We start from the raw sequence: 72,089 nt of genomic DNA on the forward strand, positions 1-72,089 counted from the left end.
TACGGGTGGAAAATCAATCGCAAACGTTGCTTTGAGATTGGTGTGGCTGGTAGATCCCACTATGCTTTTGTTTCTCTCTTTTAGCAATAAAAATCTTATACAAGCAGATATATAGGGTTGGACGGAGCAGGGGCGGAGCCAGGATTTGGACATAGGAGGAGGCCAAGCAAAGTTTGAAAAAAAATACCGCTTTATTGCTATAGAGTATAGACATGTGGTAGTTACATTTAAATTAGTTATATAATCTCGGTGATTTTCAAAGTATATTAACAATTTCATTAGAAGAGAATTCAGTTGTGAATTCCTTTCAAAGCAAGTTTTCATGCAATGCTCAAGCAAGTCGTCTCTCGTTTTACTTTGAAAACACGCCCTCTGACAATTAAGCTCAAATAATTTTCCTGGTGTTTGGCGACCCTTTTCTCTTGATAAATATAAATCATAAAAATGACATCACAAGTCACATAATTAAAAGAATTCAAATTTGATGTACAAATATGATAGGTATAAGGTGGGAACTAATCGAGATGAGCAAGCAATTGTTAGTTGTGCTAACCTTGGCTAGTTGGCTAGAGAATTAACGAGCTCACGATCGCACTGACGGCGCCTCTGATCTAATCCGAAGTTGGTTGCAAATTTGCAGGAAGAGCGTTGAAGTAGCAAGGATGTACGGCAGAGCCAATTTCCTTAATTGTTTGTTCAGTTGCTAAATTGTGCAGATCCAACATCCTGATGCAATCATCGTGATTAATAGAGTAATACACTATTTTATAGACAACACTAACCGCACCATACTAGAATAATAGGATTTTAAATCATAATAACTGATAGCTAGAAGTACGTACAACTAGTACCTTCCTCTATCTGATCTTCGTTTCTCCCGGTAAAACTCTGATCTAATGAAGCCTCCTCCTCCTGCCTTAGTCTTTAGATACTGGACAAACAACGAACAAAGACGACAGATCAACGCAGCCGATGGGGTAGGGGCGGCGGCATGGTGAGCGCCTTACCTGAGCGGGAGCGGTAGCCGGCGGCTGCAAACAACGCCCTAGACCCTAGTGCGAGAACAAGATCAAATAATCGATCGCATGGGGCAATCAACAAAAGGCCACAACCACATGACAATAACATGGGCTATTAGGCTTCAATTTAGGATAGTTATTATATTAGTACTTATATGGGCTAATTTTCCTAAAAAATCTTATATGGGCTAATGATATGATTATCTCCGTCCAATTAGCATATCTACAGTATACTACTACCTGCTAGAAATCGTGGGGGGTGAGCGATTGGCAGGGGTCTAGCCCCTGCTCGCCCCCCCTGTTTCCGCCCCTGGGACGGAGTCCACAGCAGTACCTTTTGTCAGGTGGCAGGATGAGAGATAAAGCAGATGAACGAGTTGCATGCACACACTCAGGGCCGGCCCTGAGGGGGGCAGGGGGCGGCCGCCCCGGGCCCCCAAATGTAGGTAGGCTAGGCCTATGGCCCATACTGTAAAACGGAAAAGAAAAGGAGCGATCACGTAAAAAGGAAAAGTTGTCTCAAAAAAAACGTAAAAAGGAAAAGAAAAGGAGCGATCAGCGCTAGATCCGACTCTGACGGTTCACTTCTCATTCTATTCCATCACGCAGACGCAGCCCAATGCCGCCGACGCCCGACGCCGTACATGTATTCCAGCCTTGTCATCGTCCCCTGGTAATTGCCTTACTAATCTGATTATGTCAGCCGCCTATTTCAATTCCAGGCCCCCCATCGTCAACAACCCTTTGGCCTTTGCTCAATTGCTCTTGTCTCAATCCTCTGCAGACTCTAGGCGTTGCGCTGCCGCCGCGCTGTATAGGCCGACAAGACGCACTGAAATTCGACCATCAGGATTCAGGAATCAAGGTATATTCATATAATATTTCATACAAAATTTTTTGGTTGCATAGCTAGCACGGTTCAACGACTGATACAACAAAAACTGGTCTGTTTTCAGCATTGCTTGTGTTATCATGTCGTCCAGCAATAGGACATATCCATCAGGTAGCCACAAAAGGAAAAGAAAGAAAGAAGTGGATAAGTTGATACAATCACAGCACGGACATATTAGAAAAAAATTCAAGAAATTCTAGAAGCTGAGAAGGCCTTTTGAGTTAAATATTTTAATGTTTTGGTTGATATGGTGAAGGATAGATTTAAAGAACTCATAGTGTTTAAAGATATATTCGGATTTTTACGGAGCTCGAGCACCCTGAAGTCATTAAGTGATAATGAACTTGAAGAGTGCTGCACAAAATTTGCATAAACTCTCTCTTGATGGTTCATCTAATGTTGAGGTATATGATCTGATTTTCGAATTGAAGATTATGAGATTTACTTTGCCAAATGGTGTAATGTTTGCTATGGAGATTTACTCAAGAGAGGTTAAATGGTTTGGCTACATTGTGCATCGAGAAGAAATTATTGGATGAGATTCACATTGACCCCATCATAAGTGAGGAGTGTTAGAAGAAATTTTTAAGGTAATTTTGGCGTATAAATTATTCGATACACGTACTAATTTTCGATGCATTTAAATATTATTGATAACACTATACATACACACAAGCATTTGCTATTACTATGATGTGTATATTAAGGGCCCCGAGTTGTACGTTTGCCTCGGGCCCCCAAAAACTCAGGACCGGCCCTGCACACACTAAACACTTGCACTTTATTTTTCATGTCACATTTTAAAAGTTTGATAACTTGTGAACTAAATATCCAGTTTTGAAATATTTTATATTTTTAATTCAGGGCGACAAGACCTTTAAAACAAGATCAATCTTGGATGCACTTTGGCTAGTTTGAATTTTACCGTTTCACTCATTTCAGAGAAAGCATTTCAGCCAGTTTCACATTTCACTAGTTTCGGAAAACCTTCCAGACAGTTTCACATTTCATTAGAGTCAGAAAACACATTACAATCATTTTCAAAAGATAGATTTCACTCATTTTAGAAAACACATTACACTCATTTACGAAAGATAGATTTCATTCATTCAAAAAACACATTACACTCACTCAATTGAAAATATTATGTTTCACTTGTTCCAAAAACCTTGTCTACTCATTACAAAAGATATATTTCAAAATTAATTTCACTGTGCGCTTGCAAAACTGATATTTCAATCATATAAAAATTGATTTCAATCATTTCAATAAATACATTTCACCATATTTCTTATAAAATAGGTTTATTTCACATATTTCTTACGAAATAGGCTTGTTCGTGCTATTTCTTTTGAATATTTGTTTACTCATCCTCACAAATTTTAATTTTTCAGCTTCAGTAAACTTATTTCACTAAAAACACATTTCACTCATTTCAGAAAACACATTACACTCATTCAATTGAAATACTATACTTCACTCGTTTCAAAAAACCTTTTTCACTCATTACAAAAGATATATTTCAAAAGTACTTACACTGTGCACTTGCGAAACTGATATTTCACTCATATAAAAATTGATTTCAATCATTTCAATAAACATATTTCACTCAAAAACTCTATTGAAATACTATATTTGTGAAATACTATATTTCATCCATTACAAAACTAATTTCAACATTATTTTAGCTCATTTCAAAATAATAATTTCACTCAATACAAGTTTAGCTCATTTCAAAATATTAATCTATCCCTAATAATAAAGCATGGATTGACTCCGTGGATTCACCGTCACAATACGCTTTCTTCCTGTAAATTTTACGCTTTCACCAATTTATAAAATATATAAGCGGGGTGGTACTAATTCGGGGAACCACGTCGTGTGCATCAAACGATCCAAACAATACCCGCCCGTGCGCTTCGGCCCAGTAAATCAAGCCCACATGCCTGTTTGCAGCCCAACAAATAATGGCGCAACCACCCGAGCTAGCTCTCCCTCTCCTCCCGATCTCAGCCGCCACGAGGCGACCGACCCCGGCGACGCTCGATCCGGTGCTGCACCGGCCGCCGGTTGACGCCGGCGAGGATTTGTGCCCTCTCCCGACCCACGTCTCTCTCTCGCGAAATAGGATTGGGCGCCACCGCCGTTTTCCTGGTTGAAGGCGGCCGGAGCGCCGCACGGGAGGCCTTTGTCGAGCGAAGCCCTGGATCACGGCGTTCCCGCGGAGGGACAGGGCGGCGGATTCGAGGATGGGCGCGGCAGGCGGAGCTCTGCCCACCTTTGTCTTCTCCCATCGAGCGCTGGATCGAAGAAGCATCAGCTCCCCCCACCTCCATCCCGTCTCCTCTCCTACATCGGCCACACCACGCCGCGCTCGTGGAGCGGAGTCGCAGAAGCACGACGCCGACTGCGGCGGAGTGAGGAGAGCTCGTCCGGTCGTCTTGTCCCTCCAAGGTAGGATCAGGCCCAACCTCCACGCCACCAGCTCCACCCCATATCTCTTGCCTTTCAGGTTAGTTTCAGGTCCGCTTAAAAGTTTCAGGTTAGCTCATCTAAAAAGCAGTTTCGGGTTAGTCTGCGTAATTTAGTTACAAGTGTTATTTGGTTGACTGTCGTTGTTACTTATCTGATCTGAATCTAAAGGTTCCATATTTTTGACAAAACAATGGCTGATTTGCTAGCTGTAGAGCGCAAGCTAAATGATACAGGCTCTGCTGTGAAAACCAACGGGTCTCTTCTTTTACAAGCTTTTGCTACAGTTGAATTACTCAATATGTGTGTGTGTTTTATATCATCTGGTGATCAAGTTTTAATGTATCTTGATGAAATGTAGACCTTTGTAACATATTTGCACCTTTGGAGTAACATATGATGTCCTTTATCAGTATGGCTGATCCTTCGCCCTTATTTCCTTTACTTGTTGATATGTGTCTGCTGGAACAAGCTGGTTCAATGGTGCCTTCAGCAAAGTCGCCGAGGCTGGTCATGTTGCCGGCTCAAGAACCAACAGAAAAGTTCCAGATAGTTGTGTCAAATATATCAGCCAAAGTAAGTCAATAATAAATTTTACTTGGTAAACTAATGACCAGAAAGATAATCAGTGCCATTAAAGACATGTAAAAACACTAAAGAGCTGCATTCTGCACTTATTGTGTAGTCCAAACTGCGATGAAGCAGAACTTTATTTGCATTATGGTCAATAGGCATGCCCAGTAAACATACCTTTGAAACATCCTCTTGCTGCTGCCAGTGCACACATGATTCTCAAGTTTGGGAGCTAACCGATCATAGTTCTAGCGTTAGGTGCTACTCTCTTCCCCTGAACATTAGCAAGCTAACATCATATTCTTGCCTGCAGATAGTAGAGCCAGTCCTGATCCCTGATTAGAATTCAATCATTTAGATAAACTCCCAATTAAGAGATAAACTCCCAGCAAGGAATAGGGACCTGCTGTCGTTGCTTGAGCTTGTTGAGTTTGTTCTTGGAGCTCCTCTTCCTCGGGAAAATCTGTTGGAAACCTTGAGCAAGCATCTAATGTTGGCTGTGTCATCAAGCTTTGGCTTGTAATTGTGTATTTCTCTCCTTCTCATCTTCTTCTTTGAGGAGGTTTATTTTCAGGGAGTCTTGACAGATTTGGTAGAGGATCCAAATTTTCTTTAGAATTTTAGAACCACTATCCTTTTTAGTGTCGGTGTTCAATTGATTATAGATGATAGTGACATTTTGGACCATGGTCCTGGTTTGGTGTGGTTTCATGATTGTCATACAGTACACTAAATTTTCTGAGTATTGCACAAGCCTGAGTAAATATGGGTCGAGGTAATCTAACCTTATACTACATATTCAATTAATACTCGTTCTTATTGAAAAGGATATACCAAATACCATTTTGTAATAGATAGCACACTTTTAAATAATGGACATAACAATTAACGCTTTCCTTGTAGTGAAGAACAACTGTGTTTGCACATACAATTTTCACTTAATTTGAGGACATGTCCAATTTTTCTCCCGTTGCAACGCACAGGCATATGTACTATAATAATAATAATAATAATATAATATATATATAATATAATAATAATAATAATAATAATAATAATAATAATAATCTATCCCTAATAATAAAGCACGGATTGACTCCGTGGGGTTCACCGTCACGCTTCCTCTGTTTATTCCCTGCCGTATATGATGTGTATTAGGCCTGCCCTACGCTCTTTTGGGCCTCATCCACGGTCAGTCTAGCACTCTTCCGATCCCAAAAAGACCAACACATCAAGCTGCACAATATATAGGGTCAAGTGGGCTTCTAATCAGCTTTTCATGTTGGTTTACTCATTAAAAATATAGCGCCGGATGACCAGCACTCCTTGCCTGCGTGCGTTTGCCTACCGCTACGTACATGCATGCCTGGCTCGCGTGTGTGTGGTGTGCTGTGTGTGGAAAACGTTTCGTTCAGGAACTTTGCAAATAAATTCATATAGTTTACGGTATTCAATCCGTGGTCCTTTTTAAAGTGAGAAAAAAACACGAAAACACACACTCGAACAGGCGCTCCTCTCTCCCTCGCCTCCGATCCCAGCCGCCAGGAGGCGCCCCGCGCGATGCTCGATCCGGTCCCACGCCAGCCATCCGGGCGCGACGTCGATGGATCTGGCGGCGGGAGCAGCGTCTTGCTCCGGTGGCGACGGCGCCCTGCTGATCCAGAGAAGAAAGAGACAGGGCGTGAGGGAGAGAGGAAAGAGAGGAGGAAAGGAGAAGGAGAAGGGGGCACAAGGTGAGGGAGGCAGTCGGTGGGGGTGGCTTGGACCGGCTCAGCAAGGAGATCTTCTCCATCCTCGAGTCCAACTTCGTCCGCAGGCGCTGGAGCCGACAGGGGCGTGCTCAGCCGGGCGTGTGCACGTGCTCTCCATCGACGGGGGACGCTCGTCGTGGCCGTGCTGGTCAGGCTCGAGCACCGCTGCAGGAGCTGTCCGGGAACCCCGAGGCCCGCGTCGCGGACTACTTCGACATGGCGGCAGAGCCCGGCGCCAGCGGGTTCTTGGCGGCCGCGTTGTTCGCTCGACGAAAGAATAAAAATAATACAACGACGTATTTGCCTTATGGCAAAGAAGCCGACAGCAGTTGGTGGCGCGATGGAGGCTGCGTGGCTATATGAGCACACACCAGGTATGCAGATGCAGAACAAAGCAGAGCTCTCACAATTTTTTATCCGAGGTGTATTTTTTTTGGTACGATCTTGATTTCTGGATGGCACCACTTCGTAGGCAGCAGGCTCTAGCCGCGGTAGCAGGAAAACGGACGGCAACATCCTGTCATACATGCAGGATTCTGCATTTGGATAAAAGGAGTCCGGTAGATGTCAACAAAGGAGTGAAATAAGCATCTGTACTTTCCTTGTTTTTTGCAAATGAAAGGCTTGCGGAGACTATATTTCCGTGGCCTAATGGAACGGAATCTGATAAATCGATCTTGGTTACCAATTTGTCCGATGTAATTAATGAAGGACATGGCATTGGCGGGAGCTAGCCTACGCACAGTGTGCACGGTGAGCAAATCCCTCTGTTTCTCAGCGACCAAATATTTCTTCTTTTGCTACTGAGTGAATCATCAGTTTTGTTTTGTTATGGCTACAAGCACTCCTGGCATCAGAAGATGGCTATATTGGCGAAAAAGACTGGTGGTTTGTGTTTCACTTTTGGACATCTATGTGAGCAGCTTCCTCCTGCTTTCATTTATCAGCTCACAACACATGGTTGGTGTTTGTGTGATTACTCAAGTTACAGCGATGTATTACATTAGGATCAAATAGCTAAAGTTTAAATACTCATAGGTGGACATTGCTGTCAATTTTTAAGCTTTCACTGCAAACGTGATAAAATTCATATTGTACCCACTATGATTCCCCTGACTCATATTCATATTTCTAATTTCATGGATAAAAGTAGGCATGACATAATATGTCTTGTTCATTGTAACATTTTTTAGGTAGGCATTTATTCTTTTAGATAGTTGTTGTATTTTAGGAGGGTGTGGGATACTTTCCCCCATTTAACTAGCTTACAGAATAATTTTTTGTTTATGTCTCAATTTAACCAAAAAATTTCTACCATAAGGGCATGGCATAATTTCGTTGTAACAATTCTTCAGGTAGATATTTACCGGTTTAGATGTGTTCTGTTCTTTTAGAAGAGTGTGAGGATAATTTATTTTGTTGTGACAAACAGGAGGAGTTTGCGGAACCAGCGTGCTAGAATGTGATGGTCAAACTCATCGCATGTGATTCATGCTCGTCGTGAAAGGTGGACAATGTAACCACGAGTGGCAACGAGTGCGATAACCCGGGTGGGTTGCTTGGACCATGCGAGGATTTGTTTTCCCCGTTGCAACGCACGGGCATATGTGCTAGTTTTACTAAAATAAAAAACAGATTTCCCACGCCGAATTAATAGATTGAACGAAATAATTGAATTGAACGTTGAAATTTAAACATGTTTCAAATGTATCCAAGAATGATCTTGTTATAAAGGTCTTAATCCTAGGAGTTCAAATATAAAAAAAGTTTTAAAAATAAAACTACAGATTAAAAGATAGGTTAATCTGTAGGAGTTTTAATCTGTAGACATAACCAAGGCATTCGTCACGTGGATTGGGCCTTCTTGCTCCAAGTTCTCAAGAGGCTAGGCTTTGGATATATGATGATCGCATGGACGTGTAGCTTGTTGGCTTCGACCTTCACACGTGTATTGATGAATGGGACACCAGGGGAGATCATCTTCAATAATAGAGGCTTGCGGCAGGAGGACTAATATGTCTCCAACCTATCTACTTTTTAAACAATTTTGCTTTTATTTTGACTCTAACTTGCATGATTTGATTGAAGTTAACCTGGACTGACGTTGTCTTCAACAGAATTATCTTGGTGTTGTTTTCGTGCAGAAATAAAAAGTTAGAACCAGACGGGATTTTATGGATGATTGTTTTGGATATTAAAAAAATACTAGCACAAAGATCTATCGAAGGGGGGCACCAGTGTAACACCCACAATGCGGCTATATCTCCCACGTGTCGGGGCACGACTTAGAGGCATAGCCGCATAGTAGGCTTGTCACAAGAGGGGTAATCTTTACACATCCTATGTACTGAATAAATAAGGGATAAAGAGTTGGCTTACAATCGCCACTTCACACAAATACAAGTTAAACATACATCATCCAGACTACAATCATGGTCCGACTACGAAACTAAAATAAAAGAAGACAACCCCAAATGCTAGATCCCCGATCGACCCAACTGGGCTCCACTACTGATCAACAGGAAATGAAACAACACAACGAACAAGATCTTCATCGAGCTCCCACTTGAGCTGGGTTGCGCCACCTGTACTGGTACCATCGGCACCTACAACTGTTTGGAAGTATCTGTGAGCCATGAGGACTCAGCAATCTCACACCCGCGAGATCAAGACTATTTAAGCTTATGGGTAGGATAGGGTAGTGAAGTGGAGCTGCAGCAAGCACTAAGCAAATATGGTGGCTAAATTTACGCAAAAAAAGAGCGAGAAGAGGAGCAACGCAACGGTCGTAAGCTAGAAGTGATCAAGAAGTGGTCCTGAAACTACTTACGTTCAAGCATAACACAAGAACCGTGTTCACTTTCCGGACTCCGCCGAAAAGAGATCATCACGGCTACACACGTAGTTGATGCATTTTAATTAAGTTAAGTGTCAAGTTCTCTACAACCGGATATTAACAAATTCCCATCTGCCACATAACCGCAGGCACGGCTTTCAAAAGTTCAAAACCCTGCAGGGGTGTCCCAACTTAGCCCATCACAAGCTCTCACGGTCAACGAAGGATAAACCTTCTCCCGAGACATTCCGATCAGACTCGGCATCCCGGTTCTACAAGACAACTTCGACTAGGTAAAACAGATCCAGCAACACCGCCCGAATGTGCCGACAAATCCTGATAGGAGCTGCACATATCTCGTTCTCAGGGCACACTCAAATGAGACATCCTACGAGTAAAACCAAACCTCAAGTTGCCCCAAGGTGGCCTCGCAGTCTGCTCGGTCGGACCAACACTCAGAGGAGCACTGGCCCAGGGGGGGTTTAAATAAGATGACCCTCGGGCTCCGGAAACCCAAGGGAAAAAGAGGCTAGGTGGAAAATGGTAAAACCAAGGTTGGGCATTGCTGAAGGAGTTTTATTCAAGGCGAAATGTCAAGGGGTTCCCATTATCACTCAACCGCGTAAGGAACGCAAAATCCGGGAACATAACACCGATATGACGGAAACTAGGGCGGCAAGATTGGAACAAAACACTAGGCAAAAGGCCGAGCCTTCCACCCTTTACCAAGTATATAGATGCATTAACATAACAAGATAATATGGTGATATCCCAACAAATAAACAATGTTCGAACAAGGAACGATCTACAATCTTCACCTGCAACTCGCAACGCTATAAGAGGGGCTGAGCGAAGCGGTAACATAGCCAATCAACGATTTGCTAGGACATGGTGGGTTAGAGGTTTGTCATGGCAATTTGGGAAGCATGATAAGCAAGTGGTAGGCATCGTAGCATAGGCATAGCAAAAGAGCGAGCATCTAGCAAGCAAAGGTAGAAGTGATTTCGAGGGTATGATCATCTTGCCTGCAAAGTTGTCAGAATTGACTTGATCCTCGTAAGCAAACTCAATGGGCTCCTCGTTAGCAAACTCGTCTCCCGGCTCTACCTAAACAAGACAAACAAGCAAAAGGAACACAATCAACCACGTGCAAATGCTCGAACAACATGATGCAAACATGGTATGCTATGCGGGATGCCATATGTGATGCATATGCAAGATTTTACAAGGAATGATTGAACCTGGCCTCAACTTGGAAATCCAAGGGTGCCACTGGAAAGGTGAGGTGATTTCGGTTATAATCGATATAAAGATCACCGGAATCGGATGCACGGTTTGGAAATGGCAAGCAACAAATATGGCACCGGTCTGCGATAAATAGCAAGTAGCCATCTAAATGCATCAAGATAATTATGCTACAGCACTCAAACATGGCAACAAAATACATGGAAGGGATCCACTCATGATGCTTGACAAAAGATGAACACTGAGCTACGGCTAATTCATCCATTAACAGGTTCAAACAAGCATGGCAAAAGTGCAAACGATAACAGGTTTCAGACTTAGTGAAATTAACACAAGTCTGGAATTTCAGATCAGGAGGCACACTTTGGAGCCTGAAAACTATATGCTACAGGAATTTAACATGGCAAAGCAAGGCATGACATGAAGCTACTCAAAGCACTTAACAAAAGTCCCTTATTGACCTTGAGTCAAAAGGGATTAGAAAATACAATTGCAAGCATGTGAACATGGCAAAAACATAATCAGATCTCAGACTTAGTAAAAAACTGGAGCATGCAAATATGTTAACGAGTAGGCATGTTCACGAGCTCGATGCACTCACTACAGAGCATGGCATGACAATCTAAGCATACACCCATCAAGAATACATATCATAGAAGCTAGACATGGCAAGAACAACAACATAGCATGCATGGATCAACAACAACATCCTCGGCAAAATCGCTAACAAGTAGACAATCTGCCAGGATTCACGAAATAGCAAAAGTAGAGCTCGATTGACTCAAGCTAGGGTGCTCCATAATTGCAAACAAAGACATGGATGGATAGAGCACCACAATATTAACAAATCATCCTTACTGATCATCCTCAAAAGAGGCACGGATCACTAGGAAACAACATGAACATATGGCATATTGATAAAAATAGATCAAGGACTTAATGAAATTTCTAAGTCCCTGAAATCAGCATTAACGAATGCACTACTTTGTAAGCTTGTGCTAGTCACCACACATATCACAAAAATATATGGTAAGCACCTCTGTAAATATGGCATGGCATATAACAAAACACATGTAGAACTCAGGAGCATATCATGCACACATTAATCATGGCAAAAATGACAAATAGCTATTTGGTACAGCAGATCTGACAATTAACTCAAATAGCTCTCTTCCAATAGCATTTTGGGCATCAAGATTATCTCAAATGAAAATGATGCAATGAGATGAAATGATGTACTCTCTGAGAAGAACATTTTGATATGCTACACGCCCAAAACGGAGTTATGGATACGGAGTTACGACATGATGAAGTATGCTAAAAAATATGCAAAACTGGGACAAAAACGAGGTCAACCCTAGGGTTTACTGTAGCTCCGATCCGGATCTAGATCGGGCGAGGCACGGACGCCGAGGTTCCCCGGGGAACTCACCGGAGAAGGAAAACGCGAGGTCGCCGGGGGAGAGGTCCGGCCCGGGGACTCGCTGGACTTGAGGAAGAGGCGGAGGGCGGCGGACGACAAGGTCAGGCGGCGAGGGAGCTCGGCGGAGAGAGGAGCTTGCTGCGGCGGAGCTTGCTCCGGCCGGCAATGGCGCTGCGGTGGCCAGCGTCGAAGTGCGGCGGCGGATCGGGCTCCCTAGGCGGCGCGGGGTGAGAGGAGGCGGCGGCCCGGGCGCGCGGTGGAGAGGGCCCGGTGTGGCCCGAGCGGGCCGGCGGCGGGGCACGGTGGCTGGGGCCACGTGGCGCCCTCCTATTGGCGCGGGGCGGCGGCGCGGTTCGTCTGGCCGGCTCCGGATATGTCCGGCGCGGCGCGAGGGAAAAAAATAGGGTTAGGGGGAGAGGAGACCCTGGATTTCGGAGGAGGGGCTATTTATAGAGGTAGGAGGAGCTAGGAAGCTCCAAATGAGGTGCGGTTTTCGGCCACACGATCGTGATCGAACGCTCTAGATGATGGAGAGGGTTTAGGTGGGTTTTGGGCCAAATTGGAGGGGTGTTGGGCTGCAACACACACGAGGCCTTCTCGGTCCCTCGGTTAACCGTTGGAGTATCAAACGAAGTCCAAATGGCACAAAACTTGACAGGCGGTCTAACGGTAGTAAACCAAGGCCGCTTGGAAAGTCTTGGTCCAATCCGGAAATGTTTAACCCCCACACACGAAAAGAAGTAGAAAGGACCACCGGAGGAGATAGGAGCGCCGAAATGCAAAACGGACAACAGGGAAAATGCTCGGATGCATGAGACGAACACGTATGCAAATGCAATGCACATGATGACATGATATGAGATGCATGACAACGACAACAACACACGGAGACAAAAACCCGAACCCGAGGAAATAAAATAACTTAGTGCCGGAAACGGCAAGAGTTGGGATACATATAAGGTAAATTACATCCGGGGTGTTACACGGACAGAGGGGGCTTGAGCGAGTCGCGGTGGCCATGGCTTGGCTGCTGGTCCGGCGGCTCTTCTCGGAGAGGTGGCTGGCGGCGTTGCCCCGTAGAGGAGGTCCTGGTGGCCTTGGTCACCGGCGACGTGGCTGACGAGGAGGCATAGCGGTGCAGGACTTGGCGGGGTAGAGGAGCTCCAGGACGAACGGGACGGGGAGAAGGCCGTGGAGGTCGAGGAAGACTGGGGCGACGGCCTGGAACAGTTGCTGGTCTGGTGTGTTCCGGCGAGCGGCCACTGGTCGCCGGCACGGCCGGAGATGAGTCTGCAGGGGGGGCTGCAGGGGCACCTGGTCGATGACGAGTCTGGTCGAAGACGGCGGCCTCAGGTAGCGGAGCTCGGGCTCCTGGATCGAGAGGGGCGCGGGAAAAACAGGCACTGTGGTGCTCTGCTCCCCGGCGAGCTCAACCGAGGCAGAGGGGACCCACGGCGCGTGGGGGCTGTTACTGCTTGAAGGAGAAGAAGGAGCGGTGACCGATCAAAAGAAGAGGCCGTCCATGGTGTCCTGGTGGAGGCAACAGAGAGAGATGAGCAAGGAAAAAGGAGGAGGATCGGGAGGAGCTCGCTGGTTGGAGGAATGGGGAAATTGAGGTGGATCTGGCAATGATCTCGAGAGGATTTGAAGTGGCGGCGGCGACGACTGGAGGATGGGACAGCTCCCCTAAAATTTAGGGTTGCTCTCTCTATATATGTTATTGGAGTAGGTTAGGGGGGTTCATCTGCTTTCGGACCATTCGATCATCATCGGACGGCCCGGAGCAGAGGGGTAGCTAGGTGGGCTAGATGGACTGTGTAGAGGGGGTTGGGCTGAGAAGAGAGGGAAGGAGTGCAGTCCGGCAATTGCTTACGGAGACCGAAAACGTCCGACGATAGACCAACTATATTGCCGCTATATTTAACCGCTGGGGCGTGAAATGGACTCCGAATGCGATGAAACTTGGCAAGCGGCCTACCTACAACATAAAAACACCGCACGCCAACTTTCATCCCATTCCGAGAACATTTTCCGGTCATTTATAAAATAATATTTCGGACATGCCGCGGGCGCGTGCAAGTGTGTCTGGGCTCAGAACGGACAACGGAAGGAACGTGGAGACCCGGACGGATGCAAGTTATGAAAACATGATGATGCAATGCGGATGATGACATGGCAAGATGCAACACGCAAGCGAAAGACAAGGCAACAACGGCGAATAACTGGAAGACACCTGGCACAACGGTCTCGGGGCATCACAACCAGAGAGCCACAAGCTCAGGGGGCGCACTCCACCTGCCATCTAAGCTTGCAGGCCCTTGAGGCTCGACGTTCCCTAAACTCAAGTCCATAAGTACCGTCTTCCCAAGAAAAAATTAGAGAGGAAGTTTTGTCACGTTTTACGATACGAAGCCGCCGCCACCTCATGTTCTTCATCGGGAGGTCTGATCTGGAGTCTGTTCGGGCCTCTAGAGAGGGGAATTCATTGTTGTCGTCATCAACAACCCTTCTTCATCAACAACCTCATGATGCTCACCACCGGGAGTGAGTGATTTCATCGTAGGCATATTGGAGGTAGATGGGGATGGATGAGATTCGTCATGTAATCGAGTCAATTTTTTAGGGCTTGATCCCTAGTATCCACTATGTTCTGAGATTGATGTTGCTATGATTTTGCTATACTTAATGCTTTCACTAGGGCCCGAGTGCCATGACTTCAGATCGGATACTCTTATGTTTTCATGAATATATTTGAGTTCTTGGTCCTATCAGCAACTTATTTGCACATGTAATTGTTCTGAACCGTAGACCCCCAAGGCAACAATAATTGGAACTCCCCAGGGATGACTGTAATGTGAGGAGTTTATATATTCATTATTTGTAAATGCTTTGTTTTGGTTCTCTATTAAAAGAAGCGCCTTAATTACCCTTAGTTTCCATTAGGACCCTGCTGCCACAGGAGGATAGGACAAAAGATGGCATGCAAGTTCTTACTACAAGCATGTACGACTATATACGGAATACATGTCTACATATGTCTGATGAATTGAAGCTATTATGTATCGCTCTAGGTTGTGACTGTTAACACTATGAATTTCATCCAAATATTAATCACTACTCCATGCCTACGCTTTTCATAATATTGTCTTTGCTCAAGTTACTATTGTTGTTGTTGTTTCATTGCTACAAAACTGCTATGGTTACTATTATTGTTACCACTGCTATCCAAACTATCATATTATTGTGCTACTAATACATTGCTGCAAGGAAGTGACTTCTCATATGTGGTTGAATTGACAACTCAACTGCTAAGGCTTATAAATATTTTTTGGCTCCCTTGTGTCAAATCAATAAATTTGGGTGAAATAATACCCTCGAAGACTGTTGCGATCCCCTATACTTGTTGGTCATCAAGGACCCATTTGTCCCTGTTGTTTGTTATAGTGATGGATAGACTGCACTTCATGTTGCGAAAGGCGGCGGACGCTGGACTTTTTCAGATGCTTATGCGCTTAGGGTTGCACTATCGGTCATCCATTAATGCCGTCGACATGGTCACCTTCATTAAACCTGAAGGAGGGAGTTTGCTCACCTACGTCTCAATCGTGCAAGACTTTAGAGAGTCTTTCGGCCTGCAGAACAATGTAGAAAAATGTGTGGCTCATTTCATATGTCGTTCACCAGGACAAAGGGGAGGCTGCTCGTCAACCTCTAACTTTCCCATTACTCCCATTCCCATGCAAGTATTTGGGCCTTCCCCTTGCATTGCAAAAGCCAACTATTGCTCAGCTTCAACCTCTTGTGGATAAAGTTGTTGACAAGCTACCCAGATGGCGAGCATATATGCCCTGCTGTGGTGGTCATTTGATTCTGGTGAAGACCACTTTGTTTGCCTTACCACTTCGTGCTATGCTAGCATTGGACCTACTGGTTAATACCATCATAGGGGTGGAGAAGATTTTCGTGGGTTCTTATAGTGTGCCCTGAAGAACGTGTGAGGTGATCATTGCGTGGTGGCCTGGGAGAAGGTCTGCTGCCCCAAGGAGCGAGGTGGGATTGGCATACCAAATCTCAGGATCCTCTTCGGGCCGATGGTCCTAGCTTCAATGCATCATCCCCAAGAAGCCATGGAAGGAATTCAACATTCAGGTGCCAAAGCTCTGCCTCGCTCTCTTCCGCGCTGCCACTAAGAATAAGCTTGGCGGTGGAGCCACCACTCTTTACTAGACAGACAAGTGGCTTTAGGAAGGCGGAATTAGTGAGTTTGCTCCCAACCCGTTCTTTGTCGTGGGCAAGCGTGCGACTAAGACGGGAATGATGGACAATCTAGCGGGTGGCTGGTGGGAAGATGTGAATCCAAACATGGGTCTAGCGGCCCTAGACAAGTTTCTTCACCTAGGGGATCAAGTGATCAACATCTCGCTTATGGAAAGGGTTGAGGACAAACTTTTTGGGCTTGAGAGCCCAGTGGTTGCTTCTCGGTCAGGTCTGCATACTCGGTGTTGTTCGGTGGAGTTGTGCTTAACATTAGTGCCACACCGATCTAGCAATCCAGGATTCCTATGTCTTGCAAGTTCTTTGGTTGACTGGTGACCCGGAATCAGTGTTGTACCGCAAATAGATTGGAGAGATTCTGCATAGCCCTGTTGTGTGCCTCCTCTACGATTAGTAACTAGAGATAATCCAACATATGTTACTCGGGTGCGTCTTCTCTCGCGAAGCCTAGGATTTGTGCTGGCGGTTTGGGAGAAAAATGATTGGATGTCGAACTCGAGCACTAACTTCATGAAAGGATTAGGACATACTATGGCGACGAGGATGGCGCGGAAGAGCTTTGTGTCGGTGGTGGTGACGCTGCGGGGTCAGGACAACGGCACAGCTAAGGGGGGCGGTGCGGGTGAGGCAGGAGAGAGGACATGAAGAGGGCATGTCTGTTTAGGATGGGGATGTTTTGGAGGGATTTGGGTGGGCCTGGTCTGTCGGATCCGATGTGAAGGACGCATCTGAGGCTCCCCATATCCATCCTAAATATGTGTTGATTTTGGGGATTGCCGGACAATCCGGACGTGTAAAGCCGGTTTGAGGGGGTTCGCTGGATGACATTTTCATGACCAGTCAATTATCGGGCAGAAGATACGAGGGGTCTGAGTGTAGATGCTCTTGTTACTATACAAGACAATTGTCCGTGCGTTGCAACGGGGGTATAAACATTCTAGTAGATTAACCCCTGACTGCACGTCTATTATTGTATTATTATTTTTGAGAATCCACGTCTATTATTATATTGATACGTTAAAATCTTATCAAATCTTTGTATGCAATCGCCATGATTCCTCTGCCATTTTATTGTTAAGCACTTATTTGTAAGAATTTAATGACTTGTCAACAAAATATGTGTTTATTTTGGTAAGTTAATAAACATGAGACAATTGAATGGCTGGGAGAAAAATCAAATATGAGAGGAAAAATCAAACATGATAAGGAAAGAGTGGGACATATATATGAAAGATTGGACGAAAGAGAGGTGAAATGAAAACCTTACGTTCTTTTTAAGTAGTACTAGCGAAAGAGCCCGTGCGTTGCAACGGGAGGGAAAACATAACACACGCTCTTAACTCAACAACCATCACTCAAGACCACAATAGGTCCATCTCCTTTATTTTTGCGAGGCATCATATTTGTGTTACCGCTTATCCTTCTTCTCACCCTCGCCAGCGATGGCCTCGGTGTTCACACAAAACAATAAAAAACGTGTGTTAAATATGGTTAACCCTAAGATGTCTCTCTCTCCCTCTCTCCTCCCTCTCCCTCTCTCTCTCTCTTGCGATGAGAAATCTGTTGTTTTCCCCGTGACATTTTTCAGAGGTATGCATGTGTAGTTATCGATATTTTTCTTTCCCTATATGGTTGTAGTAGGGTGTTTATTGCAATCTGGATCGCCGCCGGTATGAAAAAACGGATCTTGCGCTATAAATTATAAGTTTTGCTTCCATAACAATATTTTAAAAGTATTTAACAGGTAAAATTAACATCATATTTAGATTCCACATATTTTTCTAATAAAATTTCATATAAAATATGTTAAAATCAAAGTTACGGTTTAAAAGATACAGATAATTTAGAAAATCATTTGGTTTGACTCAAATATATTCCAAAATAATATTTAAAAATACTTAACAGGTAAAAATAATCTCATATTCATATTCTACATATTTTTCTTATCAAATTTCATATATAACATGTTCAAATCGGAGTTACGGTTTAAAAGATATGGATGATTTTAAAAAGTATTTGTTTGACTTAAATATGATCCGTGGATGAATTACCTAAAACATCAGGGGTTTTTTGAAAAATGTAAAACAACGGTTCGGGTGTGATTTAAATCTGGACGGCGGGTTGATTTCAAGAAAAGATAGGGACTTTTGTGTAAAATACGAAAATAACAATTCGTTTTAACTTAAAACAGGACTGTGGGTTGAATTCTTTGAAATAGAGGAACTTTTCTGAAAAATGCCATGACGGACGAAAGAAACCCGATTTACTTTATTATTACTAGTACAAATGCCCGTGCGTTGCAACGGGCGATAAAATTAATAGAATCTGCTCCGCGTGTCATTCTGCAATATTCCTTATATCCAATTTTGACAAATGTTAAAAATAATGTAACTCTAGCAAATATGCCCGCGCTTTGCTATGGGTTGATTTATAGAATTACACTATTGAAAATCAGTTTTCTCTTAACAACATATAGTTGCGTAGATAACAATAGTCATCAGATCAATTTAGTATCAGCGCCAGCACACGGTACAATGCTCAATTCATCAGACGCCACCTCCCTCTACGTAATACATATTTTAATTTTTTGACCCATTCCGTAGGTGCGTGATGGATGAGGGACATATTTTCTTATGTGTTAAAGCATAGTACAGTAGCAGGAACGTGCATTTCCTGCTTAAATATATCTAACTACTCTTTTCGCAAATATATATATATATATAACTACTCCCCCACAATCCCGCAAAAAAACTACTCCCCCACAAAAAAATATCTAACTACTGAAATATGAACCAAATAGAGGACAATTTTATGTTCAAGCATGAATTTTACAGTGACAAAATAAATAAGGTGAGAGCACACATATGTTTCTTCCACCAGGTCAGCAAGCCTTTCAGTGATGCTCCAGTACAATGTCATCACAGGCAAGAGGGGAGAAAACACAAAGTAAATTACCAAGCCACAACAACTATTTAAGCCACTCCCACCCACTGGGTCATTTCTTCGAACAAATTCGGTGTGAACATTGTCGTCCTCTTGAGCAGTAGATAGCAGTAAATGGGCAAGCAAGTATGTGTGCAGGCGCAGCTTCCATTGCTGATGAGTACATTACATGCTCCTTGTTGCATTTCCCCGTCATTACCTTAGTTTGTGATTAATAATTGGTTGTTTCTGCTAGATGTTGCTACCAACTGCCATTGTTGAAAGCGGATCAAGAAATCCACATAGAATTCAGTCACTTATAAGGCAACAAATACAGAGGTTGTATACAGAATTGTATCAAAGATAAACTGAAAAAATTATCACATGATTGCTGCACAAATAGTGGGAACCTACTGTACCCTTCGATGTATAATGTTGCAGATTTATTTTGTGTTCAGAGTAATTTCTTCAGAGTTGGCTAACCTAAGATCCAAATACGGACAATTAGTGGAAATGCCTATCTTGGCCCTCTTAGGCAAATTAATTGTGATAATATCTCAAGTTTTAGTAGAAAACAAGAAAAACACTGTTAACTGGTAGGTTTCAGTACTCTATTACTCTTACGATTTATTGGCGAGTAAATGTCATAAAAAAATAACTTGCCGTCGATTTCTAGATTTTAAACCCAGGAAACACAAGAGGTAATTCATTGACCGTCAGACAACTTAGCACCTATATGAATATCAGGCACAAAAACCGAGAAGTGTTCGCTAGCTACCCAGAACTTGCGGCCACATTTGAACAATTTGACCTTTTTTGCGGGGAAGAACAATTTGACCGTTGACATGATAAATTTAAAGACCCTAAAAAAACACCAAACATAACACCTCTATACAGCATATATGTAGTCCAAAGAGGATGGATCAAATGGGCCGTCCACATGAGTATGTCCGCGACGTCAAGCGGCGCTGCCATGAGCACGTGGGGCCATGATGGGCAGCGGCCAGACGTCTGAGTTGATGAGGCCTGCTGGCTCGACTATTACGGCTTATGTTCAGTTTGCATCTCAGGTTCAGTTAGAAAATGAGATGATTAGGGAGTAAAATAAATTGCCCCATGACGCATGGTTCAGTTACCACCTCGGTAACTCCGGCCAATTGTCCATCTTGTCAGCTCACTGCCCACGCTCCATTTTTTTTTAAACGGAGGCAAAAGCTTTGCCTTATCAATTAAATAAGAAAGAATAGAGTTAGTTACAAACAACCCGAGTACATGGCATGCGGATTACTCGTGCAATATAATAAAGACCCTAGTTTTTTAGCACCGGCGATGATCCAAAGGTTAGCCTCGATGGCGATGGAGGAAAACAGCACTGTCGGAGGGGCACACTTATGCCTGAAAACTCGTGCGTTTCGCTCATTCCAAATTGTCCATGAAACAAGCATGGTGAGGGATGCCTTGGCTTGTCTGTGCGGATAGCCGTCATCGCAAGTACTTGCCCACCAAGATTGGAATGAGTCGAACAAGGGTAAGTGGAACACGCTCCATTATTCATCACAATACAGCCTTCAAAGTTTGCACACACCACCAAGGAAATTGGAGACACTTATTTTTCCTTCCATCCCTTTATTCTACTATTGATCTTGTCAGTTGGCAGTTAGCACTTTTCCCTTGTGAAGTAGTCGAATGATCGATAAACCAGACTGCATATAGTACCTTGTAGCTGACACTGTAGTTTGCTTTATTTTATAGATTGGTCATTAGTGGCAAAAAATAGTGTACTAAATTCCACATCACTGAACACAAAATGAAAAAGGTGATCGATAACATAGAGGGGTTTGACCTGAAAGGGGTGACTTAAGGAACCACACCAGTACAAAACTCATGCTTAAAATAACTCCAAGTCATCTCCCATATTTTAGCCTCACCACCATCATCCGAACCACACCACTACCTCGGCATGGCCTGGTTCTTTGGTAGAAAGAACATCCTTGTTCACCATTGGCTTCATTCTTCAAGGTGAGGATTTCTTTACAATTGATAGAAAAATCAATCATTGATGCAAAAAATTAGCACAAAAATACATCAATAAGTTTCGCATCCTACAGTGTACCTATAGGGCTGCACGACCACAATTTTCCCTACCTCAATACATAATACTCACCTAGTCAATCTTTCTGTTCAGAAACAAATTACGTGTGAATATTATTAGATCAACAAACATGGGATTTAAGGAAACACTTTCAACTTCACATGGGTCAAGCAAGTATCGACTGTATCGTATTGTCGCCTTTCATTGTATTATGCTTTAGTTCCAAGAAATCAGATGCATCAAGTTGATGCCTTTCTTTGAAATAAGAAGAGAACTCAGATGCATCAGTTGCCTTCCTCTGCTCTTATTGTTGATGTACAATAAGAACACACAGAATGTAAAGCCCCATTTCAGAGACATGAAAGGACTAATAATACTGTAGTGGCATATCTCAAATAGCTATGCTACAGGTACATATGTACAGGACCTAAATAAAATAGAATGCTTTCAGATTTGAGTACACAACCAAATTAAAACAGTTCAATATCATTATCACAATACAGTTGGGGTTGGTGGCATCAACAATCATTATTATGTATTATTGAAGGCGATACTGTGTACAATTTTCCGTTCTAGAGTTATGAATATTTACAGTAATTCAATCCCACTATTCGATATCAATTTGTTTGCAACGCAGGGGTGTGGGGGGGGGGGGGGGGGGGGGGGGGGGGGGGGGGGGGGGGAGGTAGTCCGACAAAAGATTTTCGCTACCTCAGGAAGAAAAATCTTAACTTCAAACAAAAATAGGTCTGATCCATTCTTGCCAACCAAAAGAGATATTAATCTACGGAATCAAGTAAACATAAGACATACTTTTGCTTCACCTGTCACAATGACACCATTGCATCTTCATCTTCGACAGCAGTATCTACCTTGGTGATGGTCAACTTGTTCTTCGAATTCAGGTGGAGAAATTTCTTTTCAGTTCTCAATCGGTAGAGTGGAGTCTAATATATTGGTAGTTTTGCCTACTATTGCCTCTTCGGTGTTCTTCTTCAGGCAAGAGTGAAATGCCATATTGTCTGCCTTGTTGACGAAAACATGAAGGGCAGTGTCCAGGTCATTCTTGCCAACCAAAAGAGATATTAATCTACGGAATCAAGTAAACATAAGACATACTTTTGCTTCACCTGTCACAATGACACCATTGCATCTTCATCTTCGATGGCAGTATCTACCTTGGTGCTGGTCAACTTGTTCTGCGAATTCAAGTGGAGAAATTTCTTTTCAGTTCTCAATCCGTAGAGTGGAGTCTAATATATTGGTAGTTTTGCCTACTATTGCCTCTTCGGTGTTCTGCTGCAGGCAAGAGTGAAATGCCATATTGTCTGCCTTGTTGACGAAAACATGAATGGCAGTGTCCAGGTTGTCCAGTGGAAGAACCTGCATATTCTGTAAGAAAATATCAATATGGCAATATATTTTTATACTATAGTTATTATTATATTTTTCTATAGACTTAATAAAATATAGAAAAAGTTGACTTGGAACAAAGGTAAAACTTCAATTCACTTAATTTGTAATGGAGGAAGTACCAAGTTACTTTCCGCAACCAGAGCTTCGACAGTGTGTTGATTAAGCTCATTTGGGTAGAGTTCTCCGGAACCTCCAGCATTGTCTGCAGGATAGCAAGATGCATTTTTCAGATAAAGTGCCCAGCTCTGCTTTTGTACTTCAAAGAATTTTACTCTGAATATGTTACTTTTCCTTATCATTACAAAGTAATTGAAGTTCTTGTTTTGCTAACCGTGCATATTTTGGCGCCATTTTGCTGATCTTCAGAAAACAACAATGACTTGTGGATTGGCAACCTACAACGAAAAGGTTGTAAACAAATAAACTATCCAAGTAGTACTAACAAGTAACAAAGGGGATGATATCAGAAAGTTCCCACATAGTTCTTGAGGTACCTTCTCAACATACTTTTGACCAAACCGTTGGGGGTGTATTGTTAAGAACACAGAGTAGTCCACCTGTAGAATAAGATGAAGTCTTTCATTTGACAATTCTGGAATGAAAATTGGACACAACTATCAGAAGTGACCTGATTTCTTTACCTTTATCCTAACAAGTGAGAGTTTGGGCTCTGATCCACTGCCTGCTGTTGTGTCATTCTTCTCAATAAGATTGGCCACCTAAAGAAGCTCAGTCAGTAGCCAGTACAAGTAATTAGAGGGTACAAATTACAAACATCAGACAACTGAAACTCCAGGCCAACCAGCTCAGTCGACCAATATTTGGCCATGTTTCTGACAAAGAAATGGACAAAGTTTGTAGGATAGCTTATGGAGTACAACTAACTTAGAATCAGACACGAAGACATGCTTACCATGTTGGCGTATATGACACTGGAACCACTGATGCAACCATTGTCTAGATGCGTCTCTTTGGGTTCAAAACTGTGAATTTCAGAGATGTGCTTCTCTGAAAGCATAAAGATGCGATATCAGACTCAACACTTGGTTCAACAAATCACACAGTTTGGTGCAGTATTTATATCGCTTTCATGGGCAAATCCAAGTGAGAGTGGTACATTGGTCATCCATACATCAGATGGAAACGGGGAAAACAGAAGTGTGATTTTAGAGGTGAATACCTTAACCTCCCGCTCATGGATAAAATAGCCGCAGTCAGATGCGTGCTAGGAGGCAGCCTCCTGCTCGCAGGTCGTGGCTCTTCTTCCACCTCCCTCTGCGTTTGTTGATCTAGATGGAACAGGGAGTGCCGCACCCTCGTGCGACATATCGATTGACCCGACTCTCGCCTCTTCCTCGATCTCTTTGCTGCGTGGGCGGCAAGATGACGACGTGCAAGAGAGGAGTTGGGGAATAAAGAAACAAGGAGCGACAGAGGAGGCATGCGGCGCCCGAACTCAGCGCCGCCTCCCGGCCATGGCCACCGCCCCCTGCAAGCTTGCAGCGCCGGGGTCCGTGGCTTCGACGTCGGCGAACTCCTCGCCCCGGCCGACTCTCCATTTTCCCCTCCTTCATCTCCGTGTGCGCCTCCCGCCTCGCTGCTGCCGCCTGATGTGGCGCCCGAGCGCAGCGCTGCCTCGACGCCTCGCCGCTGCATCCCGGAAGCGCAGCGCTGCCTCGACGCCTCGCCGCTGCATCCCGGAAGCGCAGCGCCGCATCCCCGCCTCGCTGTCGCTGCCTGATGCGGAGCCCTCGCAGCCGCATCTCCCAAGCCCAGCGCCGTCTCCCGCGAGCCCACCTGGAGCTGTCGCCGCGGTGAAGGGCGCCGCCCCGCCGCGCTGGAAAGGAACGTCTGGATAAGATAGAAGAAAGACCGCGGGTTGATTTCTCACAAACATAGGGTTCTTTTTGTAAAAACGAAACGTTTTCTCATATCCACTTAAATAAGGACCGCAGGTTGAATTCTCGAAAATGGAAGGGCTTTTATGCCAAATTATTAACGACGTACGACCAGAAGCATTAGCCGCTTTATTAATATACTAGCAAAAGAGCCCGCGCGTTGCAACGGAAGAAGAAAATATCACACGGCCCTTACCCAATAACCATGGCATGGATTTTATCGTGCGTACTCAAGAAAAAAAATGACATAATTTTTAAAACCTATTTTCGAAATCATGCAGAATAAAAGAAGAAGCTCTGCGATCGGCCCAGCGGCCCATCTAACTCTTCCTAACCCTAGCCTGGTCCCATCTCCTCTCTCGTCCCCCCTCCCCTGCATCCTCGATCCGCCCCTCCCTCGTTCCTCTCTAGCGCTGCCTCCAGGAGAGAAGCGTCGCGCGCCCGCACTTCCCGCCAGTGCCGCCTCCCATGGCCGGCCACTAAGTGCCGCCGCCGTCCCTCTGTTCCATTCCACTCTGGCCATTGCTATTTTTTTCCCACCAAGAAGTATATCTAAGCGTAAAAGGAAACGCATCGATCAAGATTAAGAAAATCTCACAATATCAATTTCTTGCTCAAAATAGCACGCAAAAACCATGCAGTTTAAACACAGTGACAAAACTACTAAAGCTTTTTTTTCAAATACATACAATGCTTTATACGTATTAAAAAGAGTGAAACAACTAAAGTAAATACAACGCCTGTGCTAAGTCCACATGAACGACATCTCTTCGGGCACATCTAAACATCCTCTGATCGATCCTACCAAAATTTCATATCGGTGTCTAAACTCTAAAGATGACATACACGCGCCAGTTGAGTAAAACAAAAGCGAAATCAACATCCGAGGCTGCACACGGCGGAGAGGACATAGAGGTTTTCTCGTAGGTAGCTGGTGTAGACGAAGGAGACGTTGCGGTCCTGCGGGATGTAGTGGCCAGCGTTGAGGAGGCAGACGCCGGGGACTACGACGCGGAGCACCTTGGGGTCGACGGGGATGACGGAGCGGAAGTTGCCGCACTGCAGGCGGATCCTGGAGATGACGCAGGGCCTGCCCGTGCGTTCGTCGCCGGCGCACTGGTTCGTCACCGTCACCCTGTACATCGATGAGCCGTCACCCTAAGGCTCGCCGAGGCTCTGCGTTATGAAGAGGTCCTTCTGGAGGTCGTAGTGGCCAGCGGCGGCAGCGAAGGCCGGCGGTCCGGAGAGGGCCGAGGCAACCAGGACGTTGGTTCTCTGCTGGAATTTATATGTCATGGAAGAAGATGTATAGTTTCCTTGTGCGTGCAATCCAAATAACACGAGTTTGTCAGATTCCATGTTTGCGTGTTTCGGGAGGTCGATTCGGCCCGGTGGCAATTTGTTTTGGGCTGGCAGCCTGCCACCGCATGCATAGTCAGATTGCACATGACGTGGTTCTCCTAATTAGTACCACCTCGCGTATATGTTTTAAATTCAAAATGAAAGCGTAAAATTACGGGGAAAAACGTATTGTGACGGTGAATCCACGGAGTCAGTCCGTACTTTATTATTAGGGAAAGATATATAGGGAAAGATTAGGTAAGGATACAAATATATAGAGATAGAGATGGAGATTGCCACCTTGATACCCGTTGGCTTTATATATAAATTCAGCTATGCCTCTTTTTTCTTATTAAGAAAAAGCATACATACACTAAATAAAACACGGACGGCAGCGGAATCATTTTATTCCTTTGATGTGCTGTGAGGTAGCTGCGGGATCAGAGTCTATTTGGTGGTCCCTTGATTAATTTACTTCCTTTCACACCTCGACAATTTTAAAAGTCCACGGGTAAGGTGTCAAAAAGGTCCTTATATTTGGGTACCGTACATGTCAAACTTCACACTTACCGTTCCTTCTTCCTTAGCAATGGCCAGCACCAAACACGTCTTGCTCTTCCCGTTCCCGGCCCAAGGCCATCTCGGGGCGTTCATGTCCCTCGCCGAACTCCTCCACCGCGCCATCCCGTCCGCCGCCGTAACTCTGGTCTCCACCCCTCGAAACGTCGCTGCCCTCTCCGCCACGGCGCCGCCATGGCTTGCGTTCCACTCGCTCCCCTTCAACCCAGCCGACCACGGCCTGCCGACCCACGCCGAGTCCGCCGACGCCCTCCCCGTCGGGTTCCCCTTGGTCACCCTCTTCGAAGCTTTCGAGGCTCTGCAGCCCGCCTTCGACGGCTACGTGGCCAGCATGGCCAAGGACGACTCCGTCGTCTCCATCGTCTCCGACCTGTTCGTCGCGTGGGCCGCCAGCGTCGCGCGGAGGAACGGGTGCTCCCACGCCTTCTTCGCCTCGTGTGGCGCGTTCGGCACGGCCATCCTGCGCTCACTGTGGGAGAACGTGCCGCTCTCGGTCACCCCCACCGGGCACGTACCCGTGCCCGGGTTCCCCGGCAAGATCTTCCACAAGACGCAGGTATCCGAGGTCATGCTCCGTGCGGACGGCGAGGACCGGGCGTCGGCTTTCTGTCACCGGCAGATAGCTCACAGCCACGCGACGGACGGGGTGCTCATCAACACCGTGGAGGAGTTCGAGCCAACGGGGCTGGGCATGCTACGGAGCAGCCTGCGCGTCCCGGTTTGGCCCATCGGGCCTCTCATCCGCGTCGCCGGCGCAAGACCGGCCGCCTCCGCCGACAAAGTGCACGACGGCATGGTAAGCTGGCTGGACACGCAGCCGCCGGCCTCGGTGCTCTACGTGTCGTTCGGGTCCCAGAACTCCATCCGGCAGGCGCAGATGGCGGTGCTGGCAATGGCGCTGGAGCACGCCGGACGGCCGTTCATCTGGGCTATCCGGCCGCCTGTGGGGCTCGCCGTCGCGACGAGCGAGTGGCTGCCGGAAGGATTCGAGAAGAGAGCGCGCGACGAGAACAGAGGGCTCGTCATCCGTGGATGGGCTCCGCAGGTGACTATCCTCGCCCATCGCTCCACGGGCGCGTTCCTCTCGCACTGCGGGTGGAACTCGGTGCTGGAGAGCCTTGTGCACGGCGTGCCGCTCCTCGGATGGCCGCTCGCCGCCGACCAGTTCTGCAACGTGGAGATGTTGGAGAAGGAGTGCGGCGTGTGCGTGGAGGTGGCGAGGGGGAGCACGGAGGACGCGGCGCCGCCTGAGATTGACAGGGTGGCGGAGCTGGTCGAGACGGTGATGGGGCAGACGTCCAAGGCGGCGGAGATGCGGAGACGGATGAAGTGCATCGGCGAGTTGATGAGAGGCGCAGCTACAGACGACGTTGGGTCATCGAAGAAGGCGCTCGAGAGCTTCCTGGGAGCAACGAGGATGCATTGAAGATGGCATGGGTGGGGAACATGGGCTCACATGACAAAGGGCAATGTTAGACTTACGTCCAATCATTCTACACCTACTTCCGGTCAATTACGTAAACTTCCTCCCCTTATTTCTAATCAAAACTCGCCAACTGGCCAATCCTCCATAAATCATACAGTAGTACTGTAGTAATCGCCAACTGGTGCCGAAAATGCCTGTTGGGACAGGAGGACACACTAGGATGGAAACGAAACCGCACCTACCCCTCTTGATAAATGAAGTTTTTTAAATTGTGTCCAGTTGTTGGGTCGTCGCGTCGTTCAGTGGACGTACAAACTATTCATCGTGTGCAGTAGTTCCGAAGGAGAAATGGACTTTTTTTGTGGGACAAATGAAGGGGACGGAAGGAGTAGAGTGCAACAAACATATTGGGCTGGATGATTTCTTGTTATTTTTAATTATGCCAAGTACGCAATTGAATGAAAGAATTATTATGCTTTGTCGTTCTTCATAGAGCTTCCCGGGTTGTTTGTTGCCGAAAAGATTTGTTATGCCTGCCATTTTTAATCGTGCCAAGTTGTCAAGTTATTACCGCTTCTCGAGTTGTTTACATATAATTGCCGGAAAATATTTGTCACACTTGACATTTTGAATTGTACCGAGTGGCCACATTATTTCATACTGCTTCCCGGGTCGTTTACACTCAATTGCCGGAAAGATTTATCATGCTTGTCATATTTTATTGTGCCAAGATTTATCATGCTTGTTATGTTTTAATTGTGCCAAGTTGTCATTTTTATCGGTTCCCGAGGTATTTAGAAATAATTGCTGGAAAATATTTGCCATGCTTGCTATTTTTAAGGACGCCGATAAGTGCCACACGTGTGGCGTTAGGGAGTCCGCTCACACATTTTGTGTGGTGTATAAAAGGAACAGCCCACACACCTACGCGTGGACAAAACAACTAGCGCCCACACGCCTCTTTTTTTCCCCTCCCGATCCCTCTCACACGCGTGTGCGTGGGCAAAGTTGATAACGCCCACACGTCCGTATGTCAGGCCTCGTACCTCCTGGTCCCGCACGCCACGCGTGACGGTCACCACGCGCCCGCAGTTGCCATGGTCCAGACCCTCGTCCATGTTCGTTTAACTGCAGTTGCCATGTCGCTGAACTACAGTTGCCATGTCGGACAACTGCAGTTGTCATGGTTGTTCAACTGCAGTTGTCATGTATGGTCTGATCTAATGTAGTTGCCATGATTTCATAACTTTAGGAGTTGCCACATACTAACACTAGGCAGTTGAGAGAGTTGCCATGTGCTCACAAGCATGCTAGGGCAGTTGCCATGTAAAAAGGAAGAGTTGTCATCTGCTTACGTGCACGTTAGGGCAGTTGCCATGTACATGCACGTTAGGCCAGTTGCCATGTACCATGCAGAAACATATGGCAACTCGGTAAAAGAGAGTTGTCATCTGCTTACGTGCACACTAGGCAGTTGCCGTGTACCCTGCAAAACACATGACAAACTCGGGTAAAAAAAGAAAGTTGTCACCTGCTTATAAAGCACACTAAGGGCAGTTGCCATGTGCACTGCAAAACACATGGCAACTAGCAGCTTGGGTGTGGGAGAGGAAACGGGCATGCGGGCGAGATGGCAAATGCACATACACTAGCCATTGTGTGTGCGTGTAAAGCGGCGTGTAGGTGAACTGCTGAACGCCCACACACCAGCCCCTCCTATGTGGTGAAACGGCCGTGTGCGCGATCGGCTGAACGCCCACACACCAGGCCAGTCCTACGTGGCACTAGAAACATACTAAGATTCGTGCGCTCACGGACGGACGCGGATCCATGCGTGTGGGCGAGATGCAAACGCCCACACGTATGGACGTTAACATTTCCGATTTTTAATTGTGTCGAGTTCCCACATTATTTCGTACTGCTTCCTGGGTTGTTGCACGCAATTGTCAGAAAGATTTATAACCAAATTTTTAAAAGTAATTACCAGTAGTTTAATTGTACGGAAAATATATGTGAAAATATACTTAGTCCACATGCTAGTTTTTACTAAAGAAGGACGTTCTCATTTTGGAGATATATACAAGACGTGCACATGACGAAAAGAAAAGGAAAGCCCCAGCAGACTAGCAGCCTCCCGTACAAAAGCATTGTGTCTGGTAGCGGTGTACTCTCTCTGTAAAACTAATATAAAAACGTTTAAATCATTATTTTAGTATTCTAAACATTTTTATATTAATTTACGGAAGGAGTACCATTTTTGAGCGAACCGCACATCGCATAGCATACAAGCCTTGGTTTTTCTTCCTGTGTCTTGCTGTCCTATAGTTTGCCTATGCCCGGCCCAAGAGAAAAAGGGTTTTGCTGCTCTATACGCTGCGGTACCCGGCCCAGAACCTCGGCACCATCGGCTTTCACTATTCCTCAGCCTGCGAGTGCCCCTCCTCCTGACGACACCGGCTTGCTATTAAGAGCATCTTCAGTCGTTTGGCCCTCCAGCGTACCCGGTAAAGGCCTTTGTGCGTTTGCGCCGGCGTTTTTTCGCTTTGTGGGGCTTACGTTTCCAGCCGCGTCCACAAGTTTCGGCCCCCAAACGCACAAAAATTTAAAGTTCTATTTCCCGCTACCAAAAAATGACATAGGTTCGGCGATCATCATGCCATAGGTTGGCGATCATCATGCCACAGGTCGGCAATCGAACATAGCCAAAGTCCGGCGATCAAAAGGGTAGGAACCATAGACATGGAACTCAAACGATAGGTTCCTCTACCGTAGGGGTGGGAGAGCTCGGCGTAAGCGTGGGCACAGTTGCAGTGCTCGGCGTTGGCGTGGGCGTAGTTGCAGTGGTGGGCGTAGGCGTAGGCGTGGCAGTGGTCGCTGCCGGTCCCAGCATCTGGTTCAAGATGAGGTCGTTCTCCGCCAAGTACCACGTCTTCACCTGCTCATCCATTGTCGCCATGTCTGCTCCCATCAGGAGCGCCAGGTCGGTCTTTCTCTTCTTCGCAGCGACGTTGGTCCTGAGAAGATCGAGCTTGATGTCATGCTTCGTCATCAAAGCCGACCACCTCGCCTCGGACTTCTCCTCCCTCTTGGCGGCGTGGCTCCTGGCGTCGGCGATGCACTGTTCTATCAACGACCGCAGCCGTTCGGCAGCGAGAGCTGAGTCCCTCGCCGCCTTGGCTTTCTTGTTGCCATCAAGACGCCCTTATGTCGCCGCTGAGGCAGGCACGTCCGGGTTGTAGACACCATCCTTGGTCTTGGCGAGAGCGAGCCGACACTTTGTCCATTTCTCGCACGACTCAATCCTGGTTAAGACATGAAGGAACTTGAACTCCAGGTCGTTGTTGTCCTGGCAAAACATGTCGAACATTCGAACCATCTGCACAGACGAAGAACAAGTGTCGGCGAAGTACACGACGAAGAGCTAGGCCGGTGAGCCATGGACATACCAGACGCTCGACGTTGGCGCCACTCTCCGGGCGAGCAATGACCGCCTCCTAAATCCCATGCCACTTGTTGCATGTTGGGGAACATAGTAATTTCAAAAAAATCCTACGCACACACAAGATCATGGTGATGCATAGTAACGAGAGGGGAGAGTGTTGTCCACGTACCCTCGTAGATCGTAAGCGGAAGCGTTATGACAACGCGGTTGATGTAGTCGTACATCTTCACGATCGACCGATCCTGGTACCGAAAGTACGGCACCTCCGTGATCTGCACACGTTCGGCTCGGTGACGTCCCACGAACTCTCGATCCAGCTGAGTGTCGAGGGAGAGCTTCGTCAGCACGACGGCGTGATGACGGTGATGATGATGCTACCGGAATAGGGCTTCGCCTAAGCACCGCTATGATATGATCGAGGTGGATTATGGTGGAGGGGGGCACCGCACACGGCTAAGGGATCAATGATCAACTTGTGTGTCCTAGGGTGCCCCTGCCCCCGTATATAAAGGAGCAAGAGGGAGGCCGGCCGACCTTGGGGCGCGCCAAGGAAAGGGAGGAGTCCTCCTCCTAGTAGGAGTAGGACTCCCCCTTTCCTAGTCCAATTAGGAGGAGGGAGGGAGAAGAAAGGAGAGGGAGAGAGGGAGGGGAAGAGGGGGCGCCGACCCCCCTTCCTTGTCTAATTCGGACTCCCAAGGGGGGGCGGCCAGCCCTATGGCCCTCCTCTCTCTCTCTCACAAGGCCCATGTTGGCCCATTAGTTCCCCCAGGGGTTCCGATAACCCCCCGGCACTTCGATAATTATCCGGTGACCCTCGGAACTCATCTGGTGTCCGGATATAGTCATCCAATATATCAGTCTTTATGTCTTGACCATTTCGAGACTTCTTGTCATGTCTGTGATCACATCCAGGACTCCGAACTACCTTCAGTACATCAAAACACATAAAACTCATAATACTGATCGTCACCGAACGTTTAAGCGTGCGGACCCTACGGGTTCGAGAACTATGTAGACATGACCGAGACACGTCTCCGGTCAATAACCAATAGCGGAACCTGAATGTTCATATTGGCTCCCACATATTCTACGAAGATCTTTATCGGTCAAACCGCATAACGATATATGTTGTTCCCTTTGTCATCGGTATGTTACTTTGCCGAGATTCGATCGTCGGTATCTCAACACCTAGTTCAATCTCGTTACCGGTAAGTCTCTTTACTCGTTTCATAATGCATCATCCCGCAACTAACTCATTAGTCACATTGCTTGCAAGGCTCATATTGATGTGCATTACCGAGAGGGCCCAGAGATACCTCTCCGACAATCAGAGTGACAAATCCTAATCTCGATCGATGCCAACTCAACAAACACCATCGGAGACACCTGTAGAGCACCTTTATAATCACCCAGTTACGTTGTGACGTTTGGTAGCACACAAAGTGTTCCTCCGGTATTTGGGAGTTGCATGATCTCATAGTCATAGGAACATGTATAAGTTATGGAGAAAGCAATAGCAACAAACTAAACGATCATCGTGCTAAGCTAACGGATGGGTCAAGTCAATCACATCATTCTCTAATGATGTGATCCCGTTAATCAAATGACAACTCATGTCTATGGTTAGGAAACATAACCATCATTGATTCAACGAGCTAGTCAAGTAGAGGCATACTAGTGATATTCTGTTTGTCTATGTATTCACACATGTACTAAGTTTCTAGATAATACAATTCTAGCATGAATAATAAACATTTATCATGATATAAGGAAATATAAATAACAACTTTATTATTGCCTCTAGGGCATATTTTCTTCATTGCAAGCCTACTGGATGGTCGCCCAATGGTTGGCCATGCCCTTCTCGTCGCGATCCATGTGGATGCTGGCGGACTCGGGGTCGACTATCTTGCGCTCGTCGAACGCCGTCTTGACCCTTCTCCAATAGGTGTCGGCATTCTGATCCGCGTCGGTGATCGGGTCGATGCTGACACTCTTCCATGCTTCGGCAAGGCACTCGTCTTCCTTTGGCATCCACTTGATGCGAGGCTTGCCCAGCCTGGCGTTGGACGACCTCTTCTTCCTTCTCCCTTGGGCCGCTGGCTCCGCCAGTTCTTCCTCTTCCACCACCTCCTCGACATCGTCTTGCTCGATGTCCTCCATGTCGACGGCGGTGTCCAGCGTTTCATCTTGCGTGCGGAACCCGGGGCATGAAGCGGCAGCGACTGAGCCGTTCGTGATGATCTCGTCCATCTCGATGTCGGTACCGCCGAGTTGTGGCGCCAAGCTTAGTGCGAAGGATAGGGGTCCATGGCGCAGAGTTGGCACAAGCTGAGTACGTCGGCCAGTAGCCGTACTGGGAGTTGAGGCCGACGGAGAACGTGGGGGAGGGTGGGCGTGGGTGGGGGCTGATGAAGCCAGGGGGGGGGGGGCGGCGCAGAGCAATGCGGGAAGGTGATGTTGGGGTTGAAGCCGTCGAGCGCATCACCGTCGACGTAGTCAGGCGAGGGCGCGTACTCCCACACTGGTGGCGAGAAGTTGGCCGGTGATGCGACGCTCTGGTGGCTACCCCACGCGCCTTGTGGGTACTGTCCTGCCTGTTGATGCGGAAGGAGCTGACACTCGTTCGCCATGCCTGCACGAAATGCCTCCTCATGCTCCGCCGCTGCATCCCTGGCCTTCTTCATGTTGAGCCTGTTTCGCCGATCGTTGACGACCGCCGTCCGGCGATCAACGTCGGCCTTCCACTATGCGTTCGTCAAGCCCGACGGCCTTGGCATCGGCGCCCTCTGTTGGGATCTACGGTAGGGTGCGTCGATTGCAAATTAATATTTCCTACGCGCAGAACAACCAAGAACATGCTACGGGAGATGGATCATAGTTCGTACCACTAGACGCGCAGTGCCGTGCAACGGAAGAAGAGTTGGAGCAGCGCGTCCGCTTGGATCGTCTCCTCCTCGTCCGATCTCCCTCGTACAACCAGTGGTCGGTTCCCACGTACAGGTTCGCCGGAGCGGGGCAAGTGCACCGCCTCTAACGGTATCCGTGCGTGCAGGAGGAACGTCGTGCGGCGGACTGCTAGGTCTGATCACACAACCGGCGGCGAGTGGAGGTGTCTATTCGCAATACATGCAAACCCTAGTGACAGCGCCGAAGCGATCAACCCCTGAGTGTGCCGCACCTCCACTATATATATAGGCGTCCGTCGCGGGCTCAACACTTGGGCCTCGCACGGACCCTAAAGCCCATAAGTCTACTCGGCCACAATCCAAATACAGTTCGGATCACATCCGACCAGTGTCCTCGGATCCGACCTCATAGATTCCTTCCCTTAAGCGCGTGACCCCTTAGGTTCAAGTCGGCTTGGTCGCAGTTCGGATCACCTCCGAACTGCACAGTTGGTAGCGGCCTCTAGCAAGGCATGCCGAACACCAAGCAGACTATAAAGCTGGTTAGCGAACCTGTACATCACACTTCCATTCCTTTTGCCACACGATATATGTTGTCGAGCTCAAGGCGAGTCTGTCATCCTTGTGCTAGCCTGACCTCTTTCTCGTTCCAGTGATGCCGACCACAAACCGGATTATCTCATAATCCTTGTCGCGTGGCCATGCTTATCCTGGTCGGATCACACGAGGGGCCCAGAGTATATCTCTCCTAATCGGAGGGGCAAATCCCATCTTGCTCGACCACGTCTCGCAGCATGGTTCTGGACAAACCCGAAACCTACCTTTATAACTACCCAATCACGGAGTAGCATTTGGTCGGCCCAAAGCAAGTCTGTCACCATCCCGAGTACATGCTTCAGCTCAGGTCTTAGGACATAGAACATATGTTGTACTAAAGACTCACAGATGACATATCGCTGCGTCTCATAGTTGGGTCTGTCCAACTCGGACCTTATCTCGACTCGGATCCGACTACGTCGAATCCAACAAGATCCTTCCAAGTCCATATTATCCGGTTAGCATCCAATACTCCATGGCTAGTGAGACCAAGCCATCGACCATGTTATATGCTAGTCTAGTTGGCTGCGCGTCCACACAGCCCTTTCGACTAGGGACCTTTTAGGACAGTCATCATACAATGCATAGTCCCACAAACAAGTCACGTACTTGCTGATACACATTATTGATAATGTCCAAGGACTATCTTTATTCATAAACACATAGGAAATATCATCATACATGATTGCCTCTAGGGCATATCTCCAATACCCTCGCCTTCCCCGACTTTGGCGGTTGGGGGGGGGGTGGCTATGTGAGGGGCCGCGTACTTCTTCGGCGGCATGGCGGGAGCAGCAGGGAAATGGGGAGGGAAAAACGGAAAAGGATGGGAAAATAGGCCGGTGTCACCGACAGTATGGGTCCACGCGCCTTTTCCCTTCAGCCAGTGCCCTAAGGCGCCCCCGGTGCGCTTGGTTCGACTTGGGTTCACCGGATATAATTTCGGCCCAATCCGATGAAAAACGAGTATCTAGGACGCGGCTGGGCATTTTTTTGTATCGGCCATAAAAAGGCACCCTGCGGCTATTTTGGGGGAGGGGGAGGGAGGGGAGAGATGCTCTAACTCGTGTGGGCTGCGAGCAGCCGAGGAACCTATCCCTAATTTATGCTTGCTCTTGTTTAATGCATGTAGTACTTCGTACTAGCAGATTGGCCTCCGGAATGTGGCTTTTGAGTTTATAAACTGCGATTATTCTTTGTTGCCTATGTGTAGCTCCAGATTGACTTGAAAATAATTCTCACAAAGAAGTGATTGTTAGTTGTTGTGAATGCAGATTTCAGAAGAAAAAAACAACAACTTATTATTGTCTTGTTCAGTGGCCAAAAGCTAAAAATGTTCCCATCTAAGCTCTCAAGTTGGTTCCATGTTGGGGCCTACAGCCCCCCTACCTCGGCCGTTGGTCTTGTTCATACTGGCAATTTGAGGTCTTCTCATGTGAATCTAGCATATCTGAATCAGGCCGTAATATCAGGTCAAAATAAGATTAGGTAAACTATGACTGATCTAAGCACCTTATGTGAAATTGGTGAAACATGGTGCTCCTACATTTCAACTTTCTTTCACACACTTGTAAACAAGAACATGCTATTATTGCTGCAAGATTCCAACCTGGTAAGAAACAGATGCTATGGCTAGCACGGACGGATTTTCTTTGTGAAAGCGTCTCGTAGACTTGTGCCGAGCTCGCCGCCGTCGGGACTAGTACGCGTTATTTTTAGCTGAGCCCGTGTGTTGTTTAGGCTGGCCACAGTGGGAATAACATCACTAGTAACATCACACTTTTCAAGATAATTTTGCTTATGTGACACATATTTAATGTTGAGAGAGGTGATGATGGTAACTTAGCTAGTTAGGCTAATCATAGTGGGAGTAACTTAGCTAGTAACATAGTGCACTCCAATTTTTTCTTATGTGGCAAGTAATAAATAAGAGATGGTAACATAATATGTTACTGTAACATAATATGTTTCTTTCCTCCTCCCGACCCGACTCCTCCTCCCGACCCTGTGCGGCATCCGCCGGGCCGCACCAGGCGGCCACATCCCGATCTCCCCTCGACTCCCCGTGCACCCCCTCCCTGCGCCGCCACCGACAACGTCGCCGGGCAAAGGCCCCGTGGCGCGGCGGCGGCGGACCTCCTCTGGCGTCCTAAGATCTGAGGCGGCGGCCTGATTTGGATCTCCCTCCCGACGAGGATGGCGGGCAGCGGAGGCCGGGGCGCGACGGGGGGTTTGGCTGCAGCCGGCGGGAGTAGTATGAGATGGCGGCAGCGGCGGCCGGGGCGCGTCCCGGGCTGCCGTTACGTCCTCAAACTGCTGCATCTCATCGGATTCGGTGACGGCTCGCTGAAGCACTCCGGGTCTGCATTGCATCACGAGGATTATGGCGATGGTGGTCATCTCCTACGTCGGAGGTGGTCGACCTGAGATTGGATGATCGGATCCCGTGATCTGTAATCTAGTCCCGGCTACGAGTCGGGGAGACATAGTTGTCGGTGAAAACCGAGCCGATGGCGGACGATGGCGGCGTTCTGCGCCGTTACCTTGATGAAGGCATCATTCTGTAACTACTGTCGACCCACTCGTGCTGCTCCGAGGGAAACCCTATGATCTGGTTTTCCAGTTCGGACGATGGCGGCACTGCGGTGTCGTTTCTCTCTTGGGAGCATCGTTTGTGGAGCAGCGCTGGAAGTCAGAGGCAGGAGGTGGAGCGGCTTCGTCTTGCACAGAGCTTCGGTGGAGATGTCAAGTCATGCCTGACCGATAGGTGCTACGCTTTGTCATGCCTGGTCGGCAGGTGCTAGGCACGACAGATCTTCCAAGGACTTCAAACTGTGTTGGCTGGTGGTACTTGGCAGCATGGCGCTGAGGTGTATCAGTGACGACCGCGACGTGCTCAGCTATTTGCGTGCAGGAAGGAGGTGCCGTTGGGCGCCGTGGTGGCGTCGACGATAGCTAGACTGAGCAAGGTTGATGCATCAGTACAGTTCTGAAGATGGAGCGGTGGCAGTTGGCGGCGGCGGCCTCTGAGAGCACGCCGGACCAGTGTGTGCCCCAGACCCGGCAAGTGGCTAGGTTGGGGTCTCAGGTCTTAGATGTTAGGCTTGGCTGCGATGTCTGTTTGGTATTAGGCCCAGGCTATCTGCGCCCCTTCTTCAGCTGGATAGGTGTAGCGACAGTCTGTTGCTTAGACGGTGGCTTTAGTCTTACTGTTAAATCACTTTATAAGGTCTTGTGAGAATAATTAATAAAGTGGCCATATGCATCGCCCAGATACAAAGGCCGGGGGTCATCCTCCTTTTCTATAAAAAAACATAGCACTTTCCAAGATAAAATGAGTATAAGTTAATAAATGAAATCATCTAAGATACTACTATTATGTTACTTTGCATTATGAATGTAGTAACTTAGGCTAGTGTCATACGCATGACACTAGTCTAAGTTAGTCCCCACTATAACTAGCCTTACTGTAACATCACGCACACCAAGACAATATGAGTCTATAGGTTAATAAATGAACCATAACATGACAACACACATATGTTACTACCCACTGTGGAGGTAGTAATATAGTCTAGTAAAATATGATGTTATTAGTCTAAGTTAGTCCCCATTGTGACTAGTCTTAGGTGAAGATGAGGATTGGGTCATTAGGGCACTCAGGGGGTATTTTTGGGGGGCCACAATGCTTAGGGGGCATTTTGAAAATAAGGGAGCTGGAGGCGAGCGCTTCAGTGCAAACTTGTAAATATTAGAGCAGACACTCAGGACGTAGATCGGACGACTGAAAATAACTGGATATAGGGATACACCAGGGACGTGGAGTAACTGAGCGCGAGCTCACAGGAGCTCGTTATCTAGGTCGTTGGTTGGAGCTTCTCGATCTGTGCCATAGTTCTGTATGCGTGCATGCGGTCCGCCAGAAAATCGAGCACTGTTGGGAAATACGTACGCGACAGCGTTGGGTGGTGGGCCTTCACGTGGGGAGAGTCGACGGATCTGACGATAGTTTGGACGGCCGTCAGTCTCCAGCGAGGTGGGCCGTGGAACAAAATCGGTGTTCTCCGTCTGATCCGTGGACCAGGACAATTGCTGAGGGCTGCGGGTACGGTGTGGGACATTTGGAGGAAGCTGAGGACTGTGGCACAGAGGCGATGAGCATGCAGCCTATCAGCAGGTAAGTCGATCTTTGTTTTTCCGGCGATGCTGCCTCCTTTTTGAGCCCTCTGTTTTAGCTAATCCAGAGGATGGCTTTCTCCCAATTTTCAGATCCAGTCCGCTGGAGGAGGTAGGGAATAGCTTGGTGCCGGCTGCTAGTTGTCATTGTCTTTGGTGTGGGGGATTTGTAGGCGGTACCGCAGGCTGAGGACGACGCGGCACACCAGCGGACAGCAGATAGCGGTGGCGAGCAGAAGAAAGAGCTCGCCGCCGACGTCGGAGCTGTCAACGGGAAGACGAATCCCCGAGCACCGGGGTGGAACAAGAGGTCAGTGAATAACAACTTTGCCTTCCAACACGTATTGAGTGATTTAGGAATAAAACGAATGAGTGAGTAAATCATGCAGTTAGAGTGAGTGCTAATTGTTCTACTGCATTCACGAAATTTATGTTGTGTGTGCCCTGTGTGTGAAGGCTGATTTGTTCTCTGCATTCACAAAATTCAGGCTATGTGCGCCTCTGTTTGCAGGCCGATTGGTGTCATCATTAAGAAAAAAATATTGATTTATGTACTGGTGTTTGCAGTCTGTTTTGCTCCCTGCATTTAGAATATTCATCCTATACGCGCCTGTGTTTGTAGGTTGATTGCTCTCTGCAATTAGGAAGTTCATGCTATATGAGGCTGTGTTTGCAAGTTGTTTGCTATCTGCAATTAGAAAATTCATGTTGTATGTGCCTGTGTTTGCAGGCTAAGGATTGGTATTGCCTCCCCGAGCAAAACACCGCGCCTAAACCGAGTAAGTATGTTCTAAAAGGCAGTCAGGTGTTTTGCGGAGAACCCAACTGAAAATGTGATGACATTGGTTCTTGGCACTACTTTCACCTCTGTGGCCGAGGCATATGATTTCTACAATTTGTATTCATGGGAAAAGGGGTTTTCCATCCGGTACGACAAGAGCCGGCTACATGTCCAGAGGACAAAGTGCATGCAGGAGATAGTTTGTGGGTGCTCGGTTAGTGACTAATTTGCTTTTGCTGGTTTGTGATCAGTAATTCGATTCAGTTTGTGAATTTTTTTGCCGGGTAAGGCTGGGGTTGAGAACACAAGGTCTTGCCGTGGCCCATAACGTTACATTCCGTCTGGCTGCGGGGACAGGAACTTCACTTTTCCATTTGACAGAAGGTTGCAATTATCCAGTTCTTCCTAGACAGAAGAGAAGCTGGGGCGGCGGCGTGCTTGCTTGCGTAGGAGGGCGACGCCATTGAAGACATGGAATTCTTTCGACAGCCGGTTAACAGGTGATGTATCCCTAGACTAGTTCAATTATGTAAGATGGTATAGCTGGAGCTACAATTTCTTAGAGATTTCCCCCTCCCAACATGTCAGGATTCCAATCCTTGAGGGGATGGATGGCACCGATCAACTGCTGGATATGGGGAAGTACGCCTGCCGGCCCTTGGAGCTCCACTGCTGGCAGCCATGAGTCATAAGCAGTGGAAGTGATGAGTGGGAGGCATAGCTCCTAGATGTGGATGCCGGACCAGTTAAGGGGAAGCGCAACTCTCTGACTATATCTCAGCAATCAATGGGGAAGGTGAATCCAGAGACTCCTGGATGGACAAAAAGGTTAGTTTGTAGCATTATTATCCTCGTCAGATTACAAATTAAGGATTATAGGTACGTGTAATTAGTTAATTAAGTGCTAGGAACATGTCGTTGACTTGTAGTTGACATTATAGCTTATTTCATAGTTATAAGTTTGTTGTAGGGTGCTTCATAGGATATGTTCTGTAGTTCCTCAATAATTTATGGAATATACCACACTCGTGATATAAGTAATGTTGAGTAATCAATTTTGAGGACACCGGAAATTTGCAAATGTGATCAACTAAGTCATGCAGGGTGCGGTTTTCCACAACTTGTATTTTTGTGCTATCAGGGTTAGTATTAAATGTTGAGAGGACGAAATGCATGTAGGAAATTATTTGAGGTTGCGTGCTAAGTCTTGATGATGCAAAAACCAGGAAAAAAGGTGAACTAGTTTGTGAAGGAAATGATTTTAAATTTCTATATTGTTGATATACAGGGGAAGCAGGGTTAGAGAATACACAATCATGCCCTTGTGAATGCCCTACACTGACCCAGTTGCTTAGGTCAGAGGACAATGGTTTGTAAATATCTAAGCACAAGGAGAAACACAATCCACTACTGGAAATAGGGAATTTGCCATCAGCCAGCTCTTTGCCATCTGCCAGCTGATGGCAAAGAACGTCTTTGCCATCTGCTTATAAAAAACAGATGGCAAAGAACTGACAGACGGCAAAGAACATGGTTGCCATCAACCAATTCTTTGCCATCTGCTAGTGTATGGCAAATAATCTTTGCCATCTGCCAGCAGATGGCAAAGAGGTTGGCAAATCCTATGGCCGTCAAGCATGTAACGGCGTACCAGCCCCACCTCTTTGCCATCTGCCAGCAGACGGCAAAGATTCTTTGCCATCTGCTGGCAGATGGCAAAGAGATGGGGTTATTTTTTTCCAGGTAAAAAAACTGTGGGGTTATCCCCTCCCTCTCTCCCCACCCATCCAGGTAAAAAAAAGACGTTCGCATCTCATCCACACACCACCACCTACCTCCTCCCTCTCCGCCTCCTGTGCCCCTTCCTCCCACCCCCATCCCCATCCCGCTTCGCCTTCCCCCACCACCCCGACCTCCTCGACCTCTACCTCCCCGCCGATCCCTTCTTCGCCCCGCCCCCTATCCCCTCCCCACACGCCTTCCTCCTGCACGACCTCACCGACCGCGTCGCCGCGCTCGAGCTCGCGGCCCGCGCGGCCGCCCCGCAACCGGCGCGCCGCAAGTACACCTACGCGGCCACGGAGCCCGGCGGCCGGAAGGTCAAGTGGACGGCGGAGGAGAAGCCGCGCGGCGGGGGCCGGGCGCTCAAGTGGGAGGCGGAGCTCGCCTCCCCCAACGACGACGGATTCGACCGCAAGTGGAGGTGGGAGGCCAAGTCCAGGGCGGCGCCGGAGGCAAGACCAAGACCAAGTGGGGCACCGAGATCAAGGGCAAAGGCTCGCTCGAGCCATGGTCGCATGCCTACACCTGGGAGGAGGACTTCACCGCCTCCGACGACGACGAGGATGAGCTGGAGGTCGAGGAGCGCAGGCCGGAGAAGCCCAAGAAGATCAAGGCCGCCGCCAAGGACAAGGAGGTTGACAAGAAGAAGAAGAAGCCGGCGAGGACGTGTGTCCAGATCGAGGAGATCCCCGAGGACAACACCGCCGGCTGCGACGCCATCCGCAAGGTACGGTACTCAGCACAAAAGATGAGATTTTTGCGGGGGTTTGGGTTCTGTGGCCCGATCTGAACGAAATGTGTGATTTCCAGTAGAATTTCCAATAGAACCAAGTTACCTCTCGCTGGATTTGAGAGAAAATTTGGAATTTTAGAGGATGCTAGTGTCCACACTCTAGATCTGTGCTTAGTACTGGCTACAGATTGACTGAACTCTGCTCTAAATGATATCAGCTTGAGGATTCTGCTCCCTTGCAATGCACTACTGTCATATGTGTACTGACCGCCTGACATTTGTCTCTCTTTCTGATAATGCAGGCCTTTGCCATGGGGAACGGCAAGGGGAAGGCCAAGGAGCTGTCGCCGCAGGATGCCGCGCTGCTCATCCAGATGAACTACAGGGCGCACCTCGCCCACCGCTCCCAGGTGCTCAGCTGCCTGCGCGATCTCGCCGTCGCCAAGGCCAAGCTCAAGGAGCTCCGGTCCCTCTTCTACAACCTCTCCTACAGGAGCCGCCTCTCGCACGACCACGAGGAGCGCCAGAGGTTCTCCGAGAAGATCATTGTCCTGCTCCTCACTGTCGAAGCGCTCGAGGTGAGCTCCGTCACGGCCTGTTTACGATTGCCGATTGCTGATTGCTGATTGCCATTGCTGTGCTGTGGATTTGAAATTCAGTTACTGCATACAGTGGTTAACACTACTAGTCGTCAAACCCGTGCGATGCACGGGCTAGTCTTTCTACTATATTTTACCATAAGAATTGGATTTTTTGGGCATTTAATCCATATATAGCAATAAGTGATGTCCTAACCAACAGATCCTAAGAATGAACCTTTTCTAAATTATGATTTTCTAGTGCAACGTGTACGCTACTGACCAACATGTCAAATGGAAAGCACTTTATTCTCTGCATCATATACTCACGCCGGTGTAAAGAGCCAAAGGGTTCGTAGTTCACATATATAGACTATGTAGAGGAATCATCTTCCTCAACAAATTCTTTGAGAGTTTGACCTATGTCTCTCTCACCGTAAGAATATCAGAAAAATAATCTTTTAGAGCACATGCCTCGGGGAAAGTGAAAAATGAATACTGAAACTGGTTTGTCACATGCATTATATTTGGTTTAATTTAAAAGTATACAATTCAGATCAATCTGGATATTTTCTGCATGCATTACGTAGTACAGGGCCAGGTAGTAAGCATTCCGATCAACAAAAAATGTCGTAAGATAGATAATTTGAACGTACAGACCTTATACAAATAGTAGGTATGAAACAAAAGAGAGAGACAACATAGTGGTAGAACATGGATAGAGCAGATTTGGAGAAGTGCGATGATCATCTTGTATTACCTTTCCTCCTATAGTCCCCTTCAGAACGAAAATAATTACAGTATATGTGCTAAGTTAATCCATAAAAAAGGTAAAACAAAAAGAACTATACAAAAGCCAGATTCAGGTATTGCTTTCGAAAAATCTTTAAGCAATGCAACTTACAAAAACAACCATATATTTATCATTGATATTGTTAGTAAAAATTTATCATATATTTCAAAGTTCTCATAGCATCACTGCAAGATGCGAAACCATTTGCAGACATCTTATTATTTATCAAAAGCACGGTTTCTTTTTTGCAGGAATTCTATGCTATTTAGTTTCATAACGTTTTGTAATATGAAACTGCCAAAATAAAACTTAGGCGCCACAAATTGGGAAAAGCTCAATATTTTTATTTACAATATATTGTTGCTTATTAACCTCAATCAGCCAAAACAGGTACCAGTGAAACACATCCTTATTAAATAGGCATATGATGTGTAATTTCATAAGCTTCTCTAAATATGAAACCGCCGAAATAGGATAACCAAGAAAAACTCGTATAGCTCAGAAAGAACGGGCTGCTAATTGCACACCTCGCCCGTCTCATATTCACATATATATGGACTACACAGATACATCATTAATGATATTACAATCAGGTTACAAAATAACTACTATGTACAGAAGATATCCTACCATCTATATGAGGCTTGGCGTGGACGTCAAGATGAGTGGCAGCTGATGCGGAATTATTAGAAGAGCAGTCGATGCAGCTGGTCATACTCTCACTCAGTATTTCTATGTATCAATATTATGTTGCTAATTATCCCCAATCTGCAGTCAATAGGTATCAGATGAACACTTGCTTATTTATAGAGCTGCAGGTAGGAATCAGTTAAGAGCAGTCGATGCAGCTGGTCATGCTCTATTTAACCTGTAGTTGTTAGAAAAAAATAGTTGTTGTCACATGTGATTCACAGAAAGTTACTGGACATATTTTGTCGGTGCAAAAATTGAATTTGGAGTAGCTTGACCAGCTCGATGTTGACAACTGAAAGGATGCTCCTTCTTGTGATGTTGCTTGTCTAGACACCAGGTTTAATTTATAAGCTCACCAGATCTGACCTGATGATCTCGATTAGATATCCATATGTTGTAGGTGAAAATATTCGGGATTTAATCCTTGGAAAGCAGAACACTATCACATGATAGTATAGAAAACAAATTGAACCCGATCCAAAGTCATGGTAGATTCAAGGGAAGAGAGAAATTCAGAACAAAATATTATGAGAAAACGAACCTCATCTAGATGAGAAACAAACCTTAACAAAACAATTGTGATGCAATACACTCCTTGAGCACATCGGATCGACGCCCGAACTTGCTTGCACAATTTGAGAGCAACATGAATTGTTCCTGGGGCTAAGGAGACCATGGAGATTACATGGCCCGTTGTTGCTTTAGGTTGTTTTCTTAAAGGAGAGAGAAAGAGACGTGGAGAAGGTAGATACTTTTGGGGTGTCCTTGGCTTGTACGTGAAAGGATTGTGACCCTTATCTCTTTCGGCTTCTTCTCCTTTTAAGCGCTTTTGTATATCCTTTCATGTTTTTTCTAACTTATCTTCACGGTTGTTGATAGGGAGTATCTCACTCGGCTTCTATTTCTTCTACAGCCGTGAAAACTGCGAGTCTTCTAAAAAAAGATAGTTTGTTATTTGTGGGCCGTTCAAGAAGTTTTTTCTGGCTGATTTTTTCTTGGTCAAGATTTCAGCCAAGGATTATTATTTGTGGGCCGTTCAAGAAGTTTTTTCTGGCTGATTTTTTCTTGGTCAAGATTTCAGCCAAGGATTACATGGATTAGATAGAACGGCTCTTATTTTCTGATTAATGTGTAATTTGTTGGGAGTCTATATATAATTAGTATAGCTATAGATAGATACATATAGATAGATAGATAGATGTATACAAAATTACAAATAAAATACAGTATATTATGTTCTCTCTATCATAGTCATATCAGGTATACTGAATAGTGTACATTAAATCTTGATTATATAGCAATATATGTTTCATACTGTCACAGTAATTACAGAAACTATACTCCCCAAAATCAATCCATTGATTGCCATGAGCTTCATAGTATTTCAACCTTATCAGATCAAACTAACACATGGTGTGCTATAGAAAATACTTCTAGATCTGACATAAATAGCTGAGTGGCTGAGTGAATAGCTTACCTGAAGCTGGAGAGACTGATCCCAGTAGCGCACACTCCAAAAGTTGATGCTGGTGACTGCATGCATCTTCTGCCCTTTGTAGCAGCCATTTATCTATAGATGCTGCTAAAATCACATCCCTGGTAATGCTCCTTTCCTTAACTCCACCATAATGTACGGATGGTTATGAATACAGTGGTGCAGACCTCTCTGCATCTAAACTTGAGCACAGCTTTTGCACGAAACGTTTTCTAAAATACTCCCCACCATTGACATCAGAATCCATAACATGTTGGTTCATGATCATCTCCACGTGCCTGCCTCTGCTCAGTCTAGGAGATTCAGAAACAAAGAGCACATGAGAGCATGCTCAACTTCCAATTCCTTTTTTATGTGAACATAATGACCTATACAGTGGTAGTTCGATCAGTGAGAAACTAATAGATGACATGCTCCTTTGCATCAAGTGTTCACCAGTTCATTAATAATGGGACCAATTTATTCTGCTGTCCAAAGATGTAAAAAACTGTAACCGGATATATGATATATGGCATCCAAGATTGCAGGTGAGTATATTCGGGAATTAATCCTTGGAGTGAACAACACAATGATAGGACATGATAGAAAACAAATTGAACTCGGACATCATAATAATCTTCACATTTTAGTTGCATCATAATAATCTTCTTCTAGTCTTCTTCTTCTAACTTTCTTCTTTCCCATTTTACAGATTTGCTTAAGATCACGGAAGCTTGGGTTGATGGAGTGCTTGTATTTAGTTTTTGTTTTGACCTTGTGAAACTTGCTACCTATGGATGAAACTATGTATATGTACGGATGAAACTTGCTACTATTGGTAACATGTATTGGATATATGTGTTCATGACTATTGGTAATATGTGTTGAATATGCTATATTGGTCATATAAATATATTTGTGTTTGATTTTCTGTGAAAATGAATTGATATAAGAAAAAACAAAATTAAATGGGGCAATATAGTCACTTTGCCATCAGCTGGCAGATGGCAAAGAGGCCACGTGTCATCTACATGTAAAATTTGGGCTGGCCTATTTGGGCTCTTTGCCATCTGCCAGCAGATGGCAGAACTCTTTGCCATGTGCTGGCAGACGGCAAAACATGCAGCCTTTGCCATCTGCTGGCACACGGCAAAGAGCCTGCATACTTTGCCATCTGTTGGCAGACGGCAAAGAGCCTGCAGCCTTTGCCATCTGCTGGCTGACGGCAAAGTATGCCGTTAGCCTTCTAACGGGGCTAACCCCGTTAAGAGGCTTTGCCATCTGCCAGCTGATGGAAAAGCCACAGGCTCTTTTCCATCAGCCAGCAGACGACAAAGAAGCCTTTGCCAGCAGGGTTTCAGACAAACTATTTGCCATCTGCTGACAGATGGCAAAGCCTTTGCCATCTGCTGACCATGCCTTTGCCATCTGCCATGGCAGATGGCAAAGTGCCAGATTCCAGTAGTGATCATTCACTCTCTCCAAATTGGCGGGTAACCGTTCACTGGCCGTCCCACAAACACATAGATGTTTACAACATAATTAGGAGATTTTTTGGTTAAATAAAAAAGTCCCCTTCACTAAGTGATCACTGAGAACATTGTGCAGGAACTTGGGTTGTGAACAAGCGGATGATGATGTGAGGAAAACGATGGAATTATTTAAGGAGTTGGGTGCCAACAATCCGCGGTTCACATATCAAGTTCGAGCAAATTTGGAGGGCCGAATAAAATGTCTGATGTGGACGAATGGTAGCAGCCATTTGCGACTACAGGTGTCTGAGTGGTTTACATGCGAGATGAACCCTAGAGCTCTTAGCTGGACACAACAGTATGTGCATTCAGTGCTACAAATTCCGAAAAAGTGGGTCAAGCCTGAAGTGATGGGTGTATATGCATATTTTTATTTTTGTGAGGGTGCTCAAATAAATTAATCATGACAGTGATGAAGAGCATTTTAACAAGCAATGTATCTCAATAATTAGCAGTTATTTTGGACAGTAATTTTTCATTGGCATATGTAGACAGTGCTGGTACATTTTGACAATTATTTGACATCTTTAAAAGTGGATGATTTCTGTAGAAGCCTGAAGATTGGTGTTCGTAGCAAACTGGTACTGCAAAGTCAATGTGTACTTCTGATAACTGAAACAATATTTTATCTAGGTGATGGCACAGCTAGGTGGCAGTCTGATTACTTATTGTTCCTTCACATTGAGCTGTGATATGCACACGCATATCAAAAGTTTTGACTTGACTATCATGTGTTCGACGAAAGCATCTGCTGATTTAAACATTTCTAGAATGCATGCAGGGTAACGATTGATGTGGCTGCGTAAAGGAGGACACCTTGTCCTAATCGCCCAAGTTCGTTGGAGAAAGCAATTCGTGGGTTCGCTGAGAATCCAGGAGAGAATGTGATTGTACTGAAACTGGGTATAAGATTTGATCTCTAGGTGAAGCATACAACTTGTACTCCTGTGGGAAGGGGTTCAGTATCACATATTGGAAAAGCAGACTAAATGTTTAGAGGACAAAATGCAGGCCGGAAATCATTTGCAGCTGTGCGATGAGTACTTCATTTTGGAATTCTCCATGTTGCACTGCTGGTTTGTTGTGATGTCAATGGCCAAATCTAAAGTTCTGAATGTTGTTTGTGCTATGCAGGGAAGGCTGGCGTTGAGAACAGTCGGTCATGCCATTGTGAGTGTTGGGCTCTTATACGATTGTTGCGATCGGAAGGCAATGGTTGGTGCATATCAGAGCATCGGGAGCAACACATCCAATGTTTGTCTCCTAATTGCGGAGAGACAATACACACAAACACATCGACATTTACAACCAAGACTTGGTGAAGCAGCTACGGCAAAATAACGTCAATCTAGCCAAGGTATACAACATCATAGAGAGTTTTTTCACCAAGCGAGCTCTCCATAATTTGTGTGTGAAAATAAACCATGAGCAGGCATAGGACGATGTGAGCAAAACTATGTAGGTTTTCACTGAACTGGGTGCAAAGGATCGACATTTCACGTATCTTGTGCAGGCTGATAAAGAAAGGGTGAATCAATAAAATTTGGGTGAATGGGAGCAGTAGATTGCAGTAAAATTTTGAGGATAACACAAAAAATTCAAAAATTTAACACCAAGGGCAGGAGGTTCGCCCAAGCTGTGTAGTGTATAAGCAGGGGGTGAGGGGTAGTCGAGGGGCAAACTCTGGTTTCAGTCATCCACGTGAAGCTGTAGTTGGAATAAGATCAAGTTTCAGTGGGAGGTGAAATAGAGTGAATGGCTCTGACCGACTTATCTAGCGCCTCCTCTGTGGCTACGGGTTTCAAAATATACTGAACTGATTATAGATGATTCTGATTAACAGCGGTAAGTTCAGAGCATTAGCTCAGTTCCTGTGTATTGTATTGATATTTTGTAACCTGAAATTGACGTAACGGTGTTGGAAGCGGATGTGTCAGAATCATCCATGAATCAGCGTGGCAGTCAGTGCAGTTTCAGGTGTCTCCGATGGGTCATTGCAGGTACTATGCCTGGCTTTAGGTGCAACTGTGTATAATGTACAATAATATATTATCATGTAATAATGGCCATGTGTGAACGGACGTCTTTGGAACAGAATCTTAGCTGTAACAGCCCACATCATGAGCGAAAATCGGAGCCGGCCTATCCGAGCTAACGGCGTCTGACTTTAATAGTTGTCGGAGTGGGCCAGATGTGGGCCACCGGCTCTTAAAAAAAGTCGCTATACAAAAGTTATATCTGGGTCTGTACATGTCGGGTTGGCAATCGCGAAGGGGCTGAACGGGAGCGATAACGAGAGCATATGTGCGCGAGCTCAGAAAAGGACTTTCGTACACCATCATTGTTGGATTCTCAGGATACGATGCCTCTCTATATCCTCATGATAATGTGCAACCTTCTTTTAGGTTGATTGAGCTGGACAAATCTTCTGACACTCACCTACGGTATCATAACACGGAACGCCCTTCAAACTGAAGCAGCAGTAGCACCCTACGAAGCCATAGTATTCACCTTTGGTCTGACAATCCCTAATAACACAAAATTTAATAGTAAGTTTGCTCTCATCTAACGACGAGACTGCCATAGTCGCGTTGACATGGCCATCTTCGTAGGTGCTCTCGGGCTCAGGCCGACCTATTACATAGGTAATATATATGAATATATAAGTCAAAAGTATGCAAATATATATTAAAAAGATGATTGTGATGATATACTTACATTGTCCAACCATAAAAAGGCACCCGATGATCAAAACAGTAATCAGGGGCACCACGCTGCTCTCCTTCATATTTTCCACAAACTGCGTACGTGATGATAAGATAGACGCAATATTGGGTAATGGCCACAACCCCTCACGCCTCAGGTATATATAGAGGATACATGTCTAATTTACTATGAGATTTGCATTAATTGTCACATTCCGTATATAGTACTATCAGCGTTGTGTGATGCGATTTGCAGATTGCACGAGTATGATACACAGTCGCATTAATATGGGTAGATAAATCACGGTCATTTATTTACAAAATACCTGTACCCCGTTGAAATGCACAAGCATTGTCCTAGTATGTGGACCGTAAAATAAACACGTCCTCTCTCCGTTTTTATTTACTCTTCATGTAAGACTTGTCTAATGTCAACATTTCTAAAGTTTGATCAACTTCTCTTATCTCACTTAAAAATTACTTTAAAAAGTAATAGTGTTTCTTTTCCTAACACTTTGTCAACCGGTTCTTTCCCCTTTCACCACAATCCTCCATTGACTTTTTTCAGTTGGTTTTGTCCCACCACGCCTGCATGCCATTTGTCTATACCCTCCTCGTATGCTAATCAATCATCTTGATTTACTTATCTTCTAAACTAAATTTACTTATCAAATTTCTCATCAAACTATAAGGTAAATCATGGATAGGATTTGATATGCATTTATTAACACAATCATATTAATATGGGCGGGTAAATCATGGACATTTATTTATATAAACTATAAGGTAAATCATGGATAGGATTTGATATGCATTTATTAACACAGTCATATTAATATGGGCGGGTAAATCATGGACATTTATTTATAGAATATTTATATATGGGACATTCACATTTGTGCCTCTAACTCGAACTCACTACTCAAATTTAACCTCTAACTCATTTACATTCATAACAAAAGCACTCTTTAAATCTTTTTAGGATTTATAACATTAGAAAACTATTTAGGGTGAATGCAAATAAATGCACATGTAGGTGATGAACGTAAATGATATGCGCGTATAGGTGATCTTTTTATGAACATTTTGCTATCTTATTTGCATTCTCCTGAGTTCATATGAATTTTCAAAGTTTCGTTCAAACAATTTTGACCAGCTGAAAGACATTCTTGCAACCTAAAATGCTTTTTAGGGGCAAATTTGAGCACATAAAAAATTAGGGGTAAATCTGAGAGTGGACGCAAATTAGGGGCATAAATGTAAATGTCCTTTTATATATTACCTTTTGAACCAAATTCATCTAATTTATTTAACAAATTTCTCAGCAAACTAGTATAAGATAAATCATGGACTGGATTTGATACGCATTTATTTACACAATCACATTAATATGGCCGCTGCCAGCGACGCACGGGCTTCGCACGACAAACGCCCTCCGGCAGCGGCGAGGAGGAGGAGAGAGTGAGGGGGGAGCCTTGTACCGCGACGGAGGGGAACCTCACGTGACGCTCTCGGGGGGCGCGTCGCGGGAGTGGGGGGAGATGTGTTTCCTATGATTGTGGTCATTGGAGATTATGATTTTTTTCTCCTGTTTCAATGCATATGCCCTTTTGCTAGTATGACCAAAATACCCCAAGACCCACATGTTAGATCTCTCAATCGCATAATGGCAAGTGTGGGCCTCACTTGTCTGGAGTAAGAAAGTGAACCATTTTAGAGAAAAATAAGAACGCTGTTAGGGATCAAGTGGGACCCACACTTTTTGTAGTGAGATAGAGGGAGATCTGACATGTTGATCCATGGATATTTTAGTCATTATACATGGCAAACGGGCTTTGATCTAGCAGTAATGGTGACTAGTGACATTTTTTAGCATACGACTAACACATCGATGACATTTTTGAGTAGTTAAAATTCCTAATGACAAAACTCATTATTGAGACACAACCAGGGTCGGCCATGGCGTACGGCCGGAGAGGCGGCCGCCTAGGCCCCGACCTGGAGGGAGCCCATGATCTGGTGTATGCATGTTGCATGTAGGCATATATAACTCGTTATTTGTCTCGCATGCAGCTGCGGCTCTTCGAGGTCAAGCACTCAAGTCCATCATGACAAAGAAGTCCGTCATGCTAGGGTTTGTCATACCTAACGACTCTGCGGTGGTGGCGACGCCGCCCTGCCTGCCCCAAGGGGCCATGGCCCCTGCCGGATCCCTTGCCATGGGTGGACTCCGTCCGCCCCATGGCCACGTTGCGGCCCTGCCCGTTCGCTCGTCGATGACTCCACGAGTCTGCGGCAGCTCGCGTCTCCAAACGGTTGGATTTACAAATCCTTTGGACAGGGCAGCTGGATTTACAATTCCCCATCACAATCGTGAACCCCCAGATCGTTCCTTTCTTCCAACGTGAGAGATCAAGGTGAACTTTTCTACTGCATTGTGGTCGACCATGCAACCCATAGTGATCTTGTTGGCTAAAGCTAAGGAGAAGTCGAAGGATGGTTGGGGCGAAAACGAGGCTCGCCTTGCAGACGCCGCCCTCCTGAAGCCGTCCGACGGTGGAACCGAGGGTGTAGCAATTGGAAGCCCTGTTGTGCGTGTCACGGCGACGGTGGCAGGAGGCTCATAGGCACCACAATCACACAGCAGGAGCTAAGTACATGAACGGCGGGTGATGATGGGCACGGAAAAATCCATGGAGATAGAAGATGCAGGCTGCGATCTTTTGGCTGCAGGTTGGCAGGATACACATGAGGAACCAAGGATGGACCAAGGCAGGGAAGAAAAGGGTGGCAAACCAAAGAAAGGGCAGAGTTAAGGTGACACCGATAGAGATGACATTTGATTTGCAGGACATGGTGGTGGATGGACAGGTGGACATGGACGCAACTAGCCTAGGGGCCGCTGGTAACTTGGGGGGGCCATATGTGATGCCCTGTCAGGAGCAATGAATTGTTTGAGTTGGAACAGCCGAGGAGTTGGAAACAAACCGACAGTTCGGGATTTGGTGGCTTTGGTTGGAGCTACTAAATCAAAGATTGTGTTCCTTTGTGAGACTAGGCGAAGTTCATAAAAGTGCGTCGTCTTCGAGGAAGATTGGGTCTTAGAGGTTTCGCTGGTGTTGATAGTGTTGGTCTTAGTGGGGGTCTTGCCTTATTTTGGTGTGATCATATGTATGTGGACATCAAGGATTCAAATGAAAGATGCATTGATGTGTATGTGCGTGTGGCTCCTAGTGCTCTGATGTGGCATTTGACCTACGTTTATGGAGAACCACGTACAGAAAACTGTCACCGTATGTGGTCAACAATACAAAATCTGAAGGTGCAGTCTGATCTCCCGTGGTGTGTTATAGGGGATTTCAATGAAGCCCTATGGTATTTTGAACACATGTCATCCTCTCCAAGGAATGAAGTTCAGATGCAGGCCTTCAGGATGTTCTGGAAACATGTAATCTTGTGGACTTCGGGTTCCAGGGTCTTCTATTGTCAGAGGGATTGACCACGGGTAGCCTCATCCACACCCCTTAGCATTTCAAGACATCGGGGCTAGCAAAGGTCCTCGCACCTTCCGGACATGCAGCCGGTTCCTTGGGCCGGCTGGGTCGCAAGCGGCCGGCTCCCAGAAGGCGGCGCCTCTTCAGGGGAGGCTGGCTCCTAGCAGACGGCCCCTCCTCCCCTCGGGGTCTGCACTCCATCACTACCACAAGACGGGGCATGGCTACAGGGCCTCCCACTCCCCCAGATCCTGGAGGAGTGTGGCTACGGTGCGAGCTGACCAAGCGGTCACTTGCCTGCCCAGTGCAGCCCTATAGCCACGCGGCTCATGAAATGGCCCTCGTCAGTAGGGGCCATGCTCCCACGACGGGCAGTCGGTAAGGCCCACAGGTGGCGGGCCCTACCTGTCCGTGAGCTCCCAAAAGACGACAGTCCCCCAGAAGGCGGCTTCGGGGCGGGCCGGCCTCTAGCAGCTGACCCTTCCCTTCCCTCGGAGTCCACGCACAATTACTCCGACGAGATGGAGCATGGCTACACATGGAAAGCTACCGCTTCCTTGTCCAGCAGATTGACACGTCTCCAACGTATCTATAATTTTTGATTATTCCATGCTATTATATTATCTGTTTTGGATGATAACATGCTTTATTTTACACTTTTATATTATTTTTGGGACTAACCTATTAACCGGAGGCCCATCCCAAATTGTTGTTTTTTTTGCCTATTTCAGTGTTTCGCAGAAAAGGAATATCAAACGGAGTCCAAACGGAATGAAACCTTCGAGAGAGTTACTTTTGGAACGGAAGCAATCCAGGAGACTTGGAGTAGACGTCGGGGAAGCTTCGAGGAAGTCATGAGGCAGGGAGGCGCGCCCTACCCCCTGGGCGCGCCCCCACCCTCGTGGGCCCCTCCTGGATCCCCTGACCAACTTCTTTCGCCTATATATGTCCATATACCCTAAAAACATTGGAGAGCATAATAGATCGGGAGTTCCACCGCCAGAAGCCTCCGTAGCCACCGAAAACCAATCTAGACCCATTCCGGCACCCTGCCGGAGGGGGGAATCCCTCTCCGGTGGCCATCTTCATCATCCCGGTGCTCTCCATGATGTGTTTGATCTCTCTCTTTCTCTCTCGTGTTCTTGAGTCGACACGATCTTGATGTATCGCGAGCTTTGCTATTATATTTGGATCTTATGATGTTTCTCCCCCTCTACTCTCTTGTGATGAATTGAGTTTTCCCTTTGAAGTTATCTTATCGGATTGAGTCTTTAAGGATTTGAGAACACTTGATGTATGTCTTGCATGTGCTTATCTTTGGTGACAATGGGATATCACGTGATCCACTTGATGTATGTTTTGGTGATCAACTTGCGAGTTCCGTGACCTCGTGAACTTATGCATAGGGGTTGGCACATGTTTTCGTCTTGACTCTCCGGTAGAAACTTTGGGACACTCTTTGAAGTTCTTTGTGTTGGTTGAATAGAAGAATATGAGATTGTGTGATGCATATCGTATAATCATACCCACGGATACTTGAGGTGACATTGGAGTATCTAGGTGATATTAGGGTTTTGGTTGATTTGTGTCTTAAGGTGTTATTCTAGTACAAACTCTAGGATAGATTGAACGGAGAGAATAACTTCATGTTATTTTACTGCGGACTCTTGAATAGATCAATCAGAAAGGATAACTTTGAGGTGGTTTCGTACCCTACCATAATCTCTTCGTTTGTTCTCCGCTATTAGTGACTTTGGAGTGACTCTTTGTTGCATGTTGAGGGATAGTTATATGATCCAATTATGTTATTATTGTTGAGAGAACTTGCACTAGTGAAAGTATGAAACCTAGGCCTTGTTTCCTAGCATTGCAATACCGTTTGTGCTCACTTTTATCATTAGTTACCTTGCTGTTTTTATATTTTCAGATTACAAAAACCTATACCTACGTCCCTACCGCCGGAGGCCCCGCTGGACCCAGCTCCCCCACGAGCGGCCCGCGCCGCCGAGATCTCGACCAGGAGAGAAAGGAGAGAGCCATGCACGGGCTTCGCCCGGCGGACGCCCTCCGGCAACGGCGAGGAGGAGGAGAGAGTGAGGGGGGAGCCTTGCACCGACGACCGAGGGGAACCTCCCGTGACGCGCTCGCGGGGTGCGTCGCGGGAGCGGGGGGCGGAGGGGGGAGATGTGTTTCCTATGATCATGGTCTTTGGAGATTATGATTTTTTTCTCCCGTTTCAACGCATATGCCCTTTTGCTAGTATGACCAAAATACCCCAAGACCCACATGTTAGATCTGTCAATCGCATAATGACAAGTGTGGGCCTCACTTGTCAGGAGTAAGCAAGCGAACCATTTTAGAGAAAAATATGAACATTGTTGGGGATCAAGTGGGACCCACACTTTTTGTAGTGAGATAGAGGGAGATCTGACATGTTGGTACATGGATATTTTAGCCATTATTACATGGTAAACAGGCTTTGATCTAGCAGTAATGGTGACTAGTGGAATTTTTGATCATGCGCCTAATGCATTGATGGTATTTTTTAGCAGTTGAAATTCCTAATGACAAAACTGTGTATTGAGACACAACCAGGCTCAGCCCTGGCATATGGCCGGAGAGGTTGCCGCCTAGGCCCCGTCTTGGGAGGGGCCCATGATCTGGCGTATGCATGTTGCATGTAGGCATATTAATTCGTTCTTTGTCTTGCATGCAGCTGCGGCTCTTCGAGGTCAAGCACTCGAGTCCATCATGACAAAGAAGTCTGTCATGCTAGGGTTTGTCATCCCTAGCAACTCTGCGGTGGCGGCGACGCCGCCCTGCCTGCCCCAAGGGGCCATGGCCCCTGCCGGATCCCTTGCCATGGGTGGTGTCGGTGTCAAAATCGGTGGATCTCGGGTAGGGGGGTCCTGAACTGTGTGTCTAAGGCGGATGGTAACAGGAGGCAGGGGACACGATGTTTACCCAGGTTCGGGCCCTCTTGATGGAGGTAATACCCTACGTCCTGCTTGATTGTTCTTGATAATATGAGTAATACAAGAGTTGATCTACCATGAGATCAGAGAGGCTAAACCCTAGAAGCTATCCTATGGTATGATTGTTGTTCTTGGTCCTACGGACTAAACCCTCCAGTTTATATAGACACCAGAGGGGGCTAGGGTTACACAGAGTCAGTTACAAGGAAAGAGATCTACATATCCGTATTGCCAAGCTTGCCTTCCACGCCAAGGAGAGTCCCATCCGCACACGGGACAAAGTCTTCAATCTTGTATCTTCATAGTCCAACAGTCCGGCCAAAGGATATAATCCGGCTGTCCGGATACCCCCTAATCCAGGACTCCCTCAGTAGCCCCTGAACCAGGCTTCAATGACGATGAGTCCGGCACGCAGATTGTCTTCGGCATTGCAAGGCGGGTTCCTCCTCCGAATACTTCATAGAAGATTTTGAACACGAGGATCGTGTCCGGCTCTGCAAAACAAGTTCCACATACAACCGTAGAGAGAATAATATTTCCACAAATCTAATTTGCCGATGCGTTTCGCAGTGTGACATCACACCACAGCCAGGTCACCATTCGAATCATCTTTCACAACCAAACTCAGCGTGTTTCGCGAGGCGGTTTCCTTGGCATGTCTTGTCGAAGCAGAGATCGTGTCCCCTTATTACGAGATTCCCATCAATACGGACGTGGGTAACCCAACCGCGCCATCAATTACGGCGCTTGGGGGATAAGCGAGTTTTACCAGGCTAGTGGGGGCGCATAGTTTTTGTCCGCCCTTATAAAGGGATAAGGGTTCACCTTTTTCTTCCCACTCCTTCTTCCTCCTTGCTCATCCATTCTCGCGCACTCGAGCTCCAGCGCTCAAGTCCACATCCTTCTCCTCAACTCTCTCCAAACATGTCCAGAGCGGGAGGCAAGTGGATGGTATCCTCCGTCATAGAGGGAGACATCAAAAAGCTACGCGGGGCCGGATACTTAGTCGCGGATATCGCGCACCGGCTGCCAGCCGCGGGGCAGATTGTCCCTACCCCGGAACCTTACGAAAGGGTGGTTTTCCTCACCCACTTCGTCCGTGGACTGGGGTTTCCCCTCCATCCATTCGTCCGCGGCCTTATGTTCTATTATGGGCTGGACTTCCATGATCTGGCCCCGAATTTCATCCTCAACATCTCGGCGTTCATCGTCGTGTGCGAGGCTTTCCTCCGCGTCCAGCCCCACTTTGGCCTGTGGCTAAAGACCTTCAATGTCAAACCGAAGGTAGTAGGCGACCAACAAGCGGAATGCGGCGTAGCCATGGTGGGAAAAATGCCCAACGTTACATGGCTCGAAGGCTCCTACGTGGAGACCATAAAGGGGTGGCAATCGGGGTGGTTCTACATCACCGAGCCGCGCAACACCAACTGGGTAGCGGCCCCCGAGTTTCGATCCGGAATCCCCACTTGGCTTACTTCCTGGAAGGAGAAGGGCCTATCCTGGGGCTCATCGGTGGAGCTGGACGGACTCCAGCAGTGTATCCGGAACATGATAGGCAAGAAAATCAAGCTTGTCAACATAGTCCAGGATGCTCTTTTGCCGGATCCTCCCATGTCAACAACGGGCTTTCAACTTATGGGAGTTCGACCCGGCCCAGCACCAGACTCTACGTGAGTTCTTCGACACGATGCATAAGGACGTCTGGAAGGTGCTGTTCAAGGGCGCCAAGGTCCCCCTCCCCTTACCGAGGACCGCGGGCTAAGCGCGACGCGCCCTACGAATCCGGTAAGTTCTGTACATATCGTAGGGTATTTATTTTCCATAGTTTAACTATGTGCGGGATCTGAGCTCCCATGCCTTTGACAGGACTGGGTGGAGACATCGGAGCAGATTGACTGCCCGACCCCTCTGCCCGAAGACCCTGCAGACGCTCTCCTGACGGAGATGCGGACCCTGGCTCCTTATGAGGTGCTGGAGAAGAAGATCAAGAAGAAGGCCACGGGAACCCGACAGAGTTCCCGGCGCCAGGTGGTATCGGACTCATCGTCCGATAACTCCGAGACGCACTCCTCCCTTGAAAACGAGGAGGAGGAAGATGAAGATTCTCCCCCTCCAGCCGGGGGAGACAAGAAAAGGAAGGCCGCCCCAACCGGGGAGGCTGAAGGGTCCAAGAAGGGAAGGACTCAACTTCCAGACTGTTCCACCACCGCCGCCGACAGCGAAGACGAGTGGTTACTCAGGGCCAAGCCCCTGGCGAAGTCATAAGTATTCGGATGCCAGAGTAACTCATAGCATACTTTTATTGCACTGCTTTTCCTAACGCCGAATATGATCATGCAGTCTGCCCCGAGCCCGTATCGACGTATCCTCGTCGGGTGGTTCCTTGGACTCGTCGGATATGAATAGTGAGTCACTTCCAACCGCCTCCTCTCCTCGCCCTACGGACAATGTCGAGGTATTGTCTCAAGGGGCACCGAGCCGGGGGGAGATAGTCCTGGAGGCGCCTCAAGGCGACCTTCCGGACTCCAGGCGCAAAGGGAGCAAGACTCCCGAGGGCTCCAAGTTCGGCCCTCAGCCAAACACCGCGCCGGAACCTCCAGTGGTTCTGGACTCCGGCAGGCGGCCCCCTTCCAAGAGGGGCAAGCCGCCCGTGCCGGTGACCTCTATCCTTCCAGAGGCACCGGATAACCTGCTGGGAGCGCTTAGCGACGCTTCCATCGACGAAGAGCACCACACTATTATGAGTGCGGTGATCAAGAAGGTTCAGTCCGCCAAGAGCGGACTGACTGAAGCCTGTGCCAGCCTTCTAACAGGCTTTGAGGTAAGTATTTAAAATATAGGAAAATATTACCGCATAGACAGTAGCCCCTGATGCTCTATTTGGTGTTCACAAAGAAAAGCCGAATAGAGGATCAAATAATATCTATAGGAGTCTAATATAAGTATGTCTGTATGCGTATGCAGGCTTCGCTGCTGACCTCTGGCGCACTGACTGCGGAGGTCGCCGCACTGAAGCAGAACCTCAAGCGGTCCGAGAAAGAGCTCGGCCTTACCAAGAGGCAGCTCGAGGAGAACAAAGGTAAGTAATACCTTGTCTATATATATATATATAAAAGATGTGGTTGCAAAATGATAGGACCATCATGGATGTGCCAGGGGCCACGACCGAAGTGGCGACCCTGAAGCAAGCGTTGTCCGAGGCCGAAAACAAAGCGGCTAAGGAGCGCACCGAGCGGGAGAAATAGGAGGCACGGGTGGGCGAGGTGCAACAAGAGCTCCAGGCTCTCATGAAGAAGCACGAGACTTTGGAGCTTGACTCGAAGACGCGAGAGTCCGAGCTTGCCGCGGCCCTCGAGAGCACAAAGCATGCTAAGGCTGAAGCCCAAAAGGCCCTCCAGGAAATTGAGGCGATGAGGAAGATAGCGGCGGGTAAGGCATTCATTATGCAAAGCAAGCATGTGAAAGTAAATTACTTGTTACTTACCTGAGTCCGGAGCTCTCCAGGAGCATTCGTAGATTTGCATCAAAGCGTGTCAGATGCCACAAAGTACTACCAGGCCGAGGAGGGAAGCTCGATGGAGAAGTTGTTCTGGTCTCAGTATACTGGGACCGAACACTGATGCATGTGAGCGACCAGCTAAAACAACTGGTCGAGCTGCACAAGGCGGCCGAACAGGCCATGAGGGGCCTTATAGTCCGGATGTGGCCTGGCGACTCCCTTCCCAACAGCTACTTTGGCCTGGTGAGGCGGCTTGTTGATGCTTGCCCACGGCTGGAAGTCATAAAGCGGTCCGTCTGCATCAAAGGTGCACGGCGGGCTTTTGCCCGTGCCAAGGTGCACTGGGCCAAGATGGACGCCGAGAAGCTGATGAAGGAGGGGCCGTCGCAGGGCAAGGAGCATTGCCACCCTGAAATGTATTATGAGGGTGTCCTGAAGGGTGCCTGTCTTGTGGCGGACAAGTGTGCGAAGGATGTAATTTTTGAATGAACTTGCTCGTGTGATCCTGTATTATGAAAACTTGTTCATGTGCGCTATGCAACGCTTGTTTGAATTTAAAATATTACCTTCTGTGCGGCTATTTATCAAATCTGAGAGAAGGCCAGTCATCGGCTTCTGCCCCCGTGCCATGAGTGCTGGGGTGTTCGGGATAAATCTGAGCACTCTTTTTCCCATTGTTGGGTCTTTCGAGGGAGGTGCTCAGCGCAACGAACAAGGCAATCGGACTATAATGCTTTATCACTCTCACTTAGCCATAGAAGTCTACAATTTTAAACTTTGGCAAAGCCCCTAGTATTCGGAAGGCCGAATTCGGGGCGCTATACATGCCTAAGCCGGACAAAGCCGACTCCTCGCCCTAAGCGGCATAAGTCTTTAGCGACTCGAGACCTCTCGAACAGCGACCAGCTCTCGCTTTATCATGACAGTCAGTTTTAGCTTTCTCTACTGAGGTGCTTGCCCAGATGAACCGGGGCACAATCGCAGTAGTTCTCCCAGTGCTACCTTAGCCGATATAGCGGAACGTAAGGTACCAAAACATGGGAGCCGGGCAAACCCAACTATTGACCCAAGACATGATTCGGAGCTGATGCATATAATGCTATAAGTTCGGGGTGCCGCACTGTCGAAAGTGTTCGGACTTCTCACGTCGTATTATGGGGTACGCTTAAGCCCCTGGCGTATTGGCCGTACCAGAGTGTACGGGTGCTGAACGTCATGAATGAACATATATATAAAAAAGAATAGAGAATGCGGCAATAGTCTAGTGCTATGCATTGTTTATTCAAAAAGGTGTGTCGAAGCAGAATGATACAAGTAGTGCGATAAGCAAAAAGTAGGACTATTTGACATGTCCCCTCCAAGGGCAAGCCGAGGAATGGTATTTAAAGTAGGTATTTCACCCGTTATCAGAGATCACCTGGGAATTCCATGGTGCGACGTAGCTTTCTGCCTCCTTGGTTGTTGTATCGTGTGTCCGGCAATCGTACTGCTGGACGGGGTTTCCAGAGAGTAAAGTCCTGAAAGAGAAAAAAAATAACAAAGCAGGAAGCCCCTAGTGCGGCTGAGCCGCGTTTTGGGGCGTGCCGTAGTCGTGCCCCCCACCTATGCCCATGGTATTTTCAATGCGTAATTCTATACGCGTGGTGCGGATTTCGCCGTTTGGCTGGGACTGGGGTGGGGGCCGCATTGCTATGCGAGCTCGGAACATGCCAGGCGGTCTTGCTGCAGATTACTTCGGGCGCGCTTGACGGTTTCGGGTGTTTAATCGCCGAACTGGTGGATTGCCTGAAGAGGCTGCTTTGTGCTTCTGCTGCGAGGGCCACAGTGTGCTCCTCCATGCGGAGAGAGCGCTCTGTGTTTCCATTGACTGTGATGACCCCCCGAGGTCCTGGCATCTTGAGCTTGAGGTATGCATAATGCGGTACCGCACTGAATCACGCAAATGCTGTTCGCGCGAGTAGTGCGTGATAGCCACTGCGGAACGGGACTATATCAAAGATTAACTCCTCACTTTGGAAGTTATCCGGGGATCCGAAGACCACTTCCAGTGTGACTGAGCCTGTGCAATGGGCTTCTACACCTGGTATGACGCCTTTGAAGGTCGTTTTTGTGGGTTTGATCCTTGAGGGGTCTATACCCATTTTGCGCACTGTGTCCTGATAAAGCAGGTTCAAACTGCTACCGCCGTCCATAAGGACTCGAGTGAGGTGAAATCCGTCGATGATTGGGTCTAGGACCAGTGCGGTGAATCCGCCATGACGGATACTAGTGGGGTGGTCCCTGCGACCGAAGGTGATCAGACAGGAGGACCATGGGTTGAACTTTGGGGCGACTGGCTCCAACGCATATACGTCCCTTAGCGCACGCTTCCGCTCCCTCTTGGGGATGTGGGTTGTGTATATCATGTTCACCGTCCGCACTAGTGGGGGGAACCTCTTCTGTCCTCCGGTGTTCGGCGGCCGGGGCTCCTCCTCGTCATCGCTATGTAACCCCTTATCTTTGTTTTCGGCATTTAACTTGCCGGCCTGCTTGAACACCCAACATTCCCTGTTGGTGTGGTTGGCTGGCTTGTCGGGGGTGCCGTGTATTTGATACGAGCGGTCGAGTATACGGTCCAAACTGGACGGGCCCGGAGTGCTTCTTTTGAATGCCTTTTTCCGCTGACCGGGTTTAGAGCCTCTGAATCCGGCATTGACTGTCGTATCTTCGGTATTGTCGCTGTTGATGCGGCGCTTGTGTTTGTTGCGACGTGACCTGCCATTGCTATCCTTGGTATCCAAAGTACCATGGTTCTTTGATATATTATTGCTGCGAGCCAGCCAGCTGTCCTCTTCCGCGCAAAAGCGGGTCATGAGTGTCGTGAGGGCTGCCATAGATTTCGGCTTTTCCTGGCCAAGGTGCCGGGCGAGCCACTCGTCGCGGATGTTGTGCTTAAAAGCTGCTAGGGCCTCTGCATCCGGACAGTCGACGATTTGATTTTTCTTTGTTAGGAACCGTGTCCAGAATTGCCTGGCCGATTTCTCTGGCTGCTGAATTATGTGGCTCAAGTCATCGGTATCTGGTGGTCGCACATAAGTGCCCTGGAAGTTGTCGAGGAATGCGGCTTCCAGATCTTCCCAACAGCCAATGGATTCTGCTGGCAGGCTGTTGAGCCAATGCCGAGCTGGTCCTTTGAGCTTGAATGGGAGGTATTTGATGGCGTGTAGATCGTCACCGCGAGCCATGGGGATGTGCAGGAGGAAGTCATCGATCCATACCGCAGGATCTATTGTACCGTCGTATGATTTGATATTTACGGGTTTGAAACCCTATGGGATTTGGTGATCCATTACTTCGTCTGTGAAGCATAGGGGGTGTGCGGTGCCTCTGTACTGGGCTATGTCGCGACGCAGCTCAAATGAGTCTTGTCCGCTGTGTTCGGCCTAGCCGGATTTACTTTTACTGTATGGGGCATGACGGTTATCGTCTCACGTAGTGGCGCGCCCTCATGATCCGTAGATCGATCTTGCGTGTTTTGCTTTGTCCTCCGATATGTCTCGCAGGTCTAGCGTGTTTCCCCATGCCTTGACATTTTTATTTGAGTGGCGTCGGGGTGCGGGCTGAGCTTTTGGCTGAAATGCCTCTCTGTCACGGCCATGAGGTGGCCGATCAGCCGCGTCATACGCTGGAGATGTAGGTTTTAATGCTTCCTCCTCCAGTCGGGGTAGCAACCTGCGCTTTGGGTAACTCTTGGAGGGGCGTTCAAGTTCATATTCCTCGGCCGCAAGGACTTTAGTCCATCTGTCAGCTAGCAAATCTTGATCAGCTTGAAGCTGCTGTTGCTTTTTCTTAAGGCTATTTGCCGTGGCTATAAGCCGACAATTGAAGCGCTCTTGCTTGACGGGATCCTTAGGCACGACAAATTCGTCATCGTCGAGGCTTGCCTCGTCTTCGGAGGGAGGCATGTAATTATCATCCTCCGCCTCTCCATCCGCCGCTCTCTCGGGAGGGCTGGCTTCTCCATCCTCCTTCTCTAAATCTTGCTGGAGGGGATTGTCGTCATCTTCGGCACTGTCTCGAGTGCTATTATCTCCTGTGACGGTATCACCGCTTTTTGCTTTGGCGAGACTTAGAGCGGCGCCGCTGTCGTCGGCGCTTGGGTTGCTTCTTGGAGGGGTCATCCTCCGCTGTCCCATCGCCATTGCCTTCTTTGGGTGTGTCCACCATGTATATATCATATGATGAGGTGGCTGTCCAGTGCCCTGTGGGCAGTGGTTCCTGTTCGTCTCCTGCATCGTCGTCCATACCGTCGATGTCTTCGGAGTCGAAGTCGAGCATGTCGGTCAAATCATCGACAGTGGCTACTAAGGGGGTGGTGGGTGGGCGGCGAATTTCTTCGTCATCCGCATCCCAATCCTGCCGGACATAGTTCGGCCAGGACTCTCCTGACAAGGAGAGAGACCTTAATGAGTTCAGTATGTCGCCGAAGGGCGAGTGCTGAAAGATATCCGCGGAGGTGAACTCCATGATCGGCGCCCAGTCGGATTCGATAGGCACGGGCGCAGGCGGTTCGGAGTCCGTGGCTGGGGAAGAATCCGGCAGTTTGGCATCACGGCTCTCGTGAAGGGTAAGTTCGATACTTGGCTCGATCGCCGCTGAGAATGCAGCCTCCGTGGCGGGGTCTATCCACCCGTCCATGGATGGCGCAATTGGCTCCGAATTGAGGGCCGGAGCGGTTGCCGGTGCGATCTCCTGAACACTGTCTGATGGTAGAGCTAAATCATGCTCATCATGACCGTGCGGCACACGCGGCAGGGGCTCGAATCCGTTGAAGATCAAGTCTCCGCGGATGTCGGCCGTGTAGTTTAAGCTTCCAAACCTGACCTGGTGGCCAGGGGCGTAACTCTCGATCTGCTCCAGATGGCCAAGCGAGTCGGCCCGCAGTGCGAAGCCGCCGAATACAAAGATCTGTCCGGGGAGAAAAGTCTCACCCTGGACTGCATCGCTATCGATGATTGAAGGAGCCATCAAGCCTAATGATGACGACACAGAGGAACTCTCAATGAAAGCACCAATGCCAGTGTCAAGACCGGCGGATCTCGGGTAGGGGGTCCTGAACTGTGCGTCTAAGGCGGATGGTAACAGGAGGCAGGGGACATGATGTTTACCCAGGTTCGGGCCCTCTTGATGGAGGTAATACCCTACGTCCTGCTTGATTGTTCTTGATAATATGAGTAATACAAGAGTTGATCTACCACGAGATCAGAGAGGCTAAACCCTAGAAGCTAGCCTATGGTATGATTGTTGTTCTTGGTCCTACGGACTAAAGCCTCCGGTTTATATAGACACCGGAGGGGGCTAGGGTTACACAAAGTCGGTTACAAGGAAGGAGATCTACATATCCGTATTGCCAAGCTTGCCTTCCACGCCAAGGAGAGTCTCATCCAGACACGGGACGAAGTCTTCAATCTTGTATCTTCATAGTCCAACAGTCCGGCCAAAGGATATAATCCGGTTGTCCGGATACCCCCTAATCCAGGACTCCCTCAGGTGGACTCTGTCTGCCCTATGGCCACGTTGCGGCCCTGTCCGTTCGCTCGCCAATGACTCCACGAGTCCGCGGTGGCTCGCGTCTCCAAACGGAGGAGTCCGAGGTGGGTACATAGCATACCCTACCTGCTACATCAAGAAATCCCCCCCAGAGTACTCATACAAATCCTTTGGACAGGGCGGCTGGATTTACAATTCCCCATCACAATCGTGAACCCCCAGATCGCTCCTTTCTTCCAACGTGAGAGATCAAGGTGAACTTTTCTACTGTGTTGTGGTCGACCATGCAACCCATAGCGATCCTGTTGGCTGAAGCTAAGGAAAAGTCAGAGGACGATGGGGGCGAAAAAGAGGCTCGCCTTACGGGCGCCGCCCTCCCGAAGGCGTCCGACAGTGGAACTGAGGATGTAGCAATTGAAAGCCCTGTTGTGCGTGTCACGACGACGGTGGCAGGAGGCTCACAGGCACCACAATAACACAGCAGGAGCGCGGTACATGAACGGCGGGTGATGTTGGGCACAGAAAAATCCATGTAGATATAAGATGCAGGTTGCGATCTTTTGGTTGCAGGTTGGCAGGATACACATGAGGAACCAAGGATGGACCAAGGCAGGGAAGAAAAGGGTGGCAAACCAAAGAAAGGGCAGACTTAAGGTAACACCAATAGAGATGACAGCTGATCTGCGGGACATGGTGGTGGATGGACAGGTGGACATGGAGGCAACTAGCCTAGGGGCCGCTGGTAACTTGACGGGGCCATATGTGATGCCTTGTCAGGAGCAATGAATTGTTTGAGTTGGAATGGGGAGTTGGGAACAAACCGACAGTTCGAGATTTGGTGGCTTTGGGTGGAGCTAATAAATCAAAGATTGTGTTCCTTTGTGAGACTAGGCAAAGTTCATAAAAGTGCGTCGTCTTCGGGGAAGATTGGGTCTTAGACGTTTCATTGGTGTTGATAGTGTTGGTCTTAGTGGGGGTCTTGCCTTATTTTGGTGTGATCAGATGTATGTGGACATCAAGGATTCAAATGAAAGATACATTGATGCGCATGTGCGTGTGGCTCCTAGTGCTCTGATGTGGCATTTGACCTGTGTTTATGGAGAACCACGTACAAAAAACCGTCACCGTATGTGGTCAACAATAAAAATCTGAAGGTGCAGTCCGATCTCCTGTGGTGTGTTATAGGGGATTTCAGTGAAGCCCTATGGTATTTCGAACACATGTCATCCACCCCAAGGAATGGAATTCAGATGCGGGCCTTTAGGGATGTTCTGGAAACATGTAATCTTGTGGACTTGGGGTTCCAGGGTCTCCCATTGTCGTAGAGATTGACCACGGGTAGCCTCATCCACACCCCTTAGCATTTCAAGACATTAGGGCTAGCAAAGGCCCCCGCATCTTCCGGACACGCGGCCAGTTCCTTGGGCCGGCTGGGCCCCAAGCGGCCGTCTCCCAAAAGGCGGCGCCCCCTTAGAAGGTGGCTTCAGGGGAGGCTCGCTCCTAGCAGACGGCTCCTCCTCCCCTCGGAGTCTGCACTCCATTACTACGACAAGGTTGGCGGGCGGTACGGCCCATAGGCGGCGAGCCCTACCTGTCCGTGAGCTCCTAGAAGATGGCGCTCCTCTAGAAGGTGGCTTCGGGGCGGGCCAGCCTCCAGAAGCCAGCCCTCCCCCCTCGGAGTCCACACACAATTACTCCAACAAAGTGGAGCATGGCTACAGTGTGTGTTGACCAAGCGATGAGATGGAGTATGGCTACACATGGCAAGCTACCGCTTCCTTGTCCAGCAGATCAGCGGGCACTTCGACGGGTGTGAGTCCCTCCATGTGCCACAGGCCGACAACGAGCAAACCGACGCCCTGGCGCGAATTGGCTCCACCCGGCAAGCCATACCAGCCGGCATCTCCCTCGAGTTCCTGCGCAAGCCGTCTACCAAGCCTTCGCCGGAATCAGAGTCCATCATCGCGTCGGCTGACCTCGGAGCAGTTGGATCCGGCTCGAGGACTTCAGCAGTCAGCCTGGGGACTTCGGCAAGCAGCCTAGGGGCTGCAGTGCCCGAACCCGGCCCGGGGACTTAAGAACCCGGCCCCGGGACTGCTGCAGTCGGCCCGAGGACTTCAACAATGCACCAAGCAGCGGCCGGCTCTGACCCGCCACCTCCCAACCCGATCGCCCTGGTACCGGTTGCTGTCATGACGTTGATAGAAGCTTGATACGTCCATTTTTCATCATGCTTTTATATCGATATTTATTGCATTATGGGTTGTTATTACACATTATGTCACAATACTTATGCCTATTCTCTCTTATTTTACAAGGTTTACATAAAGAGGGAGAATGCCGGCAGCTGGGATTCTGGGCTGGAAAAGGAGAAAATATTAGAGACCTATTCTGCACAGCTCCAAAAGTCCTGAAACTTCATGGAAGACATTTTCAGAATATATAATAAATACTGAGCGCAAGAAGTTCACCAGGGGGGCCACACCTTGCCCAGGAGGGTGGGGGGCGCGCCCTACCCCCTGGGCGCGCCCCCTACCTCGTGGGCCCCTTGGTGGCCCTCTGTTGACCATCTTCTGTTATATGGAGTCTTTCGATGAGGAAAAAAAATCATGATCCATCTTCCTGGACGAGACTCCGCTGCCACGAGGCGGAACCTTGGCGGAACCAATCTAGGGCTCTGGCGGAGCTGTTCTGCCGGGGAAACTTCCCTCCGGGAGGGGGAAATCATCGCCATCGTCATCACCAACGCTCCTCTCATCGGGAGAGGGCAATCTCCATCAACATCTTCACCAGCACCATCTCCTCTCAAAACCCTAGTTCATCTCTTGTATCCAATTGTTGTCTCCAAGTCCGGGATTGGTACCTGTGGGTTGCTAGTAGTGTTAATTACTCCTTGTAGTTGATGCTAGTTGGTTTATTTGGTGGAAGATCATCAGTTCAGATCCTATATGCATATTAATACCCCTCTGATTATGAACATGAATATGCTTTGTGAGTAGTTACATTTGTTCCTGAGGACATGGGAGAAGTCTTGCTATTAGTAGTCATGTGAATTTGGTATTCGTTCGATATTTTGATGAGATGTATGTTGTCTCTCCTCTAGTGGTGTTATGTGAACGTCGACTACATGACACTTCACCATTATTTGGGCCTAGAGGAACGCATTGGGAAGTAATAAGTAGATGATGGGTTGCTAGAGTGACAGAAGCTTAAGCCCTATTTTATGCGTTGCTTCGTAAGGGGCTGATTTGGATCCATATGTTTCATGCTATGGTTAGGTTTACCTTAATACTTTTGTTGTAGTTGCGGATGCTTGCAATAGAGGTTAATCATAAGTGGGATGCTTGTCCAAGTAAGGACAGTACCCAAGCACCGTTCCACCCACATGCCAAATTATCAAAGTACCAAACGCGAATCATATGAACGTGATGAAACCTAGCTTGACGATATTCCCATGTGTCCTCGGGAGCGCTTTACATCATATAAGAGTTTGTCCAGGCTTGTCCTTTGATACAAAAAGGATTGGGCCACCTTGCTTCATTTTATTTACTTTTGTTACTTGTTACTCGTTACAAATTATCCTATCACAAAACTATCTGTCACCTATTGTTTCAGTGCTTGCAGAGAATACCTTGCTGAAAACCGCTTATCATTTCCTTCTGCTCCTCGATGGGTTTGACACTCTTACTTATCGAAAGGACTAGATAGACCCCCTATACTTGTGGGTCATCAAGACTCTTTTCTGGCGCCATTGCCGGGGAGTGAAGCGCCTTCGGTAGGTGGAATTTGGTAAGGAAAAATTTATATAGTGTGCTGAAATTTACTGTCACTTGTTACTATGGAAAGTAATCCTCTGAGGGGCTTGTTCGGGGTATCTTCACCCCGACCAGTAGAGCAAAGAGTTGCTCCTCAACCTACTGAAAATTAAAATGTCTGCTTTGAAATTCCTGCGGGTATGATAGAAAAACTGCTAGCTAATCCTTTTGCAGGAGACGGAACAACGCAGCCTGATGAGCACTTAATATATGTGGATGAACTTTGTGGATTATTTAAGCTTGCAGGTGTACCCAGAGATGTTATTAAGAAGAAGGTCTTCCCTTTATGTTTGAAGGAAGATGCATTGACATGGTATAGGCTATGTGATGATACGGGGTCATGGAACTACAAACGATTGAAATTGGAATTTCATCAGAAGTTTTATCCTATGCATCTTGTTCATCGTGATCGCAATTATATATATAATTTTTGTCCTCGCGAAGGAGAAAGCATCGCTCAAGCTTGGGGGAGGCTTAAATCAATGTTACATTCATGCCCCAATCATGAGCTCTCGAGAGAAATGATTATTCAAAATTTATATGCTCGGCTTTCTGATAATAATCGCACCATGCTCGATACTTCTTGTGCTGGCTCTTTTATGATGAAGACTATTGAATTCAAATGGGATTTATTGGAAAGAATTAAACGCAAATCTGAAGATTGGGACCTCGACGAAGGTAAGGAGTCAGGTATGACACCTAAGTTTGATTGTGTTAAATCTTTTATGGATACCGATGTTTTACGTAAATTTAGCACTAAATATGGAACTGACTCTGAGATAGTAGCTTCTTTCTGTGAATGTTTTGCTACTCATGTTGATCTCCCTAGGGAGAAGTGGTTTAAATATCATCCTCCCATATAAGTAAAAGTTGCTGCACCTATTAAAGTTGAAGAAAAGACTGTCACTTATAATGATCCTATTGTTCTACTGCTTATGTTGAGAAACCACCTTTCCCTGTTAGGATAAAGGATCATGCTAAAGCTTCAACTTTGGTTCGTAAAAGCAATATTAGAACTTACACACCTCCTGAGCAAATTAAAGTTGAACCTAATATTGCTATGTTAAAGATCTCTTGTCTGATAATATTGATGGGCATGTTATTCATTTCCGTGATGAGACTGCTAGAATTGCTAAACCTTATGCTAAAGATAAACCTAGATCTTTGGTAGGCATGCCTGTTATTTCTGTTAAAATAGGAGATCATTGTTATCATGGCTTATGTGATATGGGTGCCAGTGCTATACCTTTTAACTTATAAAAATAAAATTATGCATGATATTGCACCTGCTGAGATAGAAGATATTGATGTCACAATTAAACTTGCAAATAGAGATACTATCTCACCAATGGGAATTGTTAGAGATGTTGAAGTCTTGTGTGGGAAAACTAAATATCCTGCTGATTTTCTTGTTCTTGGTTCCCCACAAGATAGCTTTTGCCCCATTATATTTGGTAGACCCTTCTTGAACACAGTTAATGCTCAGATAGATTGCAAAAAGGATGTTGTTACTATTGGTTTAGGTGATATGTCTCATGAATTTAATTTCTCTAAATTTCGTAGACAACACCGTGAAGAGGAATTGCCTAGTAAAGATCAAATTATTGGTCTTGCTTCTATTGCCGTACCTCCTAGTGATCCTTTAGAACAATATTTGCTAGACCATGAAAATGATATATTTATGAATGAAAGAAGGGAAATAGATGAAGTATTCTTTAAACAGGAACCCATCCTTAAACACAATTTGCCTGTTGAAATCCTAGGGGATCCTCCTCCACCCAAGGGTGATCCCGTGTTTGATCTCAAACCGTTACCTGATACTCTTAAATATGCTTATCTTGATGAGAAAAAGATATATCCTGTTATTACTAGTGCCAACCTTTCAGAGCATGAAGAAGAGAGATTATTGAAAACTCTGAAGAAGTACCGTGCTGCTATTGGATATACTCTTGATGATCTTAAGGGCATTAGTCCCACACTATGTCAACACAAAATAAATTTGGAGGAAGATGCCAAACCAATTCGTGATCATCAACGACGACTGAATCCTAAGATGAAGGAAGTGGTAAGAAAGGAAATACTAAAGCTTCTTGAGGCAGGTATAATTTATCCCGTTGCTGATAGTCAGTGGGTAAGTCCTGTCCATTGTGTCCCTAAGAAGGGAGGTATTACTGTCGTTCCTAATGATAAAGATGAGTTGATCCCGCAAAGAATTATTACATGTTATAGGATGGTATTTGATTTCCACAAATTAAATAAAGCTACTAAAAAAGATCATTACCCTTTACCTTCTATTGATCAAATGCTAGAAAGATTATCCAAACATACTCATTTTTGCTTTCTAGATGGTTATTCTGGTTTCTCTCAAATACCCGTGTCAGCCAATGATCAATCAAAGACTACTTTTACTTGCCCTTTTGGT

General features: G+C 47.0%; 1 protein-coding gene, 2 long non-coding RNA genes and 1 pseudogene across 3 annotated transcripts; 2 read left to right on the forward strand and 2 right to left on the reverse strand.

The window, feature by feature from the left end:
* Positions 1–21,172: 21,172 nt before the first annotated feature.
* Positions 21,173–22,692, reverse strand: LOC125524699. The gene is made up of 2 exons (XR_007290919.1): positions 22,314–22,692; positions 21,173–21,437 (listed from the first exon to the last, which is right to left on the reverse strand). It is a non-coding gene; the product is annotated as an uncharacterized LOC125524699 (long non-coding RNA).
* A 504-nt stretch (positions 22,693–23,196) lies between these two features.
* Positions 23,197–24,815, reverse strand: LOC125520975. Its single transcript, XR_007288937.1, has 5 exons — positions 24,097–24,815; positions 23,830–23,924; positions 23,558–23,635; positions 23,411–23,473; positions 23,197–23,311 (listed from the first exon to the last, which is right to left on the reverse strand). It is a non-coding gene; the product is annotated as an uncharacterized LOC125520975 (long non-coding RNA).
* A 1,754-nt stretch (positions 24,816–26,569) lies between these two features.
* On the forward strand, positions 26,570–28,712 carry LOC125525636 (UDP-glycosyltransferase 92A1-like). Its single transcript, XM_048690641.1, has one exon. The coding sequence runs from the start codon at positions 26,706–26,708 to the stop codon at positions 28,158–28,160; it is 1,455 nt and encodes a 484-aa protein (XP_048546598.1). The 5' UTR covers positions 26,570–26,705; the 3' UTR covers positions 28,161–28,712.
* A 12,907-nt stretch (positions 28,713–41,619) lies between these two features.
* Positions 41,620–47,057, forward strand: LOC125524114 (annotated as a pseudogene).
* Positions 47,058–72,089: the final 25,032 nt, after the last annotated feature.

This window comes from Triticum urartu, chromosome 7, assembly GCF_003073215.2.
Source record: "Triticum urartu cultivar G1812 chromosome 7, Tu2.1, whole genome shotgun sequence".
Classification (NCBI taxonomy): domain Eukaryota; kingdom Viridiplantae; phylum Streptophyta; class Magnoliopsida; order Poales; family Poaceae; genus Triticum; species Triticum urartu.

Excerpts from the sequence above, each read along its gene's own strand:
- LOC125525636 (XM_048690641.1), top strand. The coding sequence starts at position 26,706 with ATGTCAAACTTCACACTTACCGTTCCTTCTTCCTTAGCAATGGCCAGC.